Source organism: Sprattus sprattus, assembly GCF_963457725.1.
Source record: "Sprattus sprattus genome assembly, chromosome: 4".
NCBI lineage: Eukaryota > Metazoa > Chordata > Actinopteri > Clupeiformes > Clupeidae > Sprattus > Sprattus sprattus.
In genome coordinates, this window is record NC_137923.1 from 40,205,435 (window position 1) to 40,263,430 (window position 57,996).

A 57,996-nucleotide genomic window follows, 5' to 3' on the forward strand; every position below is an offset into this window, starting at 1 on the left:
AAGGAGGTACTGACACACAGGTATTAAACAGGTTGTTGACGTTGTGGCATGAGTTTTTCTCTTTTCCGTGAGATTGATCATCATACAACACACTCACTAGATTGGCTTTCCTTTAGTGATGCCACCATGACTGGTTTCCATACTATGAGCACTCATCAAGGTGCAAAGTCATGGTAACGTCCGACGCAAAGGAGATACTGACACACTCCAAAGCTCCAAATCGTTGTATTAAACAGGTTGTTGACGTGGTGTGATTTTGATCATCATACAACTCACTCACTAGATGGGCTTTCCTTCAGTGATGCCACCATGACTGGTTTCCATCCTATGAGCATTGTAATTTGCGTGTCATTTCTCGAGTATGAGAAACATAAACATCTTAAAAGAAATGAACCAAACACAATAGAAATTCACAAAAGAACTTCAAGGTCTGACACTGAACCATGGACTTGTCGATGCTGTCTCTTCTTAAAATCTAGTTAGAAGTTTAGACTGCATCAATTATGTTAGTTTCATTTTTAACTGGCATGATGTTTTCAAGTAACTTTAGTGTAGACCACCAAAATGAGAAGAATTTATATGAACCCTCTAAAATTAGCACACGTTATTCACACTCCTCTCGTTATTGACGTTGTTGCACGAGGACGTCAACATACTTTATTTTTTCCTTTGGTCTCCTTAGAAGGCCTTATGTGAGCTGAATCTCACAAGCTCTCAGCCCCAGACTTTGTGGTTTGGTTTTTTCCCCTCTCAAGTGGAAAGAAATCTTAGACACATCTAGTTTCCAATTAAAAGTGCAGAGGGAAGAGAGAAAGCAGGGGCTGTGACAAAATCACACACGCCAGTTGGCAACCTGCAGGAGGCAGCAAGGATAGCATTAATAATAATAATCATAAATTCAGCCACAGCCTTTGAACGTGTGTGTGTGTGTGTCTGTGTGTCTGTGTGTCTGTCGTGTGTGCTTCTGTATGTGTGGTGGGTTTTTTAACGGTCACAATTGGATTATGTTGCCCATGAAATTACCACAGAATTACATTGACCCCCGACCTCCAGCCGTTTTAGGTGACTCACTCCCTCCTTGTTTTTCATTCTGCGGGTATGCCCTCAACCTGCTTTGCTTTCCCTCTCTCTCTCTCTCTCTCTCTCTCTCTCACACACACACTCTTAGTTCCTTTCTGTCCGTCTCTCTTCCTCCCTTTCCCTCATACCTTTCCTCCTACCTTGCTTACTTTCGCTCTTCTCCTTGTCTTCTTCCTCTCCTCTTCATTCTTGACGATGACAATGACATAAATCTGCTGTTGGCATCTCTGCTTTAATTGCTAAACCCTTCTAAACACAAAAGTAAAACACGAAAGATGTTATTTGTTCTACTTGCCACAAAAAAACGAAGGCAGCGAAGAAAATCGAATCTTTGCTTTGTCCCCTTGCAGACAATTTTGATGTGGTCTTTCGAGAATAACAGATGGTCTACCATTACACCCAAGCATTTATATGAACGTACCTGCTTGAGTTAGTTCTGTGTGAATAACACCAGGAACTTTACGAGAGTCAGATGGGGAACCAAATACAATTTCCTGGTTTTTCTGTGTGTTAATCTCAAGAGTATTATTCACTCCGCTCGACCTCTTTGCTCGCACAATGTCGGTGCAGCTCTGGGGTGCCTGTGTTACTCTGACAGAGATATTCAAAGTGTATCATCAGAATGCTTTAGAGTGTGTTGATGTGGTGTACTCTTCAATCCTCTCATCTCTGTTCTGTCTCCCCCATCCACATCTATTTATCCCCCCTCTCTCCCATTCATTCTCTCTTTCTTCTTCCTATATTCCCCCTCTCTCCCCAATTCCCTCCATCCACCCATCTTTCCATCTTTCGCTCTCTCTCTCTCTCTGTCTCTCTCTTCTCACCTCATCTCACCCTTTCTCTCTCTCCCTTCACTCTCTCCTCTCCCTTCCACCGACACAGGCAGTCCGGCAGGTCACATGGCACGGCAAGGGCGACTACCTGGCCAGCGTCATGCCCGACAACACCAACAACATGCAGGTGCTCATCCACCAGGTGAGCAAGCGGCGCACGCAGAACCCCTTCAGCCGCAACAAGGGCCAGGTGCAGTGCGTGGCCTTCCACCCGCTGCGGCCCTTCTTCTTCGTGGCCACGCAGCGCTTCGTGCGCGTCTACAACCTCATCAAGCAGGAGATGGCCAAGAAGCTGGCGGCCAACTGCAAGTGGATCTCCAGCATGGCCATCCACCCAGGAGGTGAGCATCAGCAGCAGGCCAGGAAGATGTTTTTACTCTGTAGGGATCATAGTGTAGGTCTTTCTGGATAAAAACGGTACTAGACTTACACAGGGTTAAATGAAAGAGTGGATAATGGACACTAAGTGGAAGAGTTAAATGTATGCCAAGTGTACAGGGGAAGAACAAGGAGGTATTTCTCACAGTGGGATTACAGGGTTAACGTGGTAACCACACAGAGGGAAACCCCAAATGGCACAAGTTATTGAAGACCTTGTTGGGTTAATTTTAGACGTCAGTATAGGTAGTTGCACCCAGAGGAGGATTTTCTTCTGTTTTTCTGTCTCTTCGTTGCTGTTTCTACGCTTAGGAATGAACCAAGGCTGAGGGACCTTTCGGAGTGGAATGCTGCCTTAGATTCTGAATATTGTGTGGCAGCTGTTTATTAGTTTGCTTGTTTAGTCCATCGAATGGAGGTTGTTTTTCCACAATGATGAATGTTTCTGCAAACAGCTGGCATAATGGTAAAATCCCATAATCCAATCCCCGGCTCTCATTTTCCACAGGCGACAACGTGATCTGCGGCAGCTACGACTCGCGGCTCACTTGGTTTGATTTGGACTTGTCCACCAAGCCTTACAAAGTACTCCGGTGAGTCAGCGAAATCCAATGTGGATTTTCTCCTTCGTCTCTCTCACTCTCTTTTTTTTTCTGTCTTACGTTTTGGTGTAGCGTTAGCCAAGCCCGGAGGGGAAAGTCTTGCTCATGTCTGTCACGTTTGGGTCTCGTTCCGCAGGCACCACAAGAAGGCCCTGAGAGGCGTGGCCTACCACAGGAGCTACCCCCTCTTTGCCTCGGCCTCGGATGACGGGACTGTCATCGTCTGCCATGGCATGGTGTACAAGTGAGTGGTCCTCCCCTTCCCCTCTTCATCATCTGCTGTTGGCATCTCTACTTTACTTGCTAAACCCTTGCTCTGTGTTCATCACCTTTCCCTTCTGTTGCTCTGTCGTTCTCTTTCTCGCTGACGGTCTTTTATTCCCTTGTTCATTTCTGTCATAAATCATTTTGATCACTGATCATCATGTTATTATCACATTTCCTCTACATGCTCTCTCCATTTCTTTCTCCTTTTGTCATAGCCTCTGTTTTTCCTTTCTCTTTTTCACCATCTTTCTTGTTTTGTTATGTTTTCTCTCTCACTCTCTTTGGCCATGGCTCAGTTCTCATTCAGCTGTCTCTCACTCTTTGAAACCTCTCTATCTCTCTTTCTCTCTCCCTCTCGCTCCATTTTTCTTTCTCTCTCGCTCTCTCTCTCTCTCTCTCTCTCTCCAACCCTCCAATTTCAGTGTGTTTTGGGCAGTGGTCCAGTGCATATCCACAGGCCAGACTATCATTCAGCCAGTCTGGTCAGGAATGCTCTTTGAGTATCGGTAATGATCCGTGCTTGGTCAAGAGCAACACAAATCTCGATCAAACCCCCTTCATCAGCTGGCCTTAATAGATCTCTTTATATTCAAACCGAGGATGTAATGTTATTTTTCCACTCCTCCTTTTTTTCCTTGCCCAGCTTTAACTGTTGATACTGCAAACCATATTTCCAACATTCTACGTTTTATTTCAACTATAACCTACGCGAAGCTGCGCTGTAAAAGGGACTAAATAAAGCTGTAACCACATTGTTTTCATGAAGTGAGGATTTTTTTTTTTCGTCCTGTGCTCATGTTTTCTCTCTCTCTGTCCCTCTGTGTGTTGTGTCTGTGCTCTTCTTCTGCAGTGATCTGTTGCAGAACCCGCTCATTGTTCCGGTGAAGGTTCTAAAGGGTCACGCCATCACCCACGACCTCGGAGTCCTGGATGTGGTGTTCCACCCCACCCAACCATGGGTGTTTTCCTCAGGGGCTGATGGCACCGTCCGGCTCTTCACCTAAACATCTTCCTCCGCCTGACCCCACCTGACCCACAGTGACCCTCGGCCCAAAGACCTCCGGCAGCCCATGACCTGATCTCACCCGACGACCAGAAAACCTCCCATCCAATCATGTTTCAGGACCAGCGGCGCAGGAGGCAAATCATCAAGTCCATTGCAGACTCGTTCACAGACCCCACACACACACACACACACACACACACACACACGCACACACTGTTTTCCCAAGTCATGAGAGTGCTCCAGCTCACCCATTCGAACACTCGTGTACATGCTCACTGGTTCCCTCGCTCTCGCTCTCCTTCCACCTCACACTGCAGGCACCCCTCTGCCCAAACTGACACTGTTAAATAAACAGGTTCAATTTCAAACACCACCCCAGATCTGGAACCAACAGGGAGGGGGGGGGGGGGGGGGGGAGAGACAGTCCGCTTCCGCCCTGCGCGGCTCACATTTGCCTCGCAGGCCAATCAGGATGGAGTGCTAATCCTCTGACAGCCAGACAGTTTGTTAAAAAACATCACGCACGCACACACACACTCCGCCGGACCATGCCAAAGGCAACAACATTTGAGAAGAAAGCGATTGTGAGCTTCACCAGACTGCTGTCCAGCAAAGCAAACCAGACATTTATGTTTCGTGTCCTCCCTTGAAGTTGAATGACTGAAAGCCTTGTTTCCCCCCCCCACACACACACACATCCCCCCCGCCACACACACACACACACACACACACACACACACACACTTTTAATTCTTTGGCGCTACTGGTATTCATGACAAATCACACCAGGCTGCGAAGTTATGTTAATGTTTATGTAACCTTGACAGAGTTTAGAACCTTTACCTGCTATCTTTGATGACCATTTTTAATTAAATGTGGTGTTTCTTGAAATGTGTCTGTTTTGCTTTTGTGCGCACCCACCGCCGCTCTACACATATACACACACACACACACCACATTCTCCCTCTCCTTTTGTGTTCTCACTAGGTCACAGAGGGTGATTTCAAAACTCCTGAAATATATGCAGCGGGGGGGGGGGGGGGGGGGGGGGGTGGAGGTTTGGGAATAGGTTTCCCTTTCCTTCACCGCGGTCGGGGCCCAGACGTGAGCGATCAGGAGCCAGTGTGTGTGTGTGTGTGTGTGTGTGTGTGTGTGTGTGTGTGTGTGTGTGTTAGGGATCGGGTTTCACCCAAGGCCGTCCACCTGCGGCTCTATCGGCTTCCCACTCCACTACGGCAGCGCCGGACCGGCGGACGCAAGTAGGATCAGGAGCAGTCACTCTTGAAAGGCTGCAGAGTTTATTTGGGCCGTTTTCAAGGCCCTTGAAGGCCTCCGGAGTGGATATTTTTGAAACAAAGCAAAAGTCTGCATGCTTACTGTCCATTGGAAATACAAGTGTGACAGTCAGTTAGAGTGTGTGTGTGTGTGTGTGTGTGTGTGTGTGTGTGTGTGTGTGTGTGTGTGTGTGTGTGTTTTGTTAGAGAGGGAGTTTAGTGGTGGTTTTGATTGTATAAGAGGGTTTTTGAATTTGCGTTAAAAGGTGTACTTAAACCTTCACAAACCTTGCCACAGCCGTTAAACCCTTAATCCTTCATGCTCAGCCTTGCCATTTAAATCACTTTCATTTGCGTATGCAGTTCGCCACAGCGTTTAAACCTAATTTATTGTCTTATCATCGGCTTTGGAGCCCCAATTTCTCAAGGCATGTCCACACTGAACAGTATGGAACTCTGGGTACCAGTGCAGCCCAGGCAAAAGTGTTTGCTTTTATTTTTGACTAAATTACTTTATTTCAGAAAATTTAAATAACCTTCCTGATACATATAGAAAGGTTGTGAGCACTTAACAGCAGGACAGAAGAAGCAATACATGAGATTACTTAGTTGGTTATATAATTCAACTGATTTATACCCCCTGATTGATTGGGATTTAATTGGGAATCAGATCTCCTAACGTATTAAAGCATGACTGTTATTACTCTATAATGAGTCACTGTTGCTAAAAGGAACTTCAAAATGAATAAATGTAATTGAACCATGTGCATATACTGTATCAGGAAGGTTATTTAAATTTTCTGAAATAAAGTAATTTAGTCAAAAATAAAAGCAAACCCTTTTTAAAATGGTATGGTCTTTTTCTAGTGTTACTCAAGAGGAAGTTTTGGGTGTTTTTTTTTTGTGTGGAGAACTTCATGCAAACTGTAATGGACAACTGGAACACTGGCAGCAATAAACGTTTTCTGAAGGCAGCAGTTTCCCCGAAAGATCGAATTTACTTGATAGGGCCCAAAACATTTAAACGCTACATTGAAGGAGTCCTAATAAGTTGGAAGTGCTTTGATATTGCATACATGCACAAGAGCGTTGAAAAAGCCATGGCTCATAAAGTATATTGCACTGTCTCCCTCTCTCTCCACGTCTAATCGGTTTCCTCTCTTGACGTTCTCTAAGATGGAAAGTAGGTTCATTTTTACCACACTTATCAATTAACACCGGCAGTAGTGAGGGAAACCACTCAATCGATCACAGCTGTCCGAGTTTTGATGTCCTGTTTTTTCTAACTCACTTTGTGGCTGATGGCCATAGAGGAAATGGGCGCGCATAAAAAATATTTTAATCAGTGGAAGTAGATAGGTCTCTTCAGATGATCTAAAGGGCATAGCGCACTTTGAAAAAAAATCATTCACAGATTGGCACACGCGCAGCGGCTATTCTTGGCATGCCAACAGAGCGGACCGAGGCGTGTGCCCATGTGGCGGCGGTGGCGCTTGGCAGTGGCGGGTAGCGTGAAACCCGGTAAGATTCAGACGGTGGCCCCAGACGTGCTCGCCACGCTCCTGTTGAAACCGAAAATGGTACAGGAGGAATTCCAAAGGCTCCCCGGTCTGGCTTTTTTGGGGGGGGATGACATCATGGAGTCTGTGGGAGACTTGGTGACCTGCTAATGACTTCCTCCTTTCGGCTCCTCCGGACGGTGAGCCGTGGCAGCAGACTCGCCAGGGGCACTGTCTGGTGAGGCCTTCGCAGATCAGCGACCCTACTGTAGAATAAATACAGCTTTATGTAGCCGGTTGGACACGGGAAGATGGGTATAGTATGTGGTTTTCTCTGTATGTGTGTGTGTGGGGGGGGGGGGTCGTCTACCTATGGCCAGTATAAAGGCCTTCAGTTTGTGGTAGTGAAAGCCCATAGGAGGCTTTGGATGTCTGTCAAGCTCTGTGTGTGTGTGTGTTGTGTGAGTGAGTGAGAGTCTCAGAGTGTGTACCTGTGGTTTTCCTGTCAGTGAAACCCAGTAACACTCCCATTGCATCACTCCGAATAGTTTTAGAAGAAATGGATGCAGTCCTGGCAGACGCTGAGTGTTTCCATTGCCTTTTCTAACCCTTTTTCCTCCTCTCTCTCTTTCTTTCTTTCGGACTCTTTTTTTTTTCTTTCTCTCTCTTCCCGCAGGGAGAATGGTCAAAACAAACAGCAAATATGCGGTGCAGAGAAACTGGGCACCGGGACGACCACATTCCACAATAAGTGGAAAAAATTAGAGCCCCATTTCTCCCCTTGCGCTGTGCTCCAAAAAAGCTCCCGAGACCTCGCTTCCATAAGCTAATTTCGGACCGCCAGGCAGAGGCAAGGCTTTCATTTGGGCTAATGCTCTTATTGTCAGCAGGTCTGTTGTGGGTGTAGCCCCCCGGAGTCGTAAACCAAGCCTACCCAAGGCTGAGGGAAGAAAGGGCTACCACTAAGCATCCCAGCCCATTCTGATTGGCAGGCGACGGAGTCATTCGTCTCCCCGAGAAAGAACACGTTTAGTTTTGACCATCTGTGTAATGACGGTCAGGGTCGATCGCTTTTATATTTTTAGAGTCTCAGGCATCCAGACGTTGCTCAGGGGGATGTACTATGCGACCGGGGAGAATTACGAGCGCCGAGGAGAAAAGGAGACGCTTCGGGTCCAAAGGCTTTTATTGCCAGAAGACGGATGGTTTTTTTTGTAATTTTTTTTTTTTTACATTGAGTCATTCCAAACAGTAGCAGCCAAACACATTATTGACATTGCGAGGGCACATTAATATTTTCCCTGCAACTCATGTTTGAGAAACTTTTTTCAAGTTTATCTACTTAATCAAGACCACAGTTTGGAGATGAGGTTTTCTGTTTGGAATCTGAAAGATTGTAATTCCAAGGCCATTATGGTTTCCAATGATTTTTCGCTCTGAGGCCGAAATAAAAGCAGGGTTTATTGAGTATTAGACACAGTTATGCATTAAGTGCCAGTGTTAAGCAAACCCAACAGCGGACTCAGTGAAAAAATATTCCCTTGTCAAGCCACAGACTTGCCTTGCTTTCTGCTCTCAGGATATCCTAGTTTGGACACTACAAGCAAATCCCTCATCCATGGGCTTTTGGTGCTGGAGATTTCAGTGGGAGGCTGAACTGAGGCTGAAAGAGCACTTTGATCACCGCTGACAGTAGAACTCCAGAGTCTGTCGTTTGTCCTCAGCTCTGCTCCTTGCTGCTGTTTACTGTCCTTTTTTGTGTCTGTTTTCTAAGGTGGGAACCGAATGCACAAGGGCCCACTCTCTCAGATAAACAGAACACATAGACCCTGTTCCCCGAGTCCTTTTGGAGGACGGTAGTCAGCAGAGGGCAGAATGCAGCGTAGGCCAGGAGCGCTTTCTCTCGCACAGATGCTCAATCTTATTTTGTCTGTCCTTTCCCCCTGTTGACAATGGAGCCCTTCTTCAGCTTTGAAGACTTTGGCAGATGTAGCGTGAAAAACATTCCTCTGCTGTTTTATTTTTTTTTCTTTCTCTTTCTTTTTCTTTCTTTTTTCTGAAGGCAATACCAAAAACTGAGGAACTACAGCCTCGTCGCCCACTGCTGAAACAGAGTATCTTTCAGGGGGGAGAAGGGCCAGATTTGATACTCCTTGACCTCAATTTGCAGCACCTGCAAAATTCTCAAAACCTTTTTTTTTCTCTCGTTTACAGTCTTTTAATTGGAAGGAAAACAGCACTGTGAACCCTTGGCAGCCGCCTTAATTCAGATCTGTTACAAATTACCCCTAAATGGGGGAACCTTTTTTTTACTCCTCCCTGCCTTCTTCTCCCTCATTCTATTTTCCCCCGCACATGTGCTTACAACCCTTGCAATGACATCATCGCGCACAGGCCGTGCAGACGGTGGTGGAAGTAAACCACAGTGAAATTGAGTTGCCTAGGCTAATTTAGAGAAAAGTAAAAGGCTGCTCTCTGGTTACTTTAAGCACCACATTTGATATGGAAGGCTGGCTTTTTGAAGGCGAGGCCAGGCAAGAAAAAGGCCTGTCTCCCTTGCCCTCGGCGTGCGAGTAACAAGGCCTGGCGGCACCCAGCAGCAGTCTTTTATTATCTGGACACCAAGGGACCTCTTCCAGGATGTGAGAGGAAGGGTTCTGGCAGGGGGGTGGAAGGGTTGGAGGGGGGAGAAAAATGAAAAAGAAAACGAAGAAAGTAAAGCAGCTTGAAGATATTCACACCTAGACTGGCAATCTGTCCAGTCGGTTTCCTGTGTGTGTAAATACCGGAGTCGGCTTTGTTTTTATGTGATTCTTCTGGTAGCATAATAGTTTTTCGCCGCCGATTTGGCAGGCAGGACTGCTTACCTGCAGCGGCCCACGATCTGCGGCTCTGGCTGCCTCAGAGGTTTAACAGACCAAAAAGAGCTTGGGATTCATGTTCCTGGGCTAAGCAAACATCCCGCAATACCAGAGCAAATCATGAATATCAAATATCCAAATGTTTGCTTGTGTTGTTACCATAGATATCACTGGTCCGAAGCTGGGGCCTGTCACTGTGAATTCGACGAAGAGCCTCACCTTAGGCTTTTCCATTGTACCACTCCACACATTTAGCACACCGCACTCATTCGAAGGGACTGATGTATCCAGGTGCTTATCCCCTTTTGGAAGATGACTTGAGGTTACAGATTAATAACTTTCCCATTTTTTTTCTTCCTTTTCAAGCATACCTTGAAGCGCATACGGTGGTGGTGCTCCTGCTGTCTGTCATGTGGGTTTGTTGAGGATATGCTTGGGGAATTGGCCAACAGGCGATAAAAATGCCTCTTTGCCCGCTACTGGGCACGAGCCCGCCATTCGTTCCACCGCCACTGCCGAGGGCTCGGTAAGAGTTGACATCGGCATCTCTCTGAAAACAGGATGTGGCAAAGGCTCACAGGCAGCATGCAGGCAGATGACCGGGATTCGCCAGCCACCATGCCTGTTTCCAGTCAAGACGACCTGCTTTCTGTATTAAACTGCTCTCCTGGTTCTTCTCCACCCACAAGCAGTCTTGTGTGTGTGTGTGTGTGTGTGTGTGTGTGTGTGTGTGCACGCGGAGGCAGTTAACTGTTCGCTACAGCAGTCACATGCAGTAACTGTGTGTGTGTGTGTGTGTGTGTGTGTGTGTGTGTGTGTGTGTGTGTGTGTGCGTGTGCGTGTGTGAGTGTGTGAAAGAAAGTTAACTCTCCAACACACATCTGTCATCACGGGCAGCATGTGTGTGTGTGTGTGTGATGTTCCTCAGGCCCTAGGCTACAGTCATAGTCTGTGGTCTGAGACCAGGGCCTTGACTATTTGAGGACACATTTTGAGACACTGCAAGAATGATGACCAACTGGCCTAACATCATTTCCCATTCATCTCCTCAGTCAGCCAAAAGAGACATGCTGTATTTAGAAAAAGGCACAGAGCCCAAAGGCACGCATGACCGGCAAACACGAGCCAAAAATGGCAAGTCAGGTGGTGAAATTAAGTGTCACAGTCAGGAGTGACTTTGTAGCTAAATGTAGCAGTGTGATGTAGTTCATTCTTGTTCTTCTAAACAGATGTGCGTAGATAAGTTGATGTAGTATTATGTGATGTTGATTCATTTCTACTGGTTTCCTTAACGTCTGATCTCAAGCAAAACTACTGATGTGTCTTCTCTCCTGTCCTCTCCTATCTCTCCTCTTGTCTCATCACTCTTCTCCTTTTCCATTCCTTGTGTTATCAGTTCTCTCTCTTTCTATCTCTTTCTCTATCTCTCTCTTACTCTCTCTCTCTCTCTATTCCCTTCCACCATCCCTCTGTTCTCCTTCTCTGTTTTTTAGACCCCCTGATTTATTTGCCCCCCAAACCTTCCTGCTCAGGCCCTCTGTTAATCCTCACCCCAGCTGTGGGGTCCCCCCTGGGTCGTAAATCTGAGCCCCTAAATCCTTACCTGGACAGCGTTCAGAAAGTACACTCCCTCCAGGAAGCCGAGGGGGGGAGCGGGAAGAAGGGGCTCTGAGGAGGGAGGGGAAGGGTGGTGGGGCTGGGGTATTGGTGGTGGGAGAGAGAGAGAGAGATAGAGAGAGAGAGAGAGGGAGGGGGCAATGTGATCCCTTGGCTAGCCTTTAAGTGGATCGCACCAGCAGAAATCCCAGTATTTCTTAAATACACAGACAGCAGGACAGTCTGAGTGTGTTTACATCCCCCTCCTCCCCCCACTTCTCTCTATCTTTCTCTCTCTCTCCCCGTCTCCCCTCTTTTACTCTCTCTCTACCTTCTCTCTCTCACTCTGTCTGTCGCTGACTCCTATTTCTCTCTCTCTCTCTCTCTCTCACTCTCTCTCTCTATCTCTTTTACACACACAGACTCTCTTCCCTCTCTTCTTTCCCTGGCTCTGCTTGTTGTTTTAGATGATGATGCTAAAAGCCCTGCAGTCTGTGGCCAGGGCCCCTGAAGGGTGAGTGAGCTCCCTGAAGCTCGCCAATCCGTGATTCTCAATGTTCTATGTGGAGGGGCTCCGAGGACAGGAAACAGTTTTACTACGCCACTCGTTCTGTTTGTTTGTTTTTTTCTCTCTCTCTTTTTTTGTGTGCTTCACTCCATAGCTGTGACTGCTCGGCCCCGGGCCCAGAACCAACCCCCCACGTTCTGGTGCAGGCAACCCGGAGCAGACGGACCCCGTGTCAATCAAGGGTTACGGCCCCGGGGGCGCAGCGTGCGGATCACTGAAAATGAACCATGTGTTTGTTGGACCATGGCTCTCTCGCCGGTAAGAAAACAAGTTAATGGACGCTCTGAGCAGATCTCTCCCCGTCTAACCTGTCCCCCCCCCCCCCCACCCCCACCTCCCTCCATACACCCCCCAAACTCCCTCTACACCCACCTGCCCCCCCCACCCCGCTGTCGTATGGCCCAGGCTGGGTAGGGAACGGTTGCGATCCGGTGGGCTTCTTCCCATATCCTGAGCACGTTCGCAGGACCGGACCGGCTCATCTGTTGTGCATTAAGCCCTCACCAGAGGCGAGTGAGCGAGCATGAGTGCGCCTGGGCGCTGATTTGAGACAGAGCTGTAATTACAGGGCCGAATGAGAGCGGGGGACTCGTTTCGCTCCGTCATTGCCGGGGGGGGGTTGCCGCGTCGGAGGGCGAGGACAGGAAGTGGCCTAGCGCTGTGATGTCCCGACGGGGTCTCCCAGCTCACCTCATCGGGGGTACCGCATTTGGTGGCCCCAGGCACTGGAAGCGGCGGGTAGGTGGGCGGATGAGGACGAGGAGCAAGGGAGGAGAAGAATAAAGAAAAAAAATGAAAAACGTGTTCCGAGACGAGATGGGGACATTCCTCTCCGCGGTCACCGCATCTGTACGCTCCCGTCATGACCTCACACAGCCTCCCATGTTCACCCCACCGTGACTGGCGCGTTAGCGAGGTAATGACAGGCCCGGCCTAAAACATCCGATAACCCCTCATTTCTTCATTAGCCTCGCTGGTGCTTTCCAATTACTTTCTCGTCAGTGGTTTCCTAATTAACACATGCAAGTCTTCTCATCGTAATGTTATTAATCACCGTGACACACAAGGTTTTTAGAACCCTGGAACCCTCAAGAGGAATGTCAATAGCTACACACAAAATTATGTGATAATAAATGAAAGTGCTGATGCCTGCTCGTTAACTGGTGATAAGTCTTACATCTAAATGAGACTTAATACCAGCCATGGAATAATTTCTAGCCTCACTGACTCTTTTCAATGCGGCAGGTGGTGAAGTAATACAGACTGCAAGTAGATTTTTAATTTCCTTTTTTTTTGTTTCCTTACACACTGGTGACTGGGTTAATAGTTGGTGAAAAAGTGTTGGCTGCATTGTTTTACGCTCACCAACTTAATCATTCGCTTGAACAGGAAAAAAAGAAAACAAAAATGAGAATACCTATAAATCACCCCCAGATCTACTGGAAAACAAAGGGGAAACCTCAACAATTATATAAATTTATTGCTGTCATAAAGATTTTTTTTGGAGGGGAGGGGGAGAAATCTAACACCCGATGTATGGCTGAACGAAATACAGTTCATATCAAGTGCAATCAATCCGGCCACCTTAAGAGAGGAGAGAGACTGTGCTGAAACCGGCCCAGCTTGGGCCTTCTCAGGAGAACACTTAAAGAGAGTATCACACTTGAGGTGGTCCAGTTCAAGGCTATATGCACTAAATGGGAGGCAGATGCTGTTTTAAAACATAACCCCACCCCCCCTAATGCACTCACACACACACACACACACTCACGTTGACTGATACACAATGCATACTCTTAGTTCTCAGACACACACACTGAGTCCACAGTTTAAAAGTGTCACTGTCTTTAATGTCGCAGATCCATCACAGTGCGTTAGCTCACACCGCCCCGGGGTAATGGTGAACGCACGAGTCTGTGTGCTCTCTGTCTGCGTCTGGGGGCACGCGTGGCCTCTCCTCTCCTTTCACCACCCCCTAAATTGGGAACCCAGGGGTCAGACGTCACCTTGGCCAGACCAGACCGGAGGAGGATCTGCAGGCCTCGGTCAGACTTGGTCGGCGATCAAGCGGTGAGATCAGGGGGGGGCTTGTTTTGCACTGTCTCAGGCCCTCCGTCTTGTCTGGTCTGGACTGTTTTGTTTCTGGGGGTGAAAAGGGATATGCAGCCGGCAGCCTCACTCTCCCCCATCCTAACCCCCTCCTCCCCCCCCCATTCCACCTACCCCTCTCCTTCCCCCGATCCCCCGCTAACGGATCAGATGCCGTTTAAAGAGCGGAAGAGGAAAAAGCCGCAGGGTCCACGGAGGCGTTCAATGTGACACGCAGGGGAGCGCGGCCGCGACCGCTCTACGGCTCTTCTGGGTGCAATAATCAGAATTACTCTGCGTTTGCCCTCGCCTTGACCCTCTCTGCTTAGCACCTTCTATCCATCTCTATCAGCCTCTGAAACCTTGTGCACTTGCTGACCTGAGAGGGTTAAAAAAGCAACACCACCACCATCACCACCCTCTGCTAAGCGTTGCCAGCTAGCCTAGAGTGAGCGACGTCACTGGTGTTTACACTGAGGCAGATGCCAGTGGGAACAGGCAGTTCCCTTCAAACCAATGTGACACAGGAGTTAGACGTATGCAAATTCACATGTGGTTTTTATTCCCTGTATTCTACATCCCCTGACTCCACACAATCCCCCCACCATCTTATTTCTGCAGCAGAGGCCAACCTGCAATATAAATAAATAAACTGCCTGTCTGTCTGACAGGATGCAACCCACAGTAGCCTCTTGTAAAATATATGGTGTTTGCCATGAATGTAAAACAATGAAATCGAACCCCATCCTGTCATTTCTATCTTTTTTTTTTAACTCATGGGTCGAGACAAAGGTTTCCACAACGCTACATACTTTGGACCTTAGGAAACCAATATTTAGTCATCGAAATAAAAAAACGTCATGTTTTTTCTTACTTTTGGGGGGGGGAGGGGGACTTTGGCTAATAAGTGCTTATATATTATATCACATTGTCTGAGTGAATGGATGAAAGGAGTTTGAACCAAACAAAAGGGGTCAGTGCCCATGACTGCCGGCTGCCGGAGCCATGGCTTATGACACAGCATAAAACTCCTTAGGCTCAGGTCCACTGATTTACAAACTGGCAAGGGCCTCCCTGACAAACTGGGGAGGAGGAGGTGACCATAGGAGGGAGGGGGCTTAAAGCTCCTTCTTTTCATTTTTTTCCAAGTGTTGACTACACTCCGGAGATGTCGAATTGTAGTTAACAGCTGTTAAAACAGGCATATTTCGCTTTGGTCAATAAGAGAAAGTCCAATTAGGCAGTAAAACTGCGCAGTGAGGTGAGGTATCTAAGTCGAGGCAGTTTGCTCACCCAGCTCATTGGCCAGAGGTAGCCGTGGATGTGGAGCATTTGGCAAGGGCGGCGCAGACTCAGGGAGAAACAGGAGCTCCAATCTCGAGGCCCAAACACTGGTGTTACCCTGATTTATGGACGCGAGGGTTTATGATATGAGACGTGTCAGATTTAGGTCAAAACTCGTGAGAAGGTGAATGAGAATTCAGAAGTATATCACCCGTTACAGTACACGCCGTGGTCCCACCATCAGGAGCGCTCGATTTGGAAATCCATTTTTCCGAGAATAAAAGAAATGGAGGGGGTGGTGGGAGAGAGAAATGGTGCACAGAGGGTTCATTTAAAACACACTTGGAAAAACTTTGCAGCCTGGAGAGAATTCTGGTCAGTAATATTGTAACCATCATCGTCATCATCATAATCATCATTATTATAGTCACATATTATAGATGCATATAATATCTTTCATTTTCTTAAGGCCTTTTCTGACTTTTCAGAGGCAGCTTCTGTTGGGTTTCTATTTATCTTTTCTAAGTAAATATTTGGAGAGTTGTTCTGGAGGAGCAAATTGGGTCACCACTCTGGAGACTGCCTCACAACCCTCCTGTTATAGGCAGGGCACAGCCTGCAGAACCACTAACCATGCCAGAGGACCAGTATTTTTAGCTGCTCATTGTGTGTGTGTGTGTGTGTGTGTGTGTGTGTGTGTGTGTGTGTGTGTGTGTGTGTGTGTGTGTGTATGGTTGACCTTCCAGTGACCTCTCCACCTCTGAGGTTTGGCTATGTAAAACCTGACCTTTGATGAGTGGTTTGTGGGGGTTGTTTCTTATGAACTGAAATCAGAGATATCTCAGTAATACCCCCTTTCCTTGTTAGTCCAGTGGTCGAAGAAAGCAATGGATGTATTTATGTAAGTAAGGTGCAAGTAACGCAACTTTTTTTCCAGGTAATTTGTTATTCTTCCTCGTTTGCACTGTCCTGCTGCACGGAGGAGATTGTTTGCAGTGGCGTGTGTCCATCTGGTTTCCGACTGCTTCCTGGTTAATACTCTTACCACCTGTTCAGACTTGATCCTCTCTTTCTCTCATTCTTACTTTCCCTCTCTCCCCCTCAGTCCCGTCCTCTACACCAGAGGCCTTAATGAAAGCTGAGGCTCTGCCGTCAAATTTGCCAATGACTTAATGTAGACGTGTCAGAACAATTCATACTTCCCATGGCAGCTGCGAGTAAACTGGTTTGAGCTTAATGGTTGACATTTGCGGGACCTTGTCATCTTCAGATTGAAGCTTCGGCAATGATTCCCCCCCACCTCAAAATGCACAGCTTATTTTTAGATATGGCCCTGTTTGAAATAAAACGGCTAACAATACGTCAATACCTTGTCTGACAAGAACATAACATCATATTCATTGCAATTGAAAGTCATCTCTGTTGTTCAGCACACAGAGTGATATCAATTGATTGAATTAGTCATGGCATACTAGTATAGTAATTGTACTTTTTTTTTTAAACGGTGCTTTAAGGGTTGTTGGGCTGGGAAAATATGAAAGAGTCCTTTTACAGCCAACAAATCCTTCAAGGTGGGGTCCATACGTTTCCCCTCATTTTCTGGCAGCCATCAATATAAGTAGGCCTATATGGTCTGATGACAACCTACAGTCTCTGGCATGGACTGGCCACCCACCTGATCAGTCAGTTAATCAACTGTCTCAGCCAGGCTGATTGCATGTGTTTTGGGAGGGACTTTGAAATATACACTCAATGAAAGGGCTGTTTTGTAGGGCGTGCTGAGTTTGAAAACAAACCTCTGCCAAAACTGCTGACCATTAAGGATTCTCAATAGCACCTTTAAGACCTCTAGATAAAACTCCTTCTCTTATGGGGACAAGTCAAAAAATGCTTTCGGGTTGTATAACACTCTCCTTCTAAAAGTCTGGTGTTGACAAGTTATGACTTTGGGAAGCGAGAGAGAGAGAGCTCTCACTCCCTTATGGAGATAGTTAGATCTGAGCTGCCAAATCTAACTTTTTGAGCCCAAGCCCCCAAACTCACATGTGAGAAAAATGAAGACTTCAATTCACATCATTAATGTTTCCCCAACTGTTTTCTTTAGATTGTGGAGTGTCCAGACAGCAGTGCGTGCTTTGCGCCCCTAGCTGTGATCCTAGTGACGCCCTTGTTTTCTTCCGCTCATTACTTACAGCCATCAGCCCAAGACCTTGGATGTGCTAGTGGAATTCGCTTTACATGAACGAAAAAAGACGTAACAATTCCCCCCCCTTCTCTCCTGTCTTGACACGACCCTGCCTGGCTGCAGTGGTGACGTCTAGATCATCTGGACTGGACGGGAGAGCAATAGCCTCTTCAGTCCATTTGCTTTAGTGTCAGTTCAGTTCTCTTCAGAATAATGTGGTCTGACGACGGGTCGGCTCTCTGTAAAAAACCTCCACTGTTTTCCTTTTTAACTTTATTCGGAGTGAGATGTTTGGAGCGAGCGAGTGAGAGAGAGACCGAATGGGAGCAGATGGCCAATGAAAGCAGACCCATCTCTCATCCACAGGAAGGGCTCTAATTGCTCTTGGAGTGAGAGGTGGAGACGCACTGACGTCGTGGGACTGAAATGGGAATACACCTTCCTCCTTAACATTCATGGAACCTCCGGTGCGTAGAGCTTGATAGCAACCCTAAGGTAAACTCACGACCACTTAAATAAAAAAAAAATCCTCAGAGAACCACACGCGACTCCAGAGAAAACACACCACTCCCTCTCCTCCGTCCTCAGCGCAGCTGATCGATAATTGGAGTTGTACAGTTCCAGACCACGTTCATTCAAATGCAATAATCAAAACAAAATAGGCTACTTTAATCAGCCCAGTTCAACATCTCGACCATGGTAATGTGGCTGTACTCTGATCGTGGAAAATGTGATCCCGAGGGGTCACTGCGTTATTTGAGGGTTCGAAGATTAAGTAGGCTATACCTGTCAGTTTCCCGTTTAAGTGCTCCAACGTTGCCGCTGACCGCCATACACTAACAGAAATTGCCATTTTCGCCCCCGTGTCTAGGCCAAGGAAAATACGAGGCAGGGAGAGTGATGGCATGCCGCGAACTCCTACCTTCTCCTCAGTGCCCACGCTTCCCTTTTGTACTCTGAATTACAGCTTGCCGCAAAATCAGGCACCGTGTTTTCTTATCACACAAAACTCTGGTTTGAGTGCCACATGGTTGTTTTTACTGTAATATTCTGTAACCACACCCGGAAGCTCTGCCTTATACATCATATAGATTTGAAATATAATGGGGAAATTTAAGCTGTACTGGAACGTTTGCAGATGTAATTAAATCTAATAACCTCCATATATCACAACCGGACAATTTCCTTTCCCTACAAACGGCCTGGATCTAGAAGTATGACATGGTGAATCTTTCCAGCCATTGCCCAGTAGGAGGTGACAAAGCACGAATATATTTCACAGTCTTTTATATTAAGCCTACATCAGGATTACGTTAAATTAGCCAAATTGAGTAAATGATGTCAGAGCGCAACACAGCACTGTCTACTATCACGATACGATTTATTTTTTTGTGGTCTAATCGAAGACAAATGGCATTAAAAATAGCAAACTATTATTTTCTTAAATAGTCCACGCCACGTTCTATTCTTTCAGGCTCTGATTATGAATGCGCTGTAGAACACCCTACGTCACGATGTCAAGAGACAATTCTAAACATTGATTTGGTTTTTATGTGCTTGTTGAATTCTCCGAAGAGTAGGCTTAACAAGAGGTAATACATTATTAAGAGGAGGACAACACAGGACTTTTCGATCAATTATTCAATTAAACTACTTGAAATGAATAGAAATAAGATTAATTTACAGAATATGCGTGATTATTTAGCAATGATGTGTGGAATTATTTAAAAATATGCGGAGTTCAAAGCTGAGGGAAACAAGAACGTCCTTGCAGGAGAAAGCTTACGAGTGCAGGGAGAATGGGTATTTACTGTCCTCAAAAAAAATTGGGATGGGGGCCTTCTCCAAAGTTTACTTGGGATATGCAACTCCAAGCAAGATCTGTCAAAACTTTAAGCTTGGCAACGACCTCAGGAGCAAAAACCACAACATGGTAAAATACATGAGACTTGTATTTTCGATCCAGACTGCTGTTTATGTTGTTATTCTTTCAAGGCTATTAAAAGTAATGCTCAATGTTATTAGGAAGATGTCAAATGATGATTTCATTATTCTTCAAGGTGGCTATCAAGATCATCTCCATCAACCACGCACCTCCTGAGTACTCGAAAAAGTTCCTCCACAGAGAGATACACGCATTGAACGTCACATACCGGCACCCCAGTGTGGTATGTGACTGAGTGACACCTATGATTTGCTTGTGGAATGTCCACTTCTGTGGTTCGTACTGTACTCACATATGAGACACTCTACCAGAGATCTAAACATTGTATAGGGTGTGAAGAATGTTGAACTTGCCTATAGAAAATTGCTCCATTGAAAAAAGGATTTGGGGTTTTTACTACCCATTCAACTCGTCTTCCTTCCACATGAAATGTGTCTGTTTAGCAAAAACTCAGCTGTGCCATGTGCTGTGTTGCCATGTGCTGTGTTGCCATATGCTGTGTTGTCATGTGCTGTGTTGTCATGTGCTGTGTTGCTATGTGTTGTTGCTTTGCTGTGGGACCAGACAGTAGCTCCATCTTGTCCGGTTCTGGGCCACTGGTGTTACCAGCTCATAGCGATTTGTGGCTGACTCGGATGTGAAGCAGGGGGGTGGAGAGCACAGCGGTTCTCTGAGCTAAAGCCTGACGATATATACCACAGCATCTCAGAATGTCATACATAGCGTGGTTTATCGGTAAACACCAGCTGAATGCAGCTGATGAACTCCACGACAACCCCCCTCTCCCCCTTCAGATCCAGCTGTATGACATGTTCCACACGCTGAAGCGAGTGTATCTGGTGCTGGAGCTGGCTCTGCGTGGAGACCTGCTGGAGCACATCAACACTGTCTCCCAAAACAAGGGCACCCCTGGCCTGTCGGAGGACGAGGCGCGCAGGATCTTCCAGCAGATTGTCAGCGCTGTGAAGCACTGCCACAGTAGCCATATTGTGCACAGGTAGCGAACCATGTTTTGGGATGATTGTGTCTCTGATCTGAGTTGTCCACATGATGGTTTGGGGAAATATATTTGTCCAGCTTTTTGCAGAAAATATATTGGTGATACCATAATCTTACTATTGATTGTGTTTTTGTGAATTTTTATACTTTTTATTTAATCTCTTTTTTTCCTTGCAGGGACCTGAAATGTGAAAATATACTTTTGGATGAGGGTGGTTTTGTGAAACTGACAGGTGGGTATAAGGTGATCAAGTTAGATGCTTTAGAAATGTCTTGCTCTGTCTTTTGTATATGGTTGAGTAGAGGTTTGATTCCGACTATTGAGGGTCTGGTCCAAGAGCCTCTTTGTTAATTGTAGCCCATTTTAAATTATCTGAACCGGTAACAACTCTAAGTAAGTAGCAAGTATTTCAATGATTGCATCTGTTTGGCATGTCTCTTTGCAGACTTTGGCTTTGCGAACAGCTACAGAGATAAGAACGTGTTGTTGAGCACATTCTGTGGCTCTGTGGCCTACACGGCTCCAGAGATCCTCCTGTCCCAGAAGTACAATGGAGAGATGGCTGACCTGTGGAGCTTGTAAGTGGAGTTAAACTCTGACACTTTCAACTTTTGGCTAAACTTTATGTTGGGATAAGAGACCTTAAGTACAGTGTAATTGGTTAAAAGGGATTCACAACAATTGTCAATTGTATAGTGTACTCAGTAGGCTGACGTGTTGTAAGATACTCACCTTAACCTATAGCTTTGGCATGACATGTAATTAGTAAATTGTACTTATTAATCATTCATTACAAGTATGTGTTTATCCTTTTACTGAAGCAAATGCATGTCAGTGTATCTTGTTCATCATTTTTTTTGCCTTCTCTTTTATTTCGACCTCCATTGTGTTGACCTTTCTCCTTTAGAGGTGTGATTCTGTATGCTATTGTAACTGGGAAGCTACCGTACCAAGAGAAACACCCCAGAAAACTGGTCCAGCTGTTCAGGAAGGAGTTACCTTTCCACACCCCTGTCTCCACAGGTAACATCTCACTGATGCGACACTTAGTCATCAAAGACAAGCAGGCAGAGCAAAGCCAGTGCATTTTGGAGTTTTGGGAAGTATTCTACAGAACTTTATAGAATATAGGGCTTACACAAAATCATTCAGCAGTGTGGTATTTTATGAACTGCTTTAGAACAGGGGGGTTGCTTCTACTAGTAATACCTATTAGTGCATCAGAGAGTGTGGTTGTCTCCCTTCTGTATGATCAGGGTTTAATGCCTTCCAACCATGTTATAACCATGTTAAGCCCGTTTCTCCTTATTCCTAATTGCTGCTGGTGCTTTACTGGGCCATGGAGCCTTGTATCTTTTCCCCAATGCTGTATATGGTCGGTACGATTAGTAATAGGATACCCATCACCTCCTGTGAGTGCTACTGGTGGGTATAATCAAGAATCTCCAGCACTCTAGAATTCTGATGTGTTAGGGCCATCAAAACTTTGGCTTTTAAAAGAAAACTACAGCTTTTCTGTTAGTAATGGCTGATACTGCACTTTGAGCCGACAACATTTATCCTGGCCCCATCCTTGTCAATACTTTAAACTTGTTTCAAACTTGTGGCTTCATGGAATCTGCCTCAGACTGGATCATACATCAGGCCTGTTTTGCAACTGAAACGTATTAGTCTGTAACTCATCCAACACCTGTCACACACAGTTGTATGTCGTTATGCAACATTACAGGTTTGAAGTGATGTATATCGCATAACTAACTGCTGTTTGTGGTTGCTCACCTGACCTTCGTGATTGACCCTTTTTTTCTTCTTCTCACCACTAACTACAATTGCTTTACCATGAAGTCTTGCATGGGAAAAATGTGTGTAGTGGATTGTCCAAATACTGTTGTCCCTTTTTTAATCCAGGAACATTAACCTCAGCATATCACCACATCTTCCATACACCCGAATACATAATGAATATGGCAACAAAGGTTAATACCTTTGATCTCTGACCTTTGACCTCAACCTCTCATCAGCCTGTCAGGATCTGATAACGAGACTGCTGCAGTGGCAACCCTCGGCCCGGCTTTCCCTTGACCAGATCTGCCGTCACCACTGGATGTCGCCCCCCACGACCGGCCTGACTAAGCTGCGTGCCACAAAGAGTTACATCACAGATGGGAGCAAGACCCCGGAGAACAAGTTCCATGATGGTGAGGTCTTCTTTTTCTCCTCCAGTGCTCCAAAAAATGTATCCAACTGTGCTGCATTAGGCACCTCGTATCCCTCTTTCAGACCTGTCAAACGCAATCCAGTGATGACAGTGCTTGCCTGAGTCTGCCAAACTGCATGGAAAGTTGTGTTTCTTTCCCAGCATCTCCCAAGGCCAAGACAAGCCGCGCTTTTCAGTTGGGACCTGGCACGCCAATCTCCACGACCACACCTTTCACACGAAGCAACACCACCCTTGCCGAGGGGCCACAAAGGGTCCTGGGAGGACGCCGTTCCGGGGCCAACAGCGCCGACAGCCGTCGAATCCTGCCGAAGCGAGAGGAGCAGCGAGAGGAGCTGATGAGGCCCATGGTGGACCAGGCCAGCAACCCCAACCAGCTCTTTTTCACTCGGCCTCGACCGCCAATGATGCCCAAGCCTTTCCACAACCTGCCCAACTTCCGCAAGCCTGGTTCCATGGCCCAGGAGCTGCGGAACCAGAAGCAGCTGTACAGACTCTCAGACAGACTGCCGGTGAACAAAAGTCCACCTCGGGTCCCAATGAAAATCCCCACTACGGGATTCTAGGGCCTGCTAAATGGACATACCCGCGACAGTAGAATGTGAAGAGAAATGAAGAGGACTCAACATTTTGTACTTAAATACATTATTTTACTATTTTATATTTTTGTCTGCAGTTGCATTCCATTAAAAGTGTCCATCATGAGTCAACATTTGACACACAAATACTCCTTAGTTCATCAACACAACTGTTCATCATAGTTTGATAAGTCAGTTTTTTGGTTTTGTTTTCTTTACAAATAGTTGTTGTGTGGAGGTGATATGGAGGATCCATTCTATCATCTCTCTAGTTCCTCTGAAGGCTGGCTTTTGGGCTGGTTCTTCGCTGCCTCTGCTTGGAGTAGTTCCTGTTCTTCTTTTTTTATTTGTTCTTGTTCCTTGGCATCTAGTTCCTCAAGTTTCTTCTGCACATCCTCAGGAATCTCAACCTCCATCAGGTTCTCCATCCCACTCTCTGGCTCATCGCCAATCAGCACCTGTGACGAGGACAATAAGTACACATTACACTAGCCTATAAAGTTATAGACTGACTGATCCGGTTTAAAAAAAAAAAAAAAAAAACAATAACCAATTTAATTGGTGTAATTTAGGATTCAAGACAGAGGATTAACTTACAGTATAATATTTATAATGAAGCCACTGTACTTTGATGGTATTCCAGTCAATATAGCAAGCAGAACAAGTGGAACTTTTCCTTTCAAGATGACCAAATTACAAAACTCCAGCAACATGGAAAAGTACGCTAGTATTCCAGTAATATAATGGAAGTTATGGGCTTGTTATTCACAATATTTCAGCATATTAAAAATCCTATTAGTCCTAGATAAATATTAAGATTCAAATTTGAGCCTTCAGATTTACAGCTTTATGGCCCCGATTTAAGCGTCTGGGTGAGGCTCGGCGAGTGAGGCTCCTCCACTGGCCCGCGGTTCAAAAGGGATCTCCCAGATGTTATGGAAGAGATCTGGGTTTAATGTGGGACAGTGTCACATCTTTTCCACTGAGTTGTGCACCCCACCACCCCCCACACACACGCACACCAAAACTCCCCTTTACACAACTGTCGCCACACCACAGGGATAGGATCAGACTTTTTCCAATTAATTTAGAGCATCCATTTTTTTTTTCTTCTTCGTTTCTTTCTTTCTGTCCAGACTGTAAATCTGGGTATGGTGTTTCTGGACTTCATTTGCTTGGTGTCTGGTGTCTTACCAAGCACAACAGCTGACATGAACACACATGGAGGTGGGATAAGGATACTGGGAGTGTGCAAAAAAAATAAAAAAAATAATACCTGCAAATTGTGTTGAAATGAAGAATTCAAAATTTGACGGCCTAAGGCGAATGGCTGAAACTGACTACCTACAGAGGGGACTATTCATTTCAACATTAATTTGTACCTGGACAAGTTTCTCGATGGCAGCATCGACCTCTGGTTCTTTCTCCCATTTGTGGAACTCCCTCATGATGGGGTAGACCCTTTTGTTCTCTAGAATCTGCCTCCCCCCCTTAGTTGCAGTCAGCTGGAATCAAACAGAGAAACAGATCATGCAGTCATTTCAGTGTGACTTGCAGGCACACCTACATTCTTAGACATTTTCAGTGGTTTATGTAAGGTGATCCCTTTCATATCACACTGACTTGAACCGAAGGAGACGTTTTTATGTTGTTTGTCATGCCAGCAAGAGTGCTGCCAGGCATAGAATGGCTTTTAGTTTTTATGTATGGGAGTGGGCTCACAAGCATCATAGTTTCGACGAGCATCTTCCGAATGTCTGGATCCTCTTCTCTCTCCTTGTCCTCTGGCAGGTACTGCAAGTCTACTGGCAACCCTACAAATACACATATGTCATGGTTTATGCAATTATAGGATTTTTGACATCACTGTTTGCTGCCTCTCTTTATGTGAGTGAATAAGTAGCCTAATAATTGGTCGTTTTTGGGGGCCTGAATCAGTACTGCGACAGTTTGAAGCGTGGACTGGCATTAAGCAGGCCCCATGAGCACTACCATCTCTTTATTCGATTGGTTTCCATCCAGACACTCAAGCTGCTAATTATAAAGTGTGGTTACTGTAGGCATGTTCCACAAGGCTATAAAACCCAACACGAATGAAGAATTTCAAACTAGTTTATAAGACCGCAGCCTTTGAGCACCATCCTAAAGCTGGACACGGCACAAATTCACAACTTCCAGCAGCCTTGATGACGTCCTCGACTCTTTCCATTCAGCTTCAGAAATTCTGATATTACTCACATTTGAGTCTTGTTTTGTAACACACAGTGTGGTGGAACACACTCAGAATCACTTACCATAAAACCCCAATTTGCCAGCTGTGACAAAAACAAACACTGCCCCCTACTGAGCGCAAAGCAACTTTCCTCAACATTTGTTAAAGCATACCTTGTACCTCTATATTCTATATAGGTTTCAATGACAAGAGGCCTTGTATAACAACACTTCAATCATTCTGATGATTCTACTGATTGGTTGATTCTACTGTATTGATTCCTTGGACATGTTAGTTCAAAATCAATTTGTTCCCCTCTTTCGCAGCAAATTTTGCTTCTCACAATAACGGTTTATCTGTGTTCATCTTATGTCAGTGGCAGTTAGTGGACAGTTGACACAACTACATTTGCTCAAGCAGCCTACCAACAGATTTAAGAATAGATGTATAAAAGAATGTTACTTAGCATCTGATGAAATCTGTTACAATACCTGAGTATCTTACAAAGCTCTTCTGTTGCTATTTTTCTCTAAACTGTCATACTCATAATGCCATTGTACCTTCGTTCTCTTTTTCAGACAGCTCTTCAGGCCCAGCCAATGGCAGCAGCAGAAAAGGCAATATATCCACTGCATCACTGAGTAACCACTCGTGGTGTACTGCAGATAAAAAGAAGGGACTTGAATAGTGGAACTTACTGTTCACAACATCCAAAGTCTGTGAACAGGTTTGAGCACATCCGAATGAAACAGATAATTAATAAATAAATTCAGGCAGTCTCACAAAGCACACCACTTAAGTTAAGGAAAGTATAGTTAGATTGAATGAATGATGTTACAAAAAAAGGTCTCTTACTGTGATCAAAGCAACAGTTTCTCAATGTGCCCACGACTCCACCCCGCCGAACCGCTGACTCTTTGTACTGCGTGTAGGGCAGAAGTCTCTGCACGACACATCTGCAGAAAATGCATCAGACAATTCCATTAAATATCAGTACTTTGGAAAATTCTGAACTTGTCAATACCTCTAGGTTCACCTATGTGTACGCTCTAAGGGCGTTCAGGCCCTGGGCTCTGTAAACCGCCTTGAGACAATTTTTTGGCGCTATATAAATACAACTGAATTGAATTAGACAATTCCACTTTTAAATCATCAGAGTAATGCAAAGCTATTAATCAGATCTCTGAGAGGAAACACATCACATCTCCAATCAACTCAGAATGTATAAAGCAAGACACTACTTGAAGCTGCCTCATGTAAACAAACCTTTCCTTGTCCAGGATGAACTCTCTGGTCTCTGGCAACTGTGTCAGGTTGGACAGAAGGGGGCCCAAGTAATGCAGCGAGGCCGCCTTGTTGAACCCCTCTGTGCAGAAGATCTCCACTATTTTGGCCAAGCCAATCTCCTGCTCCTTCATAACCCTGAACACCTCTATGCAGGTCTTTTTGTGTCGAGAGAGGTTGGTGAGGATAGTACAAATGCGGTCAGAGAACATGTATCCTGGATCCAGCAGGTTTTGGAAGAGTGTGGGTAAAACGTTGACCTCTTTCACCAATGGCTGATGCAGTGTCTCATCAGCTGAAAGGTTGATGAGAGAGTGATAGCAGTCCTTCACTATGGCTATTGATTGATCTGTTGTTAGTGTGAAGAGCGCTTTGAGGATGTCTGGTTTGGTCCTGAGATAGCGACAGCCGTCCCTTGTGGCTGTGACACCGAGGATGTACCCTGTTGCCTGGCTTTTCAAGTCAGGTCTCGTCTCCGACGTCAAAAATGGCAGTAGCTCCTTGGCCTTGCTTTCATCCATCATCTTGACCGCAAACCAGGTGAGTTCTTAGAGCACAACTTCACACAAGATTAGCCACTGCAGAGGAAAACACACACATACACCACCACCACCACATACTGGTGAGTCTACAATACACAAGATATTAGATTTATACTACAGGGTCTTTTAAAATGTTCTGGTGAAGAGAACAGACACTTGCATAAGGTTGACAACTGTAAACACTACCAACACCACTGTAAATTACTCAACATTCCAACATCGCCTCACAATGTAATTTAAATAGCGAACCATACTTAACAGTGTCTTAATATAAGAATTAAGACACTGATGTACACACAATATAGTAGAATGAAGTAAATATTCTTTAAAATTAACCTGGCTAGCTCTTCTATAGCTTGGGAAGACCGGAACAGGCTAGATAATAATGTTCTCCATAATGCTGAAGTATGGTAAATGATATATAATCACAGGAAAATCTATATAAAAGCTGACTGTACTGTGCACTTTGTGAAACTCATGAGATATGCCTGTAGCCGACTACAAAACGAAAATATGCTGCCCACCTTGCTGTCCACCGATCCAATCCACGCTGTCGAAAGCATGCGAAAAGTAACTAGATGACGCAGTTCCGTGTTCTTAGATTGACATGCGTGTTGACCAATTGAATGGTACAGTGACTAGAGACATTTCCGTGTTGTCTTTTCAGATTTCAGATGAAAAGAATCCAAGAAAATGCACTCTCCCTGAAGTATCGATTTATAATAAATCACTTCAAATATTCATTGAGGAAAAAACGAACGTTCATGCGGCTGGGGATCGAAGAGTAAATGGGTGAGTCCCATATCGTGATAGTTCATTGGACAGGGATTTCATTGCTTATCTACGATTGGTCTGCTGTGTAATGACACTTCCTGCGCGCTAAAGTTATGAAAAAAGACTTTATTTCACGCTTCACGAAATGACAGCCACCACAACACAAGTTGAAAAGAAGACTAGCTTATAACAGTAGCTGAAGGTTGAAAATGAATCTATGCCTTTGAGGGTGAAATGTTTCTATGAAAGACATGCAAAATTGAGGCAACCGTATCGCCATAGAACATCGGTAGAATCATTGTAACGCTGCTGCATGTTATACACCAGGTAGCAAGTTTATCTTTAATATTGATATTTGTTCCAATAGTTTAGGTTCGTTTTAACAATGTCAGATAGATACAACGATGTCAAAATACTTCTTAAAAACTGGGAGCGTACATTTCTCCAGGAACACGAGCGAAAACCCAACAAGGTAAGTGAATACCAATCTTAGCATAATTTTAGCTAACCAGCTATCGTCAGTTAATTGATACTTATACCCACTTTATCAGTAAGTCTGGGTACTTTTGCCTTTAAAAACAAAACGTGGGCTCTTTCTTGGCTTGTTTAAAAATGTCTACATTTGTGTCGTTTTTAGGATGATATTGACAACGGCCCTGAGGAGACTAAAAGTAAGTTCTCTGAAGTAAAATCGTAACTTGTGTTTACAAACAAACAATTGGTACAAGCATGCTAACCTTATGTCACTTGCCCAATAGGACTCTACAAAGAATACCGTACCTTGAAGGAAGCTAAAGAGAACAACAATAGTACACATGAAGCACCAACGCAAACTTCAGAGACCAACACAACAACCAAGGTGAGCTCCATAATGTTACCCACTACAGGGTCTTGTGCTTGTGTTCCAATTTTTTTTTTTAAATTTGGGATTACAAAAGGGGCTTGTTTTTCTGTGAAGGAGCCAGACTGCTGGGGATCCCACCTTAGCCGCAAGAACCTGCCTGTTGCTCCTCCAAAACTCACCACCATAGAGAGGGAATCGTTGCAGGCCTCGGCTCAGTACTTTGGAATGAAGCTGAAATTAAATCTTGGGTCTTTAACCAAGGTAAAGTACACCGCTTGAACGTCTTGTATTAAGATTGAAATATAAAGCAAGAGGCCCATTATCTCCACCAAATGCTCATATTGTACCTGTATAGGTTGACACTAGGGCTGTGAATTGGCAAGAATCTGGCAATACTATAGGCTTAATTATAAAGGTGTGACCATTCAATATATTGCAATATGTTGTGATACTGTCTGCAAGGCAATATATTTTGATTCAATTTCAATCTTATTTTAGGAAAACTGTCATAGTATACAGAACACATCACCATATGCATACAATCTGAGTGGTATGGAAGAGTCAAATAGCTGAAGATGTATCTATCGAACCGGTTTTAAAAACAACACAAAATGAACCACTGTCTGGCACGAACCTTTACATGTAAAGTATAAATTAAAAATGTATAAAGTGTTTTTGAGAATCATATTTTCTTACATCCCTAGTTGGCACCACACCATATCATTATATATCGGTTTTACATGTAGAATCATCATTGAGTTTGCTTTGTTTATTAACTTGCCAATGTGTAAAATATTAGCACAAAGGCCATTACACATTTAACTGTTTTAAGTGTTAAAGATTTCTAACACAAGAGATTAGTACTATGCGATTTGAAAAATACATGGGAAGTCAATGATCTTTAATAATCTGTTCTCAATTTGAAATTTTCCAGGACAGACCAGTAACCCTAAAAAAGTCCTACACTCCCCGGAAAACACCACTAAAGACGTGCAAGGGCAGCCAGGAGGAATCATGTCCCCCATCAGTTACTGCTGATGTTGAACTGCCTCTCCCAAAACCAGCCAACACGTGCCCAGACCCCAGTGCCACCCCTGCGCAAGCAACCAACACAGACTTGGATGAGGAGCCTCTTGAGCCTTTTAAGCCTTTACTAGCCTTCACCCCATCCAAAGCATGGCGCCCAACACCTGGTGCGTCAGGCAGCCTGGCAGAGAGAGCCCAGCAGCTGCGGCAGTCCGTAACCAAGCGTCTGTCGTCTGTGGACCACGGATGGCTGCAGCGCTGTCAGGTGTTTGATGAAGTGGATGACTGCGAGAGGCCGGTCTCAGGCAACGTGGAGGATCCTGGCGAGTCGGACGGCCACACTCCTTCGCCTCTCGCCGCCAGCAGCAGTGCTGCCGTGGCCGAGCTGCTGCCGGCCCGTGCCAGCCCGAATAAACCGGCTCCCGGGGGAGATGGAGCCGCCAGGAACACCCCGACCCATCCGCAGCCACCAGACGACAGGCCGCAGATGGGTGGCGTAACGTCTCCGTCCGAAGCTGCCTGTCTCCGGGACAAGGGCCATGGCTCCTCATTAGAGCCCAGTGTTGGAGGAGGAGGAGGAGGAGAAGGAGGAGAAGGGGATGGAGAAACCAGACCTGGTCTCGGAGGAGCTGGAATGGGAGCGGAGTGGGTCGTGACAGAGCGGGCCAGTGGCATCAGAGCCGCCAAGAAACCCCGAGCGAGAGCCAGGAAAGGTCTGGAGGAGGAGGAGGAGGAGGAAGAGCCTGTGCAGACGAAGAAGCGAGGCAAGGAACTACGGGTAAGAGCCAGGAAAGGTCAGGAGGAGGAGGATGAGGAAGAGCCTGTGCAGACGAAGAAGCGAGGCAAGGAACCACGAGTAAGAGCCAGGAAAGGTCAGGAGGAGGAGGATGAGGAAGAGCCTGTGCAGACGAAGAAGCGAGGCAAGGAACCGAAGCCGATGGGGGCGCAGAAAAAGGGCCGAAAGAGGCCAAGGGACGAAGATGAGGAAGAGGAAGAGGAAAAAGGAGATGGGGAGCAGAAACCAGCAGACGCTGAAGAAAAGCAGGGCACAGCCAAGAAGAGAAGGAGGACAAAAAAGGGAGAGACAAGCACTTTAGACAGCCCTGAAAAAGCAAGAGGCCCACGTGGGCGGAAAAAGAAAGGCACAGGAAGCGGAGGAGACGGAGGAGACGGCAGCGACCCCGAGGAGCTGGAGAAGAAAGTGGTAAAGCAGAAGCCTAGGATCCCTCAGGAGAACCTGCTGGGGGAGGTGGATGTGGAGGATGTGATGGCCGCCCGCTCCAGGGTAAAGAACTCTGTGAGGCCGACGTGAGTGTACAGTGTTTCCTCTCACCCCGTACCCATGCTCTGTGCTGTGATCACATAACTTGAAATAGCTCCTTAGTGACGACCAGGTGAAGAATGTTGTGGGAGTGTGATGAGTTTCAGTCACGGATGGCTCAATTCGCTATGCCTGTTAGGCACCCAGACAACTCCCATACAGTCATTATATTTAGTACCCCTGTATGAGTGTTGACCCCATTGCTATGAGACACATTAAAGCCACGTTTTCCATTTGTAAACATTTTCTTCCTCCATACTTCAGAGGCACCAAAAACACAGATGGCAACTTTGTGAAAATCAACTTGAAGAAAAAATCTCACGTCAAAGGATATGCCTTAAGGGGGGCCGGACTTCGTAAACAGGTGAACAAAAACATGCCGAATTTAGTTATTATCATTATTGAGTTTGTTTTTTACTGTCTTTTGATTCTGATTTGGTGATGGTCTGAAACGAATATAAGGCCAGGGAGAGGGAGAGTGTGGGGGTGGCTGATGTGAGGGATGTCGTTGCAGATGTACATGCAGAAGTTCCAGCTGAAGGGCGAGCGCTTTGGCGGGTTCTCGGGTCGAGGCCGAGGAGGATTCTCTGGGCGAGGCCGAGGAGGGTTTGGGGGTTTCAATCGCCAAGGAGACACATGCTTCAAGTGTGGTGGCACAGGCCACTGGGCTTCGAACTGCCAGGGAAAAGGTGAGAACGGGTGTATGGTGTTACCGTATGAAAGCAGTGGAGCAATCTGTAATGGCTGAAAGTGAACTAGTCCCAGTCCTGACATGATTACTCGCTCCAAGGTTTCCAGATACCTTGCAGCTTTAATGTCAATCCAATGAGAACAAGATGATGCTGATGCTGCACAGCATCTTGGTATTGAGGCCTATGTCTTATAAATTGTATGCTCTCTCACTCCTAGAAATCACTTCGCTTTCATGCACATGTTAGTTGCCAGTGTTTTTTAACCAATCAGACAAGTCTGGCTGTGCTTGGCCTGTGAGTCAATGCCAGTGCCTCCCCTAATTAGTAAATTATACTCCACTCTCCCATAAGTACATCGCTATGATGTACAGCAGAACAGGAGGAATGCCTGCCTGTTGCTGTTAATGCCCTTGACCCCATCCTTGCCTCTGTGAACCCCCTAGGTCCGGCTGCTGCGGTGGCCGCTGGCGCCTCTGACGCTGAAGAAGAGGAGCCGTTCGAGCTGCCCACCCTGGAGGAGGTTGCCCGGGCGACTGGAAGTTTGAGCTCTGAGCCCATAGGTGAGTCAGGGCCTGTGACCTCACATGGCGAGAGAATTGAGAGGGCTCTGCTCGTCTTCTCAGATGTTGTTATAAAGAGTGCCCTCCTCCTGCGGTTGTTGAGCTCGGTCTTGAACCCTTCCCCACACTCACACACACACATTGTAAATCATTTGTTTCCACCATTCTAATAGGATAATACAATTCACATCATGCCTTAGGGCATTCTCGATGTGCTGACCTTTATGGTTTTCTGCTGTCGCAGAGGGTACTTCTTCCCTTGGCAGCATGAGCCGTTGGTCCATTGGCAGGGGTTTATCGACGGAAAGTTTATATGTCTGACTTTAAATAATGGAAGTCAATGGTGGCGTTGCCTTGGCTTGTGCGGACTGGAAACGTCAAGCCCTTCATTCCACAAGAGAAAGAAAAAAAAAAATCTGTGTGAATGACGCGCGAGGACCTGATCAGCACAAGATCAAACCACATAAGTCCAACCAGCTCTTTAGTCCTCTCTGGATATTTAAGGTCTCGCTGAACCACAAGTGGCGTCTCGCATGAATTGAAGAACGAGCCTGGGAGGGTGCCGGGGGGGAGAAGGAGGAGCAGCAGTCACTGCCGTTGTTACTCCTGCTCCCGCGGCCGCCGCTGCACACAGCCGACCAATCCTCAAGGGGTGTTCTCGAGGCTCATTTTCACAGCGTTTTGGAAATCTCGCCCCACACACGGACGATGTCCAGCGCAGAAGTGATTCCGCAGAAGCGGGCCAAAGCCAAGACCGCATTAGACCTGTGGTCGGCGGCTAGATGAGCTTAGCAGCTCCCTGACTGTCTGGCCATGATGTCATGGGCTCGCCCTCGTGCCAGAAGGTCAAAGTGCTCATGCTACTCCCCACCACACACACACACAAGTGCAATCTGTGCTCCCTTGATATTGCCCAGAAGGCCCTGATCGAAACAACTTTTCGCGCCGATGTCGCAATATGCAAATAGAAATCCGTATAGAATTTCAAGTTAATGCGTGTCCATACAATCCAGAGCTCATAATGTCTTTGAGGAATACTGTGGTTTGGAACGCAAGTTTTATGAACTATGTGGTGCAGAAACAGTACATAGTTCCTCAGCCCAGCCATTTGAAATTTGCATTGTTCCCTCACAAATGTTGAATAGACAAGATCTTGAAAACAAGATGTTCCACTCATCAACTATTAATTTTCTTGCACCGAATACGGGCCAATGAATGAATGAATGAAGGGGCCAGTGTTTGAGTAATGGAATCTGTCTTCTCAAGTCTCAAGCCAAGTCTTTATTTGTCCTCACATACAGTGGTAGCGCCACCAAGTGCGGCGGAGGACGCAGATGAACAGAAGGACAAGCAGGAGGAGATCCTGTTGAATGTGATCAGACCAGACTATGAGCGACCTACCGCTCCGCCTCCAATGGAGCCCCTGTACAGCCTCACGGAGGATGGAAAAGTCAGAGGTACTTCACAAGTATCAGAAAACATCCTCCGAGATCACTGATACCAGTATGACACAGCTACGCAAACACACATCATTACATATATGTATATATTACATACACGCTTATAATGAAACAACTTAGTGCCTGGGGCTTTCAACACAGTGCAACAAACTGTGCAACAAACTGTATTCAATTTGGATAGAATAATGCTGTATTCCTCAAATAATGTATTTTCCGTAGAATCAATTTATTCAAGCCTCCCAATCAGTCCCCCACCCCCCCCCCCCCCCACACACACACACACACACACACACACACCCACATGAAGATATTGTTTGCATCTCCATAGCATACTTTTGGGTGTATATTGAAGACATATTTCCACCTCTTCACAGCTGCTCCAGAGGAAGTCTTCGAGGCCCTTCGAGCCTTTGGATACAAATCCTTCAGGCCCGGACAGGAGGTGGCCCTCATGCGGATCCTCTCTGGTAAAAATATTAACATCTCTCAGGTTTCCTGATTGCTACTCTGTCCTTTAATAGTTTTACGTGGCGGGCTGTTCGTAGTGTGGAGTCGTACACCGATCGAATGATTCACATGTGCTAATGTTTCAGGCCTCTCTACCCTTGTGGTGTTGTCTACTGGCATGGGTAAATCCTTGGTCTACCAGCTTGCAGCCTATCTCTATGCCCAGAGGTCAAACTGCATCGCACTTGTGATCTCCCCTCTGGTGTCTCTCATGGACGATCAGGTATGGTGCCTTCATTAAGATGAATCGGAGCATTATGTTGATCATGCTTTCTCAGACACCCCAATGCTGTTGTGCCTGATTCGATGATGGTTGCAATGGGAACATCTTTCATGTTTATTTGTCCTGTCTTTTTCAAGCTGACAGGGTTGCCTTCCATACTGAAGGCCGCTGCCATCCACTCCAACATGTCAAAGAAACAGAGGGAAACGGCTATAGAAAAGGTAAGTCATCTCTCTGTGTCTTTTAATGAAATTACAATTTATAACTATAAAATTAAATTATAAACAAAATTGTTAAAATCATGCAAGCGCTTTAGTGTACCTCAGCCTGAATGAACCCATTTTAGCATTCTGTTTGCTTTTTTATATTGTTGTCATATTTGCAAGCTTAAACTTGACTGGACAGAAATTTCTAGGACATTGTCTGCTGTGGCCGTCAGTTTTTGTTCTACCTACAGGCTCCCCCAAAAAACAGCCATCATCTGTAATTAGATTAAGCAAAGACTGTGCAACTGGACCACATAATGCTTGTGATTTTTTGTAAAATTCATATTTCAGTGAAGACCTAAACTGTGTTGCAGGTGAAGGCAGGCCAGGTGCACGTGCTGCTGCTCTCCCCTGAGGCGTTGGTGGGTGGGGGGCACTCTGGCGCGGGCTGCCTGCCCCCAGCTGACCAGCTCCCCCCAGTGGCATTTGCCTGCGTTGACGAAGCCCACTGCGTGTCCGAATGGTCCCACAATTTCAGGCCCTGCTACCTCAGACTGTGCAAGGTGAAGAGGATCACACTAAACTCACTTTGCCATGTCTTGAAGCAGAAATGGAGTATCTTACCACATGTTGCCAGATGATTCACGATTCTTCCCTCATAACACTGTCTGAAGTGAAGTGGCAGCTAGGCATAACGACTGACATTTTAACCAATCTAAGCTATCTTGTTTACAATCACCCTCATATACTTTTATGCATAGTGTAATTGTGTATGTGGACTTGCATTCATTAAATATTAGATAAGGTAGATAAATATATATATAAAATATTAGATACTTGGTTACGGGCAATCTATCAATAGCATTTAATGCATTCAATATTAATAATACCCTCGCAACTATAACTGTCCTCTCTTTGGCCTGTAGGTGCTGAGGGACCGTCTGGGGGTTCGCTGCCTGCTGGGTCTGACAGCCACAGCCACCCTCTCCACGGCCCTGGATATCGCCCACCATCTGGAGATCACAGACGAGGATGGCATCGCTGTTCGCTCTGCTGCCGTACCACCCAACCTCCAGCTCTCCGTCTCTATGGACCGAGACAAGGATCAGGTTCATAACACTTCTATAGTCTTGTCAGACTTTTGTCTGTAACTTCATCATGTTTGCCACTGTCATAATTTGTATCATTAGATAGTGTAACGAAGGGAGAGTATCAGCCCACCCTGCCTGGGGACAATAAAACTGCAACAAAGAATCAGGCATCAGGCAGAATCACTCAGTCATAGATGGACACAAAGGGAAATTAAATTGCAGTTCTTAAAAAAAGTCAATAATGTCTTACAGCTGCCTAAAGCACTTGCATATATTTAGAGATTTTTTGTAAAGGGTATGTACACTGTTCGCCCCCAAGGACAGACCATTTCAACTACTTTACTACAAGTCTTACTGTAGAATCAATGATGGCAACTGTGTCGTGGTGTTCTCTTCCCCTCTCCCCCAGGCCTTGGTGTGTCTGCTGAAGGGAGAGAGGTTTGGGGCACTGGGGTCCATCATCATCTACTGCACCAGACGAGAGGAGACCACGCGCATCTCTGCACTTCTGCGTACCTGCCTGCAGGGGGTGATAGTCAAGGAGCCTGCCCTCCCTGCCAAAGAGGATGACAATCCTGTGGGCAAGAAGAAGAAAGCTTTGGGTTAGTACTTTCAATCGAAATTTGCTGTGATTAATTGCGATTAATCTCTTTTTTTCCTTCTCAAGGCTTGTAAGCTTGTAATCAAAGCTTGTAATCATGGATATTTAAATGTAAAATCATGGAATTAATGTAGAATCAACACCAAGGCCATCAACCATCAAGACCAATCCATTAACATTGACTTAAAGTGTTAAAGGCTTTCATTTTGACAGCTCTACTCTGGGTACATCGTGGTGAACCTGGTCTGGATTGTGTGTGGTGTTTTCAGTCCGTTTAGTATGACAGACAGTTTAGAATGACAGACAGTTTAGTATGATGGGTTTAATTTCTCAGGGACTCTAGATAACAGAGATGTGCGTATATGATTTTGTCCGTAAACCATTTATTCGAACAGTGACAGAGTAATTATTGTATGATTTAGTTTGATGTAAATATTTTTTTTTCAAACAGTGACAGAGGAATGTAACTAAAGTAAACCAATGTTGCGTTAAAGGAATTTGGGCTCATCTTCAAATGTTTGGGTTTATACTATAATGGGAAATTCATTACTGTAAGCGATCAGTTTAGTGATAACAAAGAGTAAAATACATAAGTTAAGCAAGGAAATCATCCGCTGCATGCTTTATCTTTGTGTGTCTTGTGCCTCTCTGTGCCTCTAAAGCCAGGAAGAAGATCCGTAAGCCGATAAAGTGGATCGCCGAGTCGTACCACGCGGGCATGTCTGGCTCCGAGAGGCGGCGGGTCCAGAATAACTTCATGTGCGGCGAGCTGCGGGTAGTGGTGGCCACTGTGGCCTTTGGGATGGGCCTGGACAAGTCGGACGTGCGAGGCATCATCCACTACAACATGCCCAAGAGTTTCGAGAGCTACGTGCAGGAGATAGGACGTGCAGGACGAGATGCAGAGCCTTCCCACTGTCACCTCTTCCTGGACCCTGAGGTCAGACCAGCCTAACATTGACAATATTCCCCACTGTGTCTGTGTCTTTGTCTTTATCAGTGAATTAGTCCTGTACCTGTCAAATATAGCACGGCACAGTTAAGTAGTGCTGGTTTCTATTTTAAATAAATGCTTTATTATAATCACTAAATTATGAAATGCTCCTTTTCCAAGTGTGCAGTATGGAAGCAGAGACATCCCAGCCATGTCTTAAGTGCTTGGCAATTATAACTGAGCTATAACCTCTGAGTAAGTTGACCTCTACTCTGTATTTAGGGCGGGGACCTACACGAGCTGCGAAGGCACATCTACTCTGACACCGTGGACTACATCACCGTGAAGAAGCTTGTACAGAAGGTGTTCCCACCCTGCAAGTGTAGACAGATTCATCAGAAGCACCAGGAAGTGGCTAAGGTCTCCCTGCCTCTTACTGTTCTGAGTTTATTCCATGTCCCTTACTGATTCTGGTGGTGTAGAATCCCCTCTTCAGTTGGGAATACATTAAAAGTCTATAACTGTGCGTGACCAAAACCATATTTTCTTCACTGAAGGCCATGGAAGTGGACGACGATGAGATGCTTGGGTTGATGGACGCCTGTGAGGGCTTCGATGACGGGGAGCAGCCAGGGGTGGAGCCGCCCAAAGACACGCCCATGGATGAGACACCTTACCAGACCCCCAACAGGGAAGAGAAGAACGTATCACTGAGCCCCACGGCGAAGGGGGGACCGCAGACACAGTCCGTCTCCCATTCTCAAGAGGAGGGGAGCGTGGGAGAGACGCCTGGAGGAGAGAGAAAGGAGGAGACGTCTGAAGGAGAGAAGGGCCTCACCGTCACACAGAGAGTGTGCCACACCCACGAGAGAGCCATCCCAATGCAGGACACTGTGGAGGCCCTGGACATCACAGAAGAAGGTGAGTGACCCTCCACTGCAAGGGTGGCCAGATTATGGACAGGTTTGAGTTTGATCTGAACATTTTCAGACCATTCCCCAATGCTGTTTTCGTGTAGAACGTTTACATTGAGTATGTAATGTGCTGTGCTGCTTCTTACAAAACCCCTCCCATGAATGAGATCCCTGTGGATGATTATAAGGAAGGTAAGGTTTGTGTTATTTAAAGCTCCAAGGTGAAAATATGACTGAACACATTGTTCAGATGTAACACAGTGTTCAGATTACCTGTATGTTGCTACTTACACTTCTAATCTTTTGATTTGTGAAGTCTTTCGCAGTTAGGAACTTGCCTCATGTCCAAGTCCTTGATTGGTTGACCCTCTGTGTGTTCCCAGGTCTGGAGACGCTGCTGTGCTACCTGGAGCTGCACCCCCAGGCCTGGGTGGAGCTTCTGCACCCGACCCTCTCCAACTGCAGCATCCAGTGCTACGGAGGCTCGCAACAGCTGCGCACACTCACTAAAATGTACACAATTAGTGTGTGTGTGTGTGTGTGTGTGTGTGTGTGTGTGTGTGTGTGTGTGTGAGAGAGTGAGAGAGATCTTTCTCAGTTTGGTTGTTGCTGAGGTTGAGCTTTCATTCAGATATGACAAGGTCAACCTCAGTGACAATGACATTGTTGTCAGTTAGCAGAAGCCATCACAGCATGTTCTGTATATCCTCTTTTTGTGTGTGTGTGGTTTGTGGTGTGTTTGTGTGTGTGGTGTGTGTGTGTGGTGTGTTTCAACCTTGTGTAACTCTGCCCTGTGGTTTGTTCTCCTGGTAGATGTCCCCCTGTGGCGGTGGCCCTGGCACGGAAGAGGATGGCAGGGGAGAAGGTGGAGGCCTGCAGTGGGCTGGAGTTTGATGTGGTGGAGCTGGCCGACACAATGGGCTGGCAGTGTCACCTGGTCAAGAGAGGACTGAGACAGCTCCAGTGGGGCTCAGGTGAGTTAGTGTGTGCGAATGAGTGATTGTGTGCGTGTGTGTGTGTATCAGAGAGAGAGAGAGAAAGTTAGTCAGTGTGTATCAATAGGTGGGCAATTGTCTGTATGATTGTTTAAAAAGAGCATTGGTTATCTTAGTAGTATTAGTTATATTAGTAATACTATATGAACTTAACCAGTGACCGTCTGCCACAGGGACATTTGGTGGCACAGGAAGGAGTGGTGTCCACGTTGAGTTCAGCAGCTTGTCCTTCTACTTCCGCTCCTATGGCGACCTGACCCCGGATGAGATGGACCAGGTGTGTGCTTTCCTGCACGGGCGCGTGAAGGCTCAGGAGATGACACAGCTCTACCAGCTCAAGGCTTCTTTCAAAGCCTTCCGCAGGTGAGCTCCACAACATCTGAAGTAGTGGTTGAGATTAATTAATTCTTATAGTAGTAATACAGGGTCATACAATAGTCGTAGGGTAATGTTCTAAGAGGTTAATGTCACTTTGGTACATTTCTTGAATATTCCTGAACATTTTCAAAACAGTAAGTTTCTTGAAATAATTCGTCCAAACACCACCACACAATGCATTACCTGCAAAAGCCTGTAACTTGCTCAAAATGCTTAGATTATGCCTCAAAAGTAAATAATTTCATCAATGACTATTTCGGTACAGACAAAGCACATGAACCTTTTGTCATGGTTCGTAACCAAGACCCTCCACCAAACCCTTCCCTAATGCTGTTATTGTGGAGAAAGTATACGTCGACCCAAATGACCATATACAGTATGACATGCCTGACAGGATGTGCACACCTGACTTCTTGTGGAAGTTGATAAACTGTTTTGAGAATTTGAATTCTGATCTTCGAAATGTACCAAAGCAGCTGAGAAAAAACTGTAATAGTGTAATACTGTGGACTAATCCAGATTTTAGTAGAGGTTCCATCATAACAAGTAGAAGATTTTATAAGCAGTTTCAAGGGGTTCTTTTCATAACCCTAAAATACTGAATCAAAAATAATTGTGGTAATAAGTACCTGTGTTTTTTTTATATTAAGCTGCAATTTGTGTTTTTGTCCTCCTAGTGTTGCCTACCGGAACTGCAGCCTCTGCGTGGATGAGCTTGAGGAGGAGAGAAGCCTGAAACTCAAAGAGCTGCTGAGTGAATACTTCGATAAGAGGAGAGACCTGGATATGAGCAAAGAGTTCCAGCAGGACCAGGATGAAGAGGAGGAATCACTTAACAAATTCAAGGTAGTGTGTGTGTGTGTGTGTGTGTGTGTGTGTGTGTGTGTGTGTGTGTGTGTGTGTGTGTGTGTGTGTGTGTGTGTGTGTGTGTGTGTGTGTGTGTGTGTGTGTGTGTGTGTGTGTGTGTGTGTGTGATTGTGTGATTGTGTGTGTGTGCCCCCAAGGGGCCTTGAAACTATTAGTGATGAAATGCAGAAATGTCGGTGCGGCAGAAAAAAACATCTTTTAAAATGTTGTATTTATCCATTCATCCTTCATCAGATGAAGGATTGGGAGGACCAGATTCGTGCCGACATTCGTGGCTTCCTGGCCAACCGCAGTGACGAGAAGTTCTCTGGACGGGCTGTGGCTAGGATATTCCATGGAATTGGTGAGCTTTGGAAAAATGGAAATTTAGATTTATGTCTATTCTCAGTAGTTTTCCGTCGTTGACTGCCATGTGCCATATTGCTGGAGACTGAGCGTCTCCATTTTGATGGTATCTAATCGAATTGCTTTTATATTTCATAGGGAGCCCGTGCTATCCTCCCCAGATTTATGGCAGGGACCGCCGTTACTGGAGGAAATACATTCAGTTTGATTTTAATGAAATCATCCGCTTTGCTACACAAGAAATAATAAGGACAAAGTGATAAAAAAGGATTAACTTATTCTTGAGTGGCCACTTTGTAGTGAACTTCACAGTGCTGCCCTCTTTGTATATATGTATCTGTGAGTGTCTGTATATTTTAGAGATGTGTAATGTTTAGGGTATTTTTGTACTTTGAATTAGTTTTCATATGAATAAAAAAATGTTTATCCATTTTTGTATTAAGTTTATGTTGAGTTATACAGCAGATACATTGTTTTACTATAATAGTAAATAGTTCTACATTGTTAATTCTGTAATTTGTAGTGTTTTGTTCTTTTTGGAAATCTACAAATAGTTTTCAAATGTCCACTCTCCACCTATAGCCTACTTTCTGATAGGGTGTTTCACACTTTAGGTGTGTACATTTTTGGGTTAAGGGATGATCTTGATAATGTAAGCACGCTTCCTACGGATGCGACAAGACAGATGGATGACATGATGGTGACTCGCCGTTGATGGCGCACAGATTGGTGTCCTCGAATATTGGCGTCCGAGGTAAGCCTCGCTTGACTCTTGAAGAGCCGTGATAGAATAACTCTGGAAGCACAAACATGTGCGTGTTTTGCTGATACAAATGAACGGCATTCCTGGGCCTGTGCGGTTTATTGGAGCTCAGGAATTGCTTTGAGAATTGAGATCTCTGCCTCCTGACATCTACCACGCACGCTATTAGATCGCCTCTATATTATATACCCTAATATAAGTTCAAAGCATCACAATGAACAAATAAAAGAAGGGAGACCTGTGTAGTAAAGTGTATTTACTGTTTTGAGTAGTCAAGCCACTAGGTGGCAGGTGTAGTCTGGATGGGTTGTTGGGTTGGAGTTCAGTTGGGAAGTTACCTGCATGCTGGCAGTTGAATAAGCCTTCTCATGAAACTGTAGTGTTACATCAAGTGGTAATAAACAGGTTGAACATAACGGAGTTCAAGTTACTACAACCTGTTTTATTTTACGGTACTTGTCAATATCTTGAATGATGTTCTAACTTAAATTAAGTCTGATAAAATGTTTTTTTTTTCTTTTTTTCTGGGCATCCTCTGCCACTGTATTTCTTCTATTCCTCAGACGAGGCTTGATGACGATCTTGTAAATTCAAGTCAGCCAGGTGAATGATCTGCCCGACCATCTCCTGCATGACGTCCTCTTTGGCTCTCTTCCGGGCGTCGTTGCCAAAGATCTTGAGTTTGCTCAGTCTGGAGTTTTCTGTCACATGTATAGTCTTGGGAAGAATTACATGAGATTTAGAAAATGAATGTTCAATTACATGGGAGGCAGATAAATCTATCGAAAAAATATTAAGACTTTAAATTAAGTCATTGTAGACGTGTTTAATGTAGTGATATAATCTGGTTGTCTTTTGACTTACTTGACGGCGTCTGGTTCTAGAGCGACCTCTCTCGCTTTTCACACAAGTAGGCCCATATGTTTCGCCCTGTCATTTCAAATATTCAGTGAAGGTGTTATAGGGTAGCCTACTATATCTATGTAAAACATGTACACAAATAGTCTACAGGACACGTTGTACTGCCTGACAACTTACCTCACGTCCCCATCTACAGCTGGATGGGCTCCGCACTCTTCCATGTCTACCACTCATCACGACACCCTTACGACCATTTGAGATTGTACAAACTTTTTGATAGGTATTCAAGACCTCCTAAAAGCATCGCAGTATTCTTTTGGAATTCTGAAATGTTTTCATTGTTGCGTATATGAGATCCAAATATGCCGCCACGATCGTTGGTTAATTTAAGGTTTCAAGTTAATCTGCATATTGACCAAAACCTTAAATCCTTTCAGTTTTCTGCAAAGTATAATTGTAAGCAAGGCTTTCGAGTATGGGACACTAGAGTGGCTATCTATGTTTCTAGGCAATTTAGTGCAAACTGACCAAATGCAGTATATTCTTCTTAAAAAACAAGTCACAAACACATATTAACATTGTATATAGTTGTTTACATAAATATCGACGAGATTATACACATACAAAAATGGTGTGGGACTGTGGGTCTATTCAATTTCTGTAAAAGCACTGCCAAAGACGGGCAAGGGTCATGATCAAATTGGGCTTCCACCCCATTGTCCATCTAGGCGCCTGACATTGTTTCTTGCAGTGTTATGATTGATCCAATAGAGGGAGCACTTCTACCTTTTTGACCAAAGGGTGCCCTCCGAAATTGACACAGCTTCCCCTGAATGTAGAGCTTACCAGAACGCATTTTATAGATACACAGACAAGTACCATTTATCAACAGTAATGGGCTTACTACATTATTTGTATTCACAGATCGAAAATGATACATAAAAAAAGAAAAGATGTGCAACTACAACTATAGTCTTAAACAATGGAAGACGCATCCTTTGTAAGGACTGTAATTCACTACAATGCTGTACACAGACTTTGTGGGCTTTCCTGTGCACACAGACAAACATGTCAACAGATCAATACATCACAATTCTCTGAGTTGAACCAACAAAAGCAAATATTAAAACATAATACAAAAACTTCACCATCCTATTCCTTGCCTGTCAAGTTAGACCAGAGTGGGATGATTTTGAAGTACTATGTAATGTTGTCACAACTATAACAAATAAGTATGCATCAATTCAGGTTATACCACACGGATCATGTGAACAGTCTACTTACAGCAGCAGTGTAAACTGTGAGACTGTTAGGTGGAGTTAGAAATCATGGCAACACCATGGATTTGGCCCTTATGTGTATAATCTATAAGAAAGTACTTCTAATGTCTCTCTCTTTTATTCTTCTACATTCAGGTGTGGAGCTGTCCTAAGCTCGTGGGGAAGCATAGCCTGCCTGTTATAACCAGACCCCAATCCACTCAGTGACAGTGAATAAACTGAGCTGGGAGCAGTAGGCAGGTCGAGCCAGGCTAGGGGGAGTATTGATCTGTGGGGGTGAGAGTAGTCCCTGTCAGTCTTGTCAGTGTAAGTGTGTTCCTCTTTTGTCTCCTGGGGAGACAGAGATGTGTGAGATTTGGTAGGATTATATGCCCATTTGTTCACAAAGCAAAATGTAATCATATTGTTCCTACATGGAATTACTTTTTGGAATGAGGACAGTCAGACATGAGAGGATATAAGTACATTATATATACGAATTTCACGAGAAACGTTTACTCTTTTGAAACATTTCTGCAATGTTCTACAGAATATCAAATAGTAGCACAGTGTTTTTTTGAAAGCTTCATCTCCTTTATTGAAGGATGGAGAGGCTTTATTGAGAACTGGAGCTGTGTCACATCTAAACAAGATTTCTACTGAATCACTGGTCATGGGTCTGTTGTGACTTTTAACATGATATGATGAAAACATAAAGACTGTATAGACTCTATCAATAATAGAAAAGCAAACAATGAACAACTGCATGTATAAGAGATTGATTGAAGACATTGATATTGTCACAGATTAATCATACCATTTATGTATCTGTGGTCTATTTGTTCTTTCAGTTAGTGTTTGAGAATAGAATTAGGTGGCTCAAATTAATTTGATAACTTATAAAATGTAGTTAGTAGTTACAAGTAAATTGTCTTGTATGTCCCACAAAAAAAACAAAGCCTGCACAAAGAAACAAAAAACTCCTTTGATATCACAAAGGAGTTCAACACAGATAGTTTAATGTCGAACATATTTTATATGGGGTCCTCTATGGACACTGATAGAGAAACATACACAGTTCACAATGAAATCAGGGTGGGCAGATTATCTAACCTTGTGTTGAACGTGACATTGAACGTGCCTTCTTTCATATCAGTAGAGGTGTACCTCACTGGATAAAATCAGTTCCGCACTCGGACCACCCATGATATTGTATATCTCACACAATCACACAATGTATTAGGTTTTTTTTAATGGTTTAAGTTTTCCGTTCTTATTTTCTCCTGTGACCTTTTGCAAACAGACCCCAAGATCCTAACGGCCCATGTCTTCTTTCAGGTTGAGTGTTAGGCATTGACATTAACAAAATACGTTTTTCACACTGTTTAGGATATGAGAAAAATGCTGAATTAGGCCAGCAGCTTTACCATAGATACTTTGCATTGTAAAGTATCTATGGCATGTATCTGTAATGTGCTCTTTCCCCTATGAAAAATCTTCTCAACTGCCTGTGAAGCCAGTGAACTACTAAAATGAACTTGACCTACTCAGAACTGCTGTCTTTGCTGTGCTTGCTGAGATGTTAGTGTGGTTAATTGTCTTATAACACATGGTCCTCTGTTTGTACTGACCTACTGCTGATTATAAAAGAAACTCTATGAGGACCATGGAAATGATCGCAAGCTCTCTATGCGACCTACATACTGTATGACCTTTTACCATATAGGTTTCTTGGTTTTTGTTCTATCATAGATAATGAATCTACATTTTTGTATTCCACAATTTTTATCCAAAGCAAATTGCTTTGCAGGAAAGGTGCACATTGAGGGTGTTCGCTGGGAACCAATTCTGTCTGGGTGTAGCTACTTACTTAAAGCTTGCTGTATCAGTTGCGCTATAGGAGTACACGATGTTCACCTTACTTGATGGTGAATGATGGTAATCTACATGGGTGTCCTCAAACTCTTTATCAACTTGTGTTTATTGTAGCTTACCAAACTATGCTATGCTGTTATGTTTACACCTTTTGCCACCATAGTTCTACTTCCTCAAACTCTCCTTCTTGTGTACTCGTTCCATCACTCTGTCTATGCTGTCCCTCCATCTCTTATTCTTCTCTCCTCTTTTCTCCTGTCTTTGAAATGATAATAGAGTCAACAGCTTGTGAAAGCTATGGTGTGAAACATGGCGTGAGGGCCTGAATGCTAGCTCGGATTAGCTGTGTGATCGTTGCCACGGTTAACTGTGTGGCCATTGTGGAACTAATGGGATCAGAAGGCACAGCTCGTAGGGTGACTACAGCCTCGGATCACTTAACATAGCCCTTCATGCTCCCTGTCCCTGGCACCGTTTAGGTCCGATAAATGGTTCCATTGCGATGGGCACACTGCCAACACAAACTCGGATGGAAAAGCCCATTTTCTGCCAGTTCCCAGCCTCTTCAAAACCCAAAACCCCAGGAAAAATCCTTTCCCCCTGAATCGTTATTTTCAAAATGCTAAGCCTCCCCACACCCCCATTCACTCACAGGCACACATGCCTTCAAAGTGAGCCTACAGTGAGCTCAAATCCAAAATCTTCCCAAAGATTAGTGGCCTATAGAAACTTGGGCTTTTTCTTATGATTCGCAGCATCATTGCAAAAGGCATCGAAGAATTCCATCCCATTCAGAAACTTCAGAAGCCTTTTGGGGAGAAAAGTCCTCACAAAACTTGGCGTCTTCTCCCATTCATGTTTTAACAAACACTAAAATGTGCATAAATGTAGTTATATATGTTATATTCTTCTTACAGTTCACATCATTTTATCAGTTATCACTTACAAATACTATAATATTCCTCAAACAGATAATATTCTGATGAATTATTAAGAATGTCTCTACAGAAGGTATAATTGTGTCCATGATCATTGTGAAAGTGTTGAAGATTAACAGAGAGGACATGGGCTATCGGTTGAAATAGCCTAGAGAGAGCCTCCCCCAAAATGGACCAGGCGGTGGGACTGAAGACTGACGGCACATAAAACTTTAAGGTGTTTACTGAAAAGTACAGAAATGTCAACCAACCAAGAGAAAATATGCCGAGCAAACCATCCAGCAATTGCAGAACTCTTGTCATTATTCACATTGCAAGACCAACTATGATTGACCCCTAATGTGTTATATTCACACATACACACACACAGACACACACACACACACACACACACACACACACACACACACACACACACACACACACACACACTGTTTGAATGCTTAAGCTTCTATGAACCCTGCCAAGTTTCAGATCATCAAATGTCTCCTGCTGTAACCCAGTGGGAGTCTCATGGAACCCATCTTTGAGGACAGGGGTACGACAAGATATCGAATATGAACATCAGTGGGTGCAAAGGTTTTATTAAGGCTTTAATGATGTAAAGACTCATAAAGCCACAAAGTAAAATAGATCACTTTTGATTTGATATGAAAACGTATCCCGTATAACATCCCAACCACCACCATCACTGTACTCCTCTCTTTGGCAGAGGTTCCACCTTGACACCTGTGATGAATCTAAACTTATAGTCTCATACAATACCAATCATTATTTATTAAAGAGCATTATTTTTTTAATTGACACAGTATCCCTCTGGACTTCCCAACAAGTGGCGAGGGTTCGCTGTGCAAAATCGTTGATGACCATAATGAGTGTTTTTGCACTTTCCAAACACACACACACACAGAAGCACAAGAATGCTATCTTGCACTCCCATCCACACAAGCACAAGTCCATTATATTTGTTTGCACTATTCGCACCAGCAGCACAAGAACACTTTCCTCCTGGTCAACCGACAATCACAATCATTTCATTCTGCATCATAGGGTCAGACCCATTACTGTATCTGTAAACACTCCGTGTTATTATGTTCTTCCTATGTTTGTATTTGTGATTTATGTACTGTATGTATATCGGAGAGGTGTACGTGTTTATGTGTATAAGCTACTGGATGACCTAAATTTCCCTTGGGATAAGTAAAGTATCCATCTATCTATCTATCTATCTATCTATCTAATGTCTTCAACCCAAACTTGGGTGCTATATGTATTGTGAACACCTCAGCTGGATTTGTATCAGTCAAGCTAACATTAATTTACCTTAAAAGTCTTTTTGTTTACTTAATACTGGTACTATAATTGTGTGAAGGCAATGCAATGACCCTGTGTTCATTTGTTTGTCAGTCTTTTCTCTTTATTCTCAGCACGTTTGCACGGTTCTGTTCAAACACAAATGCATGATACTAAGCATGATCACAGCGGACTAAATTAAAACATCTATACCAGAGAGATCAAATACAATTATAGGTGTTTTATACAAGGGTTGTTGTTTTCCCTCTCTCTGTCATTTGCTTTCTCCCTCCATTGAAACCTTGAAACCCTATGTCTTATTTTGTGTACCCTAGATCTTGTTCACCGGTGCCCTGACAAAACACAAAACCGTTCAGACCATTCGGTTGTGACTTTTCTATAGCAAATGAAGCAGCTTGTTTTTCAGTTCTGTATTTAACCTAAACAGCCCTGTTTTGTACACAGGCCAACTGGGATTCCAGCCATATTGGATTTAATTTGCCATGCCATTGAAGTCAGGTCCTTTTTTAGGTCTGTTGAGAATTTGTTGAGAGGCCTCTGAATCTGTTAGCAGCCCAGTTAGGCATTGTTGGCCCCTGATGTCGCTATGCATATGTAAATGTTTGCTAATTGGTTGAGTTTGATATGCAAGAATGGTGTTTGTGGTTGTGGGAGGTCTTTGCACACATATCTGACCACACAGGAGGAAAGCACTTGATCTTGAACATCAAAGCCAGAGGGCAACTTATGAAAATTACACACCAATCGATTTTTTGTTTTTTCAAGCATTTTGGTGTCCAGTGTGTGTCCATTGTATGTGGACCTATGCTTTCGTATTTTTTCACACTGGTTCAACAATGGAAAGTGACCAAATCAATATAACCGAATGAAAGGAATGACAGCTTGACAGAAACTATTGAGGTCTCACAAAATCTATGTTTGGGAATAGTGTATTTCTGTCAGGCTGTCAGTGGGGCATGAACAGGTGTCTGATGACTTGAAGTGCGGTCTTCCTTGGAGATGGCTCTTGGCCAATTCATACATTCAGTTTGAGATACAAGCCCCGAAGAACTGGAGGCCCTTACAAATTATATAAGATAATAACAAATTATATAAGCTTTCCTTTTTAAGATGATGGGGGTGGTCAATCATAAGGCTGTGCTGTTTCAACCCTTTAGCCCATTGGTAAAGTATAAAGACCAGAGGCCTGCTGAAAACCTGACTGGTTGAAAAAAGTTTCACATTTACATTTTGGACGCATTAAATCAAGTATGCTGATATCTACTATTTTTGTTGGTTCGCCTTTGTTCACCTGTGTGCAACTGTTCCCAGTTTGTATTGGATGGGCACACATTTTTGTTCCTTTAGTGTCCATACACAAATGGAAGATCTGCAATTTCGTTACATTGCTTTTTTGCATGTAACAGTGATCAATTAATGTCCAAGCTGTCCAAATGTGCTTGATCTTACATGTTATAAGAGAACTATAGGCCTACATGTCTTGTGATTGCATACATTTGGAAATTATTTCGTGTTTGGGTCGTTACGAACAAGTTTACACTTTATTACGCTGTGGATTTAAGGTTTTTCCACACCAGAGTAACCAGTTGAAAGTGAAACAGTTCTCCTGCAAAAAAAACTGTACTCTGAGATGACATATGGTTTTCTGACCACTCGCTACTCTTCGGGGTGGCCGCAGCTGTCCAATGTGATTTTGCGTCATGAGCGTGAGTGACACCAAACCACTAGGAGCGATGCGGAGAAGTGTCCCGGGTCTCCGCTCAAATGAATATCAATCATGCCTGTAGGCAAGTCGCACCTCCTCCTTGGGTGTCCCTAGACCTGTGATTGGTTCGTCAGGGACCAACCTGCGAGTGCCGGCGAAAGCTGTTGTATCAATATCCATTCACTGACCAAGGGTGTCAGCAGGGACAACAATACGATGCTGAATAACTAATGACCGCTATCCTTTCCTTGGGTCCTGAATAGCCACAGCTAGTATTCTGAAATTGGCTTTGGACGTGACCAGCAGCCTACCCTAGTAAAGGCTGCCCAAGGGGTCCTGAAGAAAACTAAAGTAGAAATGTTCTCCTAAGTTTATAGCGTGATATATTTTTTTCGAAAGACAAGAGAACTCAGGAGAGTTTGCTAAATCATTTGGACTTTCCCTCCTTCATTGTTGTTATTTTGTGTTTACGTGCAAGAGCGCAAAGAGGACACCTGCAAAGTCAAGACTGTCATTTCTCTGGAAAAAAGGAATTAGAGCGTTAAAATGAAGCCTCGGATTCTACTGATCTTACTATCCATCTGTTTATGTAAGTATTTCTAATTTAGCCCCTTATTTCGTTTGGTAAATTGGGTTGTTTTAAACTTCTTCGGTGTAGTAGATCACACTGGATCGGTAGTTTTACGCAGAGGATGTACAATAATCTGCGGAATATAGATATAGAATATAGGACTAATTACGAGTTAGCGTATATTTTATGCCCTTAATTCCTGTGGAATTTTCTTCTCATTTTCTCGTTTGGCAATTATACTGGTATACGAAAAGTTGGCGAAACAAATCTCAGGAACTTGTCGTGGTATTTATGTTTATAAGATCTAATTGAAGTTCCTTAGCCTACATTTGTATTGCTTGTATCACAAGAATACTATCATAGATTTACCATTTAATGACCCTAAGTATGAAATCACAATGTATCTATCCCATGATATTTTTGGCATGATGCCAGAGGTAGTAATTGTAGGTACGCTGATGCGTTATTAGAAATGAACGTGTTGAGATCATGTTACAGTTTAATAACACGAGCCATAAAGTTTTACGTCATGGGAAAACTAGAATTTATTGTGACACTGCAGAGACTTTGTGGGCCTATCTTTCAGTGCATCATTCTAATGTTTAGATGTTGGTGGAGAGCTTAAGATCGATGGTTTTAGGCATACGATCATATTGACCTGAAACAGCTTGAATTATGCTTCTAATACGTTTTATTTCAGCATATGGAAAAACACGAACACATCATGACCACACAGTTCATGATGTATGTTTTAGCCAAGTTTGGATTGCTGATGAGAAGCACCCTTCTCTTAAATTTGCAACCCTATAAATATATAATATTCAGGGTGACTGTAGAGAAGTGGAGAACAACACTTACTCTCATGGAGGTTTAACTGGTTTCTGTAGAGGTTTATCTAAATTACGAGAGACAAGTGCATCTTCGAGAGACGACCAACATCGTTTGCTGATGGAGCCTATATTGCAATATGTCTTCTGTGTGATCTTTACAGCCACCCCTCATTTTAAGTAAACTAAACGACTCCGAGTTAGAAAAACAAGGCCACGCTTAGTATTGTCTGTTGTGGCTCACAGGAAACTACAAGTCTGAAGAGACCTAATTGATTAGGCTATTAGTGTGTGCATATAAATAGGGCATTGTGAAAGGCGTTTCCTCCCTCGCCTCCCAACAACTTGAGAGTTGCGCGTGGGCATACGTATCCATAGTAAGCTAATTTAACGTTTTATTACGATGGTACGTGTCATTTTGCAAGAATATTGATATTTTAACAGTCCAATGTCTCAAACAAAACTTTTATGAATAGAAATATAAAATCATACTTTTATCCATTTATATGAAATATGTCTAAGGTAGCCTATACCAAAGTATCCAAACACATTAATTATGCATCAAAAGCTAGATATCTGAGCTTACCACACTTACTCACATGAAAGACACAGGGCCTGATAAATGACATAAATTTACATTTATTTTAGACCCCCGTTTTTTTAGACTCCCTTTTACACAACACCAACTTAAAGCTTTCAAACTTTATACATATACCTCATTTAAAGGCATAACACGTTCAGATTGGATGTATTCCTTTATCGCTTAGTCAAAAATAACAATACGATTATTAGACGGGCAAAGTCTAAGTTTTACTTTAATAAACATTATCTTAACATCAGTCTGTGAGCAGGTCCTGGGTGTACATATGGGCCTTGACTTGCAAATGAAATTCACATTCTCCCCTCCTCCAAAAATAAACAGGGTTGTGAAAGAGCTAAACAGAACGGAGTGGGCCTGGCACTGGCCTTCCCACCACAGCAGCCCGGAGATGGCCTCTCAGACCAGGCTGAAGGGAGAAACACTGGTGACCTTTTTAGGGCAGTAAGGGGGGGAGCACATTGACCTTGTGGGGTATTAACCTTTAGGGTCCCCCTCATGCTCACCACAGCAGTCCAAGGAAAGGGAGGGAGGGGGAGGGACAACACAACAAAAAAAAGAGTACGGAGGAAACAATGGCCAGCGATGCACCCCCACCCCCTATTGCTGACCTGACCCTCACACCCTCATCTCCATAACACTGCCCGTGCCTTTCTGGTAGGCTGGCCAGATTGAAACCTTATTAAGGAGACTGTGTGTGTGTGTGTGTGTGTGTGTGTGTGAGAGAGAAACTGTGTGTGTGTGAATGTGTGACTGAAGTGTGTGTCAGGGTAATCCCCCCTGCAGCTGGTTGCCCATGACCGTGTCCACACACACACTGCCCCCCAGCCACATCTCCAGGTCCCGTCCCTTCACCCTGTCCACGCAGAGATAGGGTACACCACTAAGTCTGACAAGACACCCCTCTGACTTAATCTAGCCAGGCACAAAAGGCCCAAGCAGGGATGGGTGGGCGATGTCTCTATCCCAGCCTGGCTTATGGTGCGCTGGGGAATGGAGTTCCCCTGCTGAAAGTACAATTATAGGGCCAAAGTGATGGCCTGGCCGCAGCATGAATCTGGTCAGCTTAATCCAGATGAAAGCGTTTGGTTGGCAGGGGGAATCCTGGGGTAAATTTAACCCACGGGCTCTTTGAGTAAAGCGGATAAGATGAGGTGTTATAACTCCTACCAGGAACAATTGCCTTGGTTACGGTTCTGGAGATAATGGTGTAAAATCCCTTTCTAGAATCCAAATAGAAATTTCCACGTGATTTTCATGTTACACTGATGCAACATAAGGTGTGTCACTCATAAAAGTTGGATGCCACATTCTTGTTGGAGGCGAGATTTCCCCAGATGAGACTGCTGGCCAGTTCAGTCGATGTCTCATATAACTGGCAAGCAAACAGGTTGGCTGACTGTGGGACATATCGTGAAACTGACCCTCAATGGCTTTCCCATAAAGTTAGCAATGACAAATTTGTCCTCCATTGCAAATCCTCCATATCATGGGATTCACTTGACCATGAAGTCCCACAGACTTGAGGGAAGAAGCTGTCTCTGGCAGCATAAGTGTCAGAGAGCTTATTGACTTTAAAGGGTTCGTTTTTTATTTATCGGCAAATATTCTTTATTAAACCAAGTATTTTACAGTCAAGAGAGACGCCTGAGGGGGTTGTTTATATGAAAAGAACAGTTTCTTCCTGAGGTCCACCCCAATGGATTTAAACTTGATATTATGGCCATTCAATAGCAAACACCGAAATTATTGCCTTGAATCCATACCATGCCTAATTCCCTTATGAAGCAGCTTGCTGCAAAGCAATAAAGGACACATTCAGTGAAGTTGGTTTGAAGGAATGCCAGCCGGTCACCAAGCAGCAGCCATAAGTCTTGAATGACACTCAGCGAGTGGCTACAGTGGACAGTGATGCACAGTGACATTCAAAATCAGTGTGCATGTATCAAGCCCACCTGAAATATCACAGTTTGTGTGGGTGTTTATCGATACTACCCAGGAGAGCTTGTGATTGATCGCACAGAGCTGTTTACTCAATCCCAACTCAATGCGCTCCCATGTCCGCCCCATGGCTCAAAGCATCCGTTATTTTAATTAAAACAAAACCCCCGGTTCCCATGGTGATTAAACCCTTATGGTAACCTTTATGGCCGACGCTCCTTTACATCATCACAGAGCACAAATCCTATAAGTGGGTAAATAATGGAAACCCCAAAGTTACATGATCACTAACAGTCAGTCATTGGTGTTCTGCAGACACTAGAGGAAATGTCCACAAGGGAGCTGTGCTTGGTAATTATGCCACACAATAAAAGTCATTTAGCAGCAATCTAACAGCACCATCTAAATTAGCATGCTATAACTTGCTATAACAAGTATTAATGGTGCTGTGTATATTGCACTGTGCCCATTCAAATAAACTAATAAAACAAACTATGGACAGGACTTATACACTGGGGGCCCACGTTTCAACTTTTCTCTGCCAGTGCCAGTGGTTTCCATATAATTCAGTGGCTTTGATTTTCTTTGCTTCAGTATATTTGGCAATTCAGTCAAAGCTTCTTGTGAGCCATACTTGGCTCATCACATTCTAATGAAACATTGGGGGTTCCCTTCTGCCATGTTTTCATTCAGCTCTTTGAAAATCACAAAAGTTCCTTGCAATACGGAATATGATGACATTACACAGAGGACCACTTGTTTTTCAATACTTTTTTTACCGTCATAAATGGCTAGCTGAAAGTTTGGTGATCCACTTATGGTACTTTTGTAATCCACATAGGATGTTGTGGCTCATAATGTGATTGCATTAATGAAATCCTGTGCCCCCCCAGTTACTCTTCTTCCTTGTAATTAAAGACTAAAGGGGAAGCCATGTGGTGTCCTCCCCCCTGCAATTGGGGATTATTGCATATTGATCCGACCTCAGGTTTGGCACACCCTATAAAACCTGGTTGTTTGACCATCAGAAACAATCTAATCAAACAAATGCAGATGGTCACTTCTGCTAAGGACCAAGAGGCTTTTATGGCTGATGGCAATCTGACCAGAAGTGGTCAATAGTTTAATTCCAAAAAAGGCTGAAATACATTGTATGATTAGATTTAATAAATTACCTAAAAAAAAACATCTTCGCCGTATCTTCCAATTATCCTTTGCGGCATTTAATTAGCGTAGGCCACTAACGTCAGTACGCAAAAGGTTGACAAAAACTTAAAGGAAGTGATAGCTTAATTAAGCCTCATTAAAAACATAGGCTGAGTCGCAGAGGTGGCACGCGTGTGTTTCTCAGTCGGAAACGGTGGCATGTTTACACGACTTTGAACTTGGCATATGCCCACTAATGACAATCAATTGTTAAACAAAAGACTTTCGGCTCCCCCGCAGCATTTAAGCGCGATAAGAGGTGGCAGTTGTGGGGAGGGTGAGTTTAACTCCCATTACGGAGACAAAAGGCACTGAGATTCAGCCGCGGGGCACTGAGCTTCACACCCGCCCAGAGAGTCCTCGTTTCGCATTCAGCTCTTTTCAGTCCCTCCCCCAAAGTTCACAGTCTCTTATTGTCGAGCAGGAACGTTGTAATGGATATTATAATAGGGAAGAGGGATAAAAACGAAAGGATTTTTTTTAGACGTCTATGCATCTAAAACGTTAACAAAATAATCATTAAAATGTATTTAACACACATTATACGAACTAAAAAGGTAAAATGTGTAACTATTGGACAGGCTGTGAACTGAGGGTTCAATTTGGCAAGGACAGTATGCCAGTCATTACAGGTAGATTTGTAATGTCCAAAGCTGTGAGATTTTAAACAGTCCAATAACTTTTGCACAATGCTTAAATACATTGCAGCACTACAGTGAATTCTAGCATATTTAAATCTGTGTTCACTGAGGGCAGGTGTCACTGGCAAATTAGTGGATGGGAACAACTAAATTAAAGATATCACATTCAAATCCTAATCTTGATCAGCCTTTTGCTTGCATCATGCAAACAGAGAAATTGTGGAATGCCCTCAGTGAAGGGATTTGCTTATGTTTGCCTTATCCTATTCTCCAGAAGTCTTTTAGTCTTTCTAGTTGGGGGCTGGGGTGGATCAGAATGAGCGTTTGGCATGACAATAGCCTGAAGTTCAGGGCCAAGCTTGGTGGGGACAATGGACCAAAAGACAGAGGGGGACGGAGAAATGACAGTTTCGGTGACCAGGCCCAGGCTGTCCTCCGAAGTCCCCTCCACCCTTCGCTAACTCTCCCATGACCCCCAGAAGGTGCAGGGTCACAGACTTGAAGATGAGGCTGGGTGGATGGGAACTCCTGCTGTGTTGGACAAGCCCATTCAACCTCCCCACTTCTCAAAAACATGAATTTATTACTCCCCCTTTTTGATGCTGAATTCATCCCTGCATTTGAGCACTCAATCACACCAGCACCAATGCAGGATGCATATAGGTTTGAATAGGCTATTATTTCAAAGGCTCTAAGCTAAGCCAGAGAATACATCTGGATAAACTTCAAAAAGGCCCCTGTAATCAGGTTGTCTCATTACTTAGACACACACACACACACACACACACACACACACACACACACACACACACACACACACACACACACACACACACACACACACACACACACACACACACACACCAGATTATCCATGATATGGATGCTACTGCCACAGCTACTTTTGATGTATAAGGCGCATGCTGTCCAAACAGCTCAGATTAGGAGGCAGTGAATGCTTGCATTGAGATACAAATGGAGGCTGCTCATAGCTGAGGCCCTTTGTGGATGCATCAAAAAGTGATGGATCATAAAAGGGCCCACTGAGACCTCATTGTTGTAATAGACACTCTGATACAGCAGCAAGGGACTCGAACTTTATTCATAGTGACCCATTACTGTTTACATACAGACACTCTATGCAGTCTTAATGATATAAAGTAACATCAGTATTTTCCAAAGGGAAAATGGTTTGAGGTTTATATATTTGTTTATGTATTATAATTTGTATTGAGGTGTTAGTGGTCAAGACATTTACCAAAGATGTTGGAAATCAGGCCCCATGTTTATTTCACAACAAAATGAAGCATCCGTCGTTTGCACTTGGTGGTGCCACAGAGTGGAATGGCTTCTGAATCATCAAACAAGCACTGGTATACTTGACTGCACCTAGTGCGAATGTGAAGTCAATTCTACTGTTTGATCAGGAAGTAATTTTACCTTTTGTTTTCGGACATTTCCCCCTTCAATACCACAAACATCCTCAACCACCTATTCCACAAGGTCCCAATATAAGCCTTCCCAGGCTCTCTGCAGTGCCATGTGTTCAATATATGAGAGCAGTGGCTGCAGCTTGTGATGTAACCTTCCTTCCCCACAAGGGACTCCTGAATTACATTACCACCCATACGGCTCGCTGGTGGACCTGAGAAGGGGGCTTGAAGGGGGGTTGGGGAAGCAGTGAAACCTAACTAACGCAGGGACAGCTGAGCCAGAGTGTCTCCCTTCTACATCTGCTGGGTGTGACCTCATTACCGGGGGAGCAAACAGAGAATTGGCCATCTCCTCGAGTGGACTGGGAGAAGGGATGTGGGGAGGGGGGGCACTGGTAGAGATGGGCAGGTGTTGTGAACAGACAGAGACGAAAATTGAGGGAAAAGCTGTGAAATGTATATAGTGCTTGCTTGCCATAATGGCATTGTAGAGGAGCTCATGTTACATAGGTAGAGAGGGTGAACCCAAGTACCTTAAATTGGTTTATTGGCAGTAGTGTGAGAGACATAGTGGTCACTGAGGGAGAGACTGAGAACACCATGTGGGCTCACTGCCAGCTGTGTTTGTGATTATGGTATAATGTGCGATGCTGCTAAATCAAACATAGGTGTCTGACACACACGGTGTAGCAGTCCCCTCATCAAATACCTTGAGGGATATCATTTCATGGAAAATGTAGCCAGGGCCTGTATGTATTTATGAGATGAGATGTTTTCAGTGAGAATGGGTCAGCTTCTTGTTTCGGTGATAGACAGAGCGGGATCAGGAGTCAAGGCATCACCAGGATATTTTCATCTACATCAGTCCAAAGTGTAGCCAGAGTCAAGGGCAGTAGTCATTCATTGCAGTTGACTGGATACTCACGTGGGGTTTGCCAAGCAAGTGCAGCCATCAAGACCTTGCTTTGCATCCATAGTACAAGTTCAAGAGCAGACTTTAGCACCTCGGCAAATCTGTCTCCCCAC

General features: G+C 44.4%; 4 protein-coding genes across 4 annotated transcripts in view; 3 read left to right on the plus strand and 1 right to left on the minus strand.

Annotated features, from left to right (window-relative positions):
• Positions 1-5,017, plus strand: part of bop1 (BOP1 ribosomal biogenesis factor) — a 53,723-nt gene extending 48,706 nt beyond the window's left edge. Inside the window, exons 13-16 of the mRNA XM_080836882.1 lie at positions 1,963-2,254; positions 2,800-2,884; positions 3,030-3,137; positions 4,011-5,017. Coding sequence (XP_080693008.1) covers positions 1,963-2,254; positions 2,800-2,884; positions 3,030-3,137; positions 4,011-4,164 — 639 coding nt within the window. The 3' untranslated portion in view covers positions 4,165-5,017. The remainder of the gene's footprint in view (positions 1-1,962; positions 2,255-2,799; positions 2,885-3,029; positions 3,138-4,010) is intronic.
• A 7,079-nt stretch (positions 5,018-12,096) lies between these two features.
• On the plus strand, positions 12,097-23,250 carry LOC308364879 (testis-specific serine/threonine-protein kinase 5-like; the record flags this gene model as incomplete). The annotated part of the gene is made up of 8 exons (XM_080838156.1): positions 12,097-12,222; positions 19,582-19,689; positions 20,261-20,463; positions 20,643-20,698; positions 20,912-21,044; positions 21,374-21,489; positions 22,488-22,664; positions 22,826-23,250. The coding sequence occupies exons 1-8, from the start codon at positions 12,208-12,210 to the stop codon at positions 23,248-23,250; spliced, it is 1,233 nt and encodes a 410-aa protein (XP_080694282.1). The 5' UTR covers positions 12,097-12,207.
• Positions 23,251-23,343: 93 nt separating this feature from the next.
• hgh1 (HGH1 homolog) lies at positions 23,344-27,850 on the minus strand. Its single transcript, XM_080838155.1, has 7 exons — positions 27,825-27,850; positions 26,741-27,336; positions 26,330-26,430; positions 26,035-26,133; positions 24,985-25,076; positions 24,645-24,767; positions 23,344-23,720 (listed from the first exon to the last, which is right to left on the minus strand). The coding sequence occupies exons 2-7, from the start codon at positions 27,280-27,282 to the stop codon at positions 23,523-23,525; spliced, it is 1,155 nt and encodes a 384-aa protein (XP_080694281.1). The 5' UTR covers positions 27,283-27,336; positions 27,825-27,850; the 3' UTR covers positions 23,344-23,522.
• A 609-nt stretch (positions 27,851-28,459) lies between these two features.
• Positions 28,460-41,298, plus strand: recql4 (RecQ helicase-like 4; the record flags this gene model as incomplete). Its single annotated transcript, XM_080837945.1, is given in 25 exon segments — positions 28,460-28,546; positions 28,712-28,745; positions 28,833-28,933; positions 29,033-29,179; positions 29,853-30,657; positions 30,817-31,252; positions 31,530-31,629; positions 31,780-31,954; positions 32,401-32,517; positions 33,819-33,974; positions 34,352-34,444; positions 34,571-34,707; positions 34,845-34,928; positions 35,288-35,476; positions 35,840-36,022; positions 36,414-36,608; positions 37,273-37,545; positions 37,822-37,977; positions 38,097-38,460; positions 38,837-38,966; positions 39,267-39,427; positions 39,622-39,811; positions 40,504-40,672; positions 40,928-41,036; positions 41,177-41,298. Coding segments are annotated over 25 exon segments (4,713 nt in total).
• Positions 41,299-57,996: the final 16,698 nt, after the last annotated feature.

Bases quoted from the DNA above. Each gene is read 5' to 3' on its own strand.
- hgh1 (XM_080838155.1), bottom strand. From the start codon at position 27,282: ATGATGGATGAAAGCAAGGCCAAGGAGCTACTGCCATTTTTGACGTCG. The intron at 25,077-26,034 runs GTACAATGGCAT...GTGTATTTGTAG, and splicing joins GTCTGAAAAAGAGAACGAAG to GGTTGCCAGTAGACTTGCAG. The intron at 24,768-24,984 runs GTGAGCCCACTC...GTTTGATTCCAG, and splicing joins TCGTCGAAACTATGATGCTT to CTGACTGCAACTAAGGGGGG.